Source organism: Helianthus annuus, chromosome 2 (assembly GCF_002127325.2).
Source record: "Helianthus annuus cultivar XRQ/B chromosome 2, HanXRQr2.0-SUNRISE, whole genome shotgun sequence".
Lineage (NCBI taxonomy): Eukaryota > Viridiplantae > Streptophyta > Magnoliopsida > Asterales > Asteraceae > Helianthus > Helianthus annuus.
Genome location: NC_035434.2, coordinates 166,523,464 through 166,595,552, shown reverse-complemented (window position 1 = coordinate 166,595,552; position 72,089 = coordinate 166,523,464). Strand labels below are relative to the sequence as shown.

Genomic DNA, 72,089 nt, shown 5'->3' with positions numbered 1-72,089 from the left:
TAAGTTCATTTATTTGATATCTATCTCTGATATCTTCCAGTTCCTTAGTTAAGATGCATACTTTCTCCTGAGCTTCTAAGAAATGGGCTGTTTTTACACTTACATCATCCTTGAGTTTGATGATGTCTTTTCGCTGAGCCTCAATTTTTTCTTTATAAAGTTTTTCGTTTTTTGATAGAGTAAAATTTTTATTTTTTATGTCTTGATAATCTTGAATGAGCTCAGCGTTGTGTATTCTATAGGCTTCAACCCTTTCCCTACACTCAGGAGTACAGAAAACAGAAAGTACCTCTTCTTTGGTGAGACCTTTAACTGGAGCTGAAAGAATTTGAGTCATAAAAGCAAAGTTTTCAGCTGAAGTCTCTTCTCCTGGTTCAGAATCTTGATTAGTTGAGGTCATGAAGGCAATGTTGTTTGACTCGTTCTTATTTTCTGGAGTTGAGATGTTCAATCGCTCAATTTCTGAATTCCAATCAAAGTTGATGTTGGGCCGAACCACCAGTGCTTGAGCTAATCCCTGTGGTTGAGGACTTCCAGTAGCAGCAGCATCTGCTATACTAGATGTGGTCACAAGAGCTCTTTCTCGATTAGGTGTTACGGGCTGAACAGGAGTTTGTTCTCTATTTATCGGTGGTTTTGTGCAATTTCGAGCATAGTGCCCTTCCTCATGACAGTTGTAACAGCGTAAGTTAAAAGGCACCTTAGAAGCTCCTGTAAAATAAGCGCCCCATTTGTTTTTACCTGTTCTATTCATGAACCTTGTTGCCCTGAAAGCAGCCATCGCCATTTGCCAGGTGATGTCCATTTCTTCAACATCATCAGGATGAATCTGGTGTAGGTCATCGCCACACCATTTAGGAGGATCCATTTTTTCTGCAACGAAAGCGTTAAACAATTTATAACGGAGGCTGCGATATCCAAATTTTCTTTCGACTGTTTTGCAAAGAAAGCAATCATCTCATTTTTCGCATTGGAAGCGGAAGCAGCAGTGGAGGCATTCACAGCAGAAGCAGAAGCAATTGTTGGATGTGGAGGAGTAACTTGATTAGAGGACCCAGAGCAATAGACATTTGCTGAAGTGGGGGCAGTCTTAGTAGATGCTGTATTGCTAAACATTTGAAAGCCTCCTTGAGACAAAAGAGCTGTGTTATTGTCATTTGATGAAGTGGGAGCAACAGAGAATCCTGCGGCTAGCATGCTGTTTTTATAGTTGGTTTCTCTTTGTTTATCATCTAATTCACAGGCTTTAATATGAGAGATCATCTCTGACAAGCTGCACCTAGCAAGATCTTTAGTTTTCTTGATCATAGCAACATGATGATCCCAGCTTTTTGGCAGTGCATTTAGAAGCTGTCTATTTGTAGATGCATTTGATGTATGAATTTCTTCCATTTGCATTTGTGTGACTATCTTGACAAACCTCTGAATTTGATGATCAACAGTTTCACCATAAATATGGTTGAAATTGTTGAAATTTTGTCTCAGCAGATTTCTTCGACTCTCCTTCATATCTTCATTCCCTTCGTAGACGTCGATCAAGGATTCCCACAGTTCTTTGGCGGATTTGCAGGTGTGAAAACCAATAGCAATGTCTGGACCCAATCCCATGGTTAAGTAGGACAGTGCTCTTTCATCTTCTTCAATTATAAGTAGATCATCTTCAGTATATTGACTTTTGGGTTTCTTTACTTTAACACCTGGTTCAGTGGAACTATCCATCATGATCTCCCTTGGACCCCTTAAAATGCTTCGCCAAAGTTTATAATCTTTGACCTTCAAGTGTTGTTCAAAACGCCATTTCCACTCGGGAAAATCATTTGCATCAGTCAACCTTGGAATGCGTGTTGTGGTTCCAAGCTTTGAATCCAGTTCTTGTTGTTTGTTAAGGGCAGCCAAATCAACGTTATTTGTAGACATAATTAATTAATCAATTAATTATTTTAAGTCCAAAAACTTGTTAACAATTCAAAGTCCAAGTCCAAATCACGTTGCACAGTGACGTTACGAGTCGAAACCATGGTGATGACAACTTGAGACAACAGATGATTGCGAGTCGAGACTAAGAAGCAGACAACTCGAGACGGTAGTTGGTTGCGAGTCGAGACTGAAACCGGACAGCTCGAGACCTTGGTTGATTGCGAGTCGAGACCAAAACCAGACAAGTCGAGACAGTTGATGGTTGCGAGTCGAGATCGAAACAAGACAAGTCGAGACAGCTGATGGTTGCGAGTCGAGACCGAAACAAGACAAGTCGAGACAGCTGATGGTTGCGAGTCGAGACCTGCAAAACAAATGTGAGATAAATCTGTTGACTCGTAATCCCTGATTTTCAGCACTTTTCAAACAAATTCAAAGATATCGTAATCTTTGAATTTTCTTTGATCACCAAAACTCCGAGAAATCAGCAAACAACTTTCTAAAATCACACAAACCAAAATCAGTAATTTCTTTCGATTAATTCTAAGAACAGTTTGAAGATTGAATGTTATCACTGCAAAACAAACAATGAAAAACTGGATCAGTAGCATATGATGTTCTTGAATCCGAATGATATCAAAACCGAACCAAGATTGGTTTCTTGGCTCTGATACCAATTGTAAAACCCGTTAGGATCCTTCAATGATATCAAACACTAGTTTGTGAGAGTGCGGAAAACAATCACAAACCGATTGAAGAACTAATAAATAAACAAAACAATAATGATTAATCATAAACCGGAATATCTTGCATTCAAAGATGAACTAAGACTGATACAAGACTCCTTGATGAATTCGGCTAGCCCTTGAAGTCGCAATCACTGATCAACCTCAACCAAGTGGTTGAGGTTTGTTTAAATACAAAACGAATGGACTCTAAACCGAGGCCCATGCGACAACTAGCAAAACAACCCAACCCATACATAATCGGCCCAAATGTAAACTAAGCTAATACAAAACAACCCTTTAATTATGTTAACCTACATGTATAAACCTTCAGGTTCTAACAAAGCGGCTATTCACACAAGAAACGAAAAATGAGCATTTAGCGTAAAGATGTATATTTGTATGCTCAATAAAGGCTCAAGACTCACTTTTTATGGGAATGGGTTTTTTTCTATGTGATCAAGTATATATAATCGAATTTTAACTAAGCTTGTCATGCCGTTTCATAATTTTCTTATGTTAGTTCTTTTTATCATGACGCTATCGGTTGTAAATTTGTAAAAATATAACCTTGTTAGTCTTAGAATTCCCAACTTAAACTTTAGACAAGTAAAAAAAATGAATTTTTTTTTTGAAAAAATTTGGGGTGATTAGCGGTTCCAATAGAGTTTTGTGTAAGGCTTGTTATTAGGACTTGCAAAATTTCAAGGTTTTAGCATCCCCCCCACACTTAAATTACACATTGTCCTCAATGTGTCCCAAAAATAAATTTTTAGGTTGATTGAATGTGTAACATGGTGTTAAAAGCAAAAATTTATGTTACTGGCAGTCTGGACACGGCCCCGTGGGGACCGGGCACGGCCCCGTGTTCAGGTGCCAGTAACGATAATTAAAGAAAAGAAACAGAAGCCTGGACACGGGGGCATGTCTGGTGAACACGGCCCGTGTCCAGTTACCTAAACTGGGCATTTTTCTGCAGGGTGTTCAGCACGGGGCCGTGTGGGCTGGGCACGGCCCGTGCTGAACCTACTGTAACGGAGAAATTGTTGACGTATGGCCTTGTTCTTGTGCATGGGGCCATGTTTCTCATTTCCTTTATCATCCTTTACCACCATGAGTGTGTTTTATTCCTGTAAATTAAAACTAAAAGATTAAACTAGACTAAGGATAGTTCCGCGGAATGCCTCCGTGGTGCGCCACGTTTATAAGGGTCCTTGGCTAGACCCAAGGTGAGGTTATATATTTTCTGAGTGGGATGTTTTGCATCCCATGTTGCACCGTCAGAGAGCAGCATCCAAACTCGAATCAATAACCTTCATGTATTTGACCGGGTCATCGTCCTCTATTCTCTTCCCAACCTCGAATTTTACTTCCTCATCCTCGTACCTTAAGGTGAGCGTTCTGTCATTCATGTCTACCACTGCCTGTGCGGTGGCGAGAAATGGTCTCCCTAGTATGAGGGGGACTTCGGTGTCTTCTTCCATATCAAGTATGACAAAGTCGGCCAGGTAGACAAATTTGTTTACCTTTACTAGGATATTTTCGATGACACCTTGCGGGAATTTGACGGATCGATCAGCAAGTTGTATGCTCATTTTTGTAGGACTCGTTGTTCCTAGGCCGAGTCTTTTGAACATTGATGAGGGCATAAGGTTAATGCTAGCCCCAAGGTCGGCTAGTGCATTACGAACGGGGGAGTCCACGATCGAGCAAGGAATCGTGAAGCTTCCGAGATCGATTTTCTTTTGGGGGAGTTTGTTGAGTACGAGGGCAGAACATTCTTCGCCTAAGTTAACTAATTGCAACGTTTCAATTTTCCTTTTATGAGTGAGGAAGTCCCTCATGAACTTAGAATATTTAGGCATTTAGGTTAGGACATCAATAAAAGGAATGTTGACATGCAATTGTTTTAGTAGACTTTCGAATTTTGCGAATTGCTCATTGGTCTTTTGACGAACTAACCTACCGGGGTACGGAACTCGAGGAGCCTTGGTAGGCTCTGGTGATGGAGGGGAATCCTTCTCTTGTAGAGGAGGTGGTATAGTCTCCTCTGTCGGCGGTGGCACTTCCGTAGGCCCCACGGTGCGGCTTCGTAATGTGATGAGATGAACTTGCGCTTTTGGGTTTGTTTCGGTATTGCTTGGTAATGCGCCTTGTGGTCTCTCGGAAAAATTTTGGGCTAGTTGACTTAATTGTTTTTCTATGTTTTGAATACTAGCTTGGTGATTTCTAAAATTTGATTGTAATTGTAGAAACCTTTCCGAGTTTTTCTTTTCAGTGTCGGAGATGAGGCGAGATATAGTATCTTCAAGCCTCTCTCGTCCACCTTGTTGTTGAGGGAAATTTTGTGACTCATTTCTTGGTTGTTGAAAGTTTGTTCGTTGGTTTTGTTGGTTACTACTATTGCCGGGTTCTCTCCAACCAAGGTTAGGGTGATTTCGCCATCCTTGGTTGTAGGTGCCCGTTGGAGGACCCGACGGCCTAGGTCTATTATCAATGTAGTTTACCGACTCTTGTTGATCGTCTGTTTCTTTCATACAACTCCAATTTTCATGTGGCCCACCACACCCTTCACAAGCCATAACCGAGACTGTTTTTGTCATTTCCAATTTTTTTATTTTCGAAGAAAGGGCCTCGATTTGGGCTTGTAAAGAAGTGCTTTCATCAACCTTATGGGCGCCCGGGGCAATAGATTTATTGCCTCGGGGAGTGTGTCACTGAAAATTGATTTGAGCAATTTCTTCAATTTGATTATATATTTCATGCGGGCGGCGATTACCTAAAAGTCCCCCGGAGCTAGAGTCAAGTGTCTGCCTTGTGTGTGGCAACAACCCATTATAGAAAGTGGATACTTGTTGCCATATCGCAAGGCCGTGATGTGGACACTTTCGCAATAGCTCCTTGAACCTTTCCCAAGTTTCATATAAGGATTCCCCGTCCTCTTGTGAATATGTATTAATTTCAGTCATTAATTTAGCCGTTTTAGCGGGAGGGAAATACTTATATAGAAATTTTTGGGCTAGTTCATCCCAGGTGTTTACCGATCCAGCTGGGAGGGCGTTAAGCCAAGCTTTTGCTCGGTCTTTTAGTGAGAAAGGAAACATTCGAAGGCGGATGGCGTCATTTGATGCTCCATTGATCCGAAAAGTATCACATATTTCTAAGAAATTAGTAATATGTAGATGGGGATCCTCGTCCGCAAGCCCATGAAAGGTTGCGGAGTTTTGAAGCATCTGTATCAAATGCGGCCGAAGTTCGAAGTTATTGGCTTCTACATTCGGTGCGTTGATAGCGCCGCCGAGATTACCTATGGTGGGTCGTAGATAATCCATGAGGGTACGTTGGTCTGCCATTGGAAGTGTATTCCCCGAAACTTTCTCTTGGTTTTTGGCTTTTAGTCTTTTTCTGAGAAAGCGTTCGGGTTCTTCTAGAGGTTCTTTTATGTCCTTATTAGAACTGGAGCTCATACACTACGTAGGGGTGGCGTCTGGTTCCGAGTCCTGCAATAAAAACAGAAAAAGAATGCTGGTCAGAAGGTTCACCACGGCCCCGTGTTCAATGAACACGGCCCGTGGTCGGAGTTACAGTGATTGTTTTCCAAATCCCAGTTACTGGAGAGTTGGACACGGCCCCGTGTTGCACCGACACGGCCCCGTGCTCAACCTTCTGTAACTTGGAAAACTAAAAACTGCCAGTAACAATGCTGGGCACGGCCCGTGTCCGACCAGGCACGGCCCGTGCTGAGCTCTGCAGAAGCTGAAAAACTAAGAAAATCCTAAAAAATTAAAAAGAAAAATAAAAATATGATTAGGCCGTTGATTCCTAACTTTCTTAAAATCCTTGTGTCTCCAGCAACGGCGCCAAAAAACTTGATGTGCGTTAGGTGTAATATAATTTAGATGTATATTTTAAGCCCTTTTTGCACTTTTAGCCAAGTTTTGAATTTATAAAACACGATATTCACTAACACTAAACACACATATGGGCAAGTGCACCCATCGTGGACGTAGTATAGTGTTGGTAAGATACCGAGGTCGTCCAAGGACACAAGAGCTTTTAATACCGGTTTATCCTCAACGTCTAACCAAATCAAAATGTTAGAAAAGATTTTTAAACTAAGAAAATAAAAACTAACTAAATGCTGAAAAATAAAAATAAAAATAAAAACAGATAGACAAGATGAATCACTTGGATCCGACTCGTGTATTAGTATAACCTTTGATTATTTTCACACTTTTGCACTTGTTTAAGAGATTATCTTAGTTATTGTAGTAGGCCCCTCTTTTGAAGGCGACGTTACCCTCAACCCAGTAGTTTGAGTCAGCAAGGATAAAATCCTAAAGGGTCGGATTATTGGAAGATATTGACTTAAGTTATTAATGCAAATTATGGTTGGCCCCTCTTTTGGAGGTGACGTTACCCTCGACTAAGTAGTCTGAGTCAGCAGGGATACAGTCCTAAATAGCCGGGTTATAGTATTAATAGTAGTTAACTTATGAGGGGGTCAAAGAGTTTGGATCCCCGCCATCCAATACCTATGGGCATTGAAGGAGATCCTACTAAATTTGACCCAGGTCCCTTGCAGGACCTCTAAACGCTGAACAAGGGCAAGACCCTTACCAAACCGTTCCCTTAACCCCCGACCAGGTAGCCAACATACCTCCATATAGACCGTGGAGATATGAATGGTGAAAATCTTTTATTTTATATAGACAGTAAAATAATGCCAAGACACCACGGACAAACGATAAGGAAGAATCACCTTCAACATAAGCAACTAGTTATTAAAGTCATTAATACAAAACCAAATAAAAAGTGCAAAAGATTAAAAATAAAAAATATTATACTAAACACTTGTCTTCACCAAGTGATGTAAGAGAATTAGGCAAACATGGCCTTGATTGTCAAGAACTCTTACGATCAGTCTTGGATCCCGAGACGACTCACACACTCTATGATGGACAATGGATGATGGTGGTGGATGATGGTGTTATGGTGGTGGTGGGTGGTGGATGAAGTGTGAGAGAGGTGGTGTGCCAAGGGATGAGTTGCAATGAAACCAAGCACTCCTATTTATAGGCTAAACAGAAGGCTGGGCACGGCCCCGTGCCTGTCTGACAGTCTCTCTCTTCATTAATTGTAATTCGCAATTACAATTAATGCGCCTGCAGTACTTTCGCCACGCCCCCGTGTTCACTGGGCACGACCCCGTGGTGGGCAATAGAAGCTTCTATAGGTTTGTCTTTTCTGCTGCTTCTTGGGCACGGCCCCGTGCTGGCTAAGCACGGGGCGTGTTCAGTCTTCTGCCTTCTCTATTTTGCTTGGGAGGATGCTGTCGAGGGGTCGGGCAATCCACTTATGTCCCTTTTCTTGTATTCATGTTAGATTTAGCTGCCTTTTTGCTTCTTTTGTTAATTTGAGCTCATTTAATCCTGAAAATACGAAAGGAAGACAAAAACACTTTTTTTCCAACATTAGTACTTAAAAAGGGTTAGTTTTATGCCTCATTTGATGTAATTTATATGTTGCATTTTACACACATCAGTTGTTTAGTTATAGTGTTCGTAAATCGTATGTTTATTTCGTAAACCATGTATTGTATTAATTCGTATCGCGGTCTCCCAGACATGTTTGCGAAGATTGGTGGGGGCTTCCCATGTGTTACTAGACCGTGTGTATCGACTGCTACGAAAATGTAAGAGGTGCCCTAAGTCAATGTCTATCAGCATTGACCCTTTGCCCATAGTCCATTAGTACACGCCCGTTCGAACGACACGATGTGAGGTTTGTTAAACCTAATAGCGCTATTAACTAATGACCCGCTCGCCATAGGCCTCGGCGATTATGTCGATATAAATGAGGGACTTAATGATAGAGGTTTGGTCAAGTGTGTATTCTTGGCATCCTACTCACGGAGGATGGTCGTAATTACCGTTTAGTTCATTTACCCATTCCCAACCCTTGGGAATCCCATGCCTTGGAAAGAGTGTGAACTCACCTTGGTTTGCTCGGTATGTTAAATTATATGCTTGCAAGTAATCAATCACGTCCTATAGTTATGCATGTACTCACAATCAGTTTACATTCACAAAGTACGACTGACAATCAAGATCATCACGTACATGCAAGTAACAACTAACACATAGCATTTAACAGTTATACAAGTTCATGCAAGCCATGCTTATCAATTACCAGTCACTTGTACCATCCTTATCAGTTAACATAGTCTTCACTAACCTAATTAATTACTAACAGAGTTAACTGAGTTCACTGTGCAGTTTACCCTCTTGACGAAACACATTTGTTTCGTCATGATTCCCATTCGACGAAACTCCCCTGTTTCGTGGTTGTTACCCTTGGCGAAACACACCCTTTTCACCGTGATTCTGTTTCGTCCAAAAGATCAGTTACGTCACATAACCGTTTCATAAAACACATAAACCCTAACTGCCGTCATCAACATCATCAATCATACAGTAATCATTCAACACAGTAATCATTGATACCTACAAAGTTATAACGTATATTCGTTTAATATTCAATCTAGTGATGACCGTGGTATGCAAATATCAACCAAAACATAAACTGTGGCATAACAGTTTCATTCAAGAGCATCGAGTTTAGTCTAAATGGTTCGAGACAAAATATCAATCCTATCTACTAGCCACAAATCATCAAGCAATCCACTCTCGACATACGAACCCGTAATCCGATAACCTAAATCCTATTATAATCAAAACATCATCTAATCATGAACATGAACCTTACCTAGTAATCAATTAAATCCGATTTCAATTACACAGTTAACAATGATTCAATCAAAATTGATTAACACTAACCGAGATAGGAGAAATAACGGGTTGATCGCTAAGAATAGCTTCGAGAATTTCAAACTTCCATCACACAGAAGAGAGAGCTCTAGGGTTTCGATTCTTTTGCCAAAGGTGTGTGAAACTGAAACCGTTTCACGTAGTTATCCACGAAACAACGTACTGGGCCCTAACTAGGCTTCGGCGTACATTGGGCCGGCGAAACGCCTGTTTCGTCAAGGTGAAGATGACGAAACGCCCTGTTTCATAAAGGTGTGTGTGACGAAATACACCTTTGGTTTCGTCGAGATGGTTAATGGCGAAACACTCCGTTTCGTCGGACTCATTTAAAGTTTAAGTAGTTTAAGTTTCCAAACAGGTTACATGATATACAATCAAACACCTTAATCACATTAAACAGATAAGATAACAAACAAACATCTCGACATATAATCCAACGCGTACCATTACAAGGCAAACAAGTTGTATGAACAAACAACTTAACAATTAACGTGTAATAAATGCGAAGATGGAATCTTGGAAACTCGAGTTGTCACATTATCCCCAACTTGAAAGAAATTTCGTCCCGAAATTTAGCATGCGGTTACTGAGGAAGCTAGTTAGTTGCATGATTCACTTGTTTTCCTAGGGCGTCACATCATCCCCCCGTTGATTTGGAATTTCGTCCCGAAATTCTATAGTAGCTTCAGCCTCAGTAGTGGTTGCATTGTTCTTGAACAACTGGGGATACTTGAGTTTCATTTGATCTTCTCGTTCCCAGGTGAACTCTGGGCCACGACGGGAGTTCCAACGAACTCGAACAAGGGGTATTCAGGTGTGCTTGAGGACGTTAACGTCCCAGACCGTGATTTCAACTAGTTCCTCAAAGAATCGCAACTGCTCGTCGATAGTGAGCTCCTTCAAAGGAACCATGAGGGTCTCATCTGACAGACACTTCTTCAGATTTGACACGTGGAAAACGTTGTGAACTCCACCAAGTTCTGCTGGTAGGTTCAGTTTGTAGGCCACTTTGCCTATTTTCTCTATGATTTCGAACGGTCCGACATACCGCAGATTGAGCTTGCCTCGTTTGCCAAAACGAACTACACCTTTCCAAGGTGAGACTTTGAGTAGCACTCGATCCCCAACCTAGAACTCGAGTGGTTTCCTATGCTTATCAGCGTAGCTTTTCTGACGGTCACGAGCTGCCGCCATTCGTTGTCGTATCTGAGCAATTCTTTCCCTTGCATCTACTACAAGTTCTGGACCCGTGATCTGACTATCCCCCACCTCTGCCCAACAGAGAGGTGATCGGCATTTACGCTCATACAATGCCTCAAATGGGGCGGCTTAAATGCTGGTGTGGTAACTGTTGTTATACGAAAACTCCACTAACGGGAGATGTTTTTCCCAGCCGTTGCCGAAATCGATTACACATGCCCGAAGCATGTCTTCTAGAGTCTGGATGGTGCGTTCAGACTGCCCATCCGTCTGCGGGTCATAAGTTGTGCTCATGTCTAGTCGAGAGCCAAAAGATTTGTGCATCGCTTGCCACAGTTCTGAAGTAAATCGTGCATCACGATCAGAAATAATAGAGGTGGGCACCCTGTGCCTCGAAACCACTTCCTTTAAGTAAATGTCTGCTAAAGTTGAGAACTTGTCTGTTTCCTTAATAGCCAAAAAGTGTGCAGACTTAGTGAGTCGATCCACGATCACCCAAATAGTATCGTTTCCACGCTGAGATCTAGGCAGGCCGGTAACGAAATCCATGGAAATTTCCTCCCATTTCCATTGTGGTATCTTTGGTTGCTAGAGTAGGCCCGATGGTTTCTGGTATTCGGTCTTGACTCTCGCGCAAGTCAAACATTTGCCAACGTAAGTCGCTATGTGAGCTTTCATGCTAGGCCACCAATACGTAGTTCTGAGATCGTGGTACATCTTATCCGAACTAGGATGTACTGAGTAGCGAGACTTATGTGCTTCATCCATTACAAGTTCTCGTAAGTTGCCATAGAGTGGGACCCAAATGCGTCCTGTTACGTAATAGGTGCCGTCTTTCTTTTGTTCTAACTGTTGTCTTGAGCCGCGTAAAGCTTCAGCCCTAACGTTTTCTGGTTTCAATGCTTCTACCTGAGCATCTCGTATCTGTGCAGGAAGACTAGACTGGATGGTAAGTTGTAATGCTCGTACGCGTCTAGGTGCAGTATCTTTTCGACTGAGGGCGTCGGCCACAACATTTGCCTTGCCCAGATGGTACTTGATCGCGCATTCGTAATCGTTCAATAGCTCGACCCATTGACGTTGTCGCATGATCAACTCCTTTTGCTTGAAGATATGCTCGAGACTCCTGTGATCGGTGTAGATGGTGCACTTGGTACCGTACAGGTAATGTCTCCATATCTTAAGTGCGAAAATAACAGCTCCCAGCTCCAAATCGTGTGTAGTGTAGTTTCTTTCATGAACTTTGAGTTGGCGCGAAGCATAAGAAATGACTTTATCCCGTTGCATCAATACACAACCGAGGCCTTGAATTGATGCATCGCAATAGACCACGAAATCGTCTGTGCCTTCACGCAATGAGAGAATATGTGCACTACAAAGTCTATTCTTCAAATGTTGGAATGCTGATTCTTGTGCATCACCCCAACGATAGGTGACCCCTTTTTGAGTTAGTAGAGTAAGCGGCTGCGCAATCTTTGAGAAGTCTTTAATGAACCTTCTGTAGTAGCCCGCCAAACCCAAGAATTGGCGGATTTCCGTTGGGGTACTAGGCGCAGGCCAGTTCTTGATCGAGTCTACCTTGGATGGATCAACATGAATCCCATCCTTGTTTACCACGTGGCCCAGAAATTGAACTTCACGAAGCCAAAAGTCGCATTTCGAAAACTTGGCGTACAACCGTTCTGTTCGAAGTAGTTCAAAAATAAGTCGTAGATGCTGCTCGTGTTCCTCCTGACTCTTAGAGTATATCAGGATGTCGTCGATGAATACAATAACAAACTTATCCAAGTAAGGCTTGCACACTCTGTTCATAAGATCCATGAAGACTGCAGGTGCGTTTGTTAGCCCGAATGGCATGACCAGAAACTCGTAGTGGCCGTAGCGAGTTCTGAATGCTGTTTTGGAGACGTCCTCGTTCCGGACTCTCAGTTGATGGTAGCCTGACCTCAGATTAATCTTCGAATAGTAGCTCGACCCTTGCAACTGATCGAACAAGTCATCAATACGCGGAAGAGGATAGCGGTTCTTCATGGTCACCTTGTTTAATTCGCGGTAATCTATGCACATACGGAAGGTACCGTCTTTCTTCTTTACAAACAACACTGGAGCTCCCCAGGGCGAAGAGCTAGGACGAATGAAACCCTTATCCAAGAGTTCTTGCAATTGCGCGGACAGTTCATCTAGTTCTGATGGAGCTAAACGATACGGTGCTCGAGCTATGGGCGCTGCTCCAGGAGCTAGCTCGATTTGGAATTCGACCTGGCGATGAGGCGGTAGCCCAGGTAAATCTTCAGGAAACACTTGAGGAAAGTCACGTACTACTGGAATATCCTCTAATCTCTTCTCTTTCATTGATGTGTCAGTAACAAGCGCTAAAATAGCGGTGTGGCCCTTTCGCAAACACTTCTAAGCCTTAAGAAAGAAGATGATACCCACCACGGCACCACTCTTGTCGCCTTGAACTTCGAGAGATTCTTTACCAGCACGGGGAATACGAACAATCTTCTCTTTGCATAGGATCTCTTCTTACTGTTGGGATAACCAATCCATCCCAATGACGATGTCGAAACTACCCAGAACTATGGGAATGAGATCGATAGAGAAGGTCTGACCAGCTAAGACGAGATTACAACCCTTAACTACGTGTGTGACCTCTAAACTTTTACCATTAGCTAACTCTACGACATGCTTGGTGTTCAAAAGTGTTGGTGTGCGCTTGAGCATTTGACTAACTTTTAGAGACACATAACTGGTATCGGCACCCGAATCAAATAAAACAGTAACATAAAAGTCGTCGAGAAGAAACTTACCCATCACTACATTAGGATCATTCCTTGCATCACCCTGACCCAGCACAAACACTCGACCCCTGGCGCCATTATTTCCATCATTGTTTCCCCCATTGTTGTTCCCATTGCCCTGATTATTGTTGTTGTTGTTCTGATTTTGATTTAACTGAGGGCAGTCCCGCTTGAAGTGGCCTTAAGCACCACACTAAAAGCATCCCCTGTTGCCTCGCTGCTGCTGGTTCTGTGGAGCTGGTGGTTGTTGTTGACGGTTCTGATTCGCACGTCGTGAGCTCCTGCAATCCTTAGCTTCATCACCCATCTTGAGACACCTCTGACAACGACCCTTGCTGCACTGACCATTGTGGTGTCTGTTGCATGTGTTGCACTTCGGAAGATTTCCTCGATATCCACCCTGCCTTTGACTACCAGAAGACCGCTGACCCGGACTCTGGTAGTCATCGATCTTTCGCTGCTGTGCCTGGGACTGAACTGTAGTTGAACCCTTGCTGGAGGTTCCATCCCATTTTCGTTTGTTGTCACTGGGAGTAGCAGAAGTAGTAGTGGTAGTATCACCGATACGCTTAGGCAGCCGGTTCTGTTCCACTGCCTGGTCTGTGAGACGATGAGCAAGACGAGTAACATCCTGGATGGTAGCAAGGTTGGCAGAGGTCACATGACTTTGAATCTCTGGTACTAAGACTTTGAGGTACAACTCTATGCGCTTGATCAAGATGGCCAGCTCGTTGGATCGCGTCGTATACGCTTCTATCTCTGACCCCGTCATTTTTAGATTAAAGAACTCCACTTCTAGCTTGTGGATGTCATCACGACTACAGTATTCTTGCTTAATCAGTTCCTTAAAGTCGTTCCATGGGGTGGCATTAGCAGCCGCCAGCCCCAGCATCTGAACTTGCGTGTTCCACCAAGTCAGCGCAATGCCTTCAAGAGTACCGGTGGCATACTTCACCCTGCGAGCCTCATGGCATTCACACATCTCAAAGACGGACTCGAGCTTCTCAAACCAATGGAGGAGTCCAACGGCTCCTTCAATGCCACTGAAAGTACTCGGACGACAGTCCATAAAAGTCTTGAATGTGCACACAGGGGGCTGAGCGTTTTGACCTGTTGTGTATATAAGAACAGGATAAAGTTAAACACAAGAGTTGGTTCATGAGGGTAGGATCTAAAGATTCTATTCTGAATTACGACTGCAGGGTATACCTCCTGCTTGTGCGGTTGCAAGTGCCGCAGCAACTTGTTGGTTGATCAAAGCCGTCAGCTGGGCTTGTGTCATGTTAACGCGTCCACTCATGATCTTCACAAGTAAGAGAACACAAGTGAGAAGTGCGTCGTATCAATACATAAGTGTGGAATGACAGAAGAGTGTGAGCAAACAAGGTTTTCAAATAGTAGTTGCTACGTTATCTAAGCACACCATGAGCGATGTAGTATGTATCTAACAAGTGGGTAATGTAAACATGAATAGTATCACCTATAGTGTTGAGTCTTGCACGTGGAGCGAAGCGTCGTTGTGGATCGTTGAGCACTGTACAGGTTATAGTCTGGTTTTAACAAAAACTTTTTCCCCTTATTAAAACCAAGTTCACTATAACCAATGGCTCTGATACCAATCTGTCACACCCCCAAAATCCACACGCGGAGTATCACCGCTTGGAGGCGTGACATGACCAGGATCAAGCCACCAATCATATTGAACAATGTAAGTAGTAAATGTAATTCAACCAAACAATATAAAAGGTGTTCAAAACAAAAGCATAGTTAAGTGTTTAGCGGAAGCATAATTGTGAAAACCTAAACATAAGTAATAAGTTCAAAGCGTTATAATGTTTTAACATGGCATCCACTGTCCATGTCCCACAATGACTGCGCCTCCCAGTGCAAGCTCCATGAGTACCTAACGTCCTGCAAGGCATGTAACAGAGAGTCAACAACAAAGTTGAGCGAGTTCACAGTTGGTTGTTTAGTCAGAGTGTTCGTAAATCGTATGTTTATTTCGTAAACCATGTATTGTATTAATTCGTATCACGGTCTCCCAGACATGTTTGCGAAGATTAGTGGTGGCTTCCCATGTGTTACTAGACCGTGTGTATCGACTGCTACGAAAATGTAAGAGGTGCCCTAAGTCAATGTCTATCAACATTGACCCTTTGCCCATAGTCCATTAGTACACGCTCGTTTGAACGACACGGTGTGAGGTTTGTTAAACCTAATAGCGCTATTAACTAATGACCCGCTCGCCATAGGCCTCGGCAATTAAGTCGATATAATGAGGGACTTAATGATAGAGGTTTGGTCCAGTGTGTATTCTTGGCATCCTACTCACGGAGGATGGTCGTAATTACCGTTTAGTTCATTTACCCATTCCCAACCCTTGGGAATCCCATGCCGTGGAAAGTGTGTGAACTCACCTTGGTTTGCTCGGTATGTTAAATTATATGCTCGCAAGTAATCAATCACGTCCTATAGTTATGCATGCATTCACAATCAGTTTACATTCACAAAGTACGACTGACAGTCAAGATCATCACGTACATGCAAGTAACAACTAACACATAGCATTTAACAGTTATACAAGTTCATGCAAGCCATGCTTATCAATTACCAGTCACTTGTACCATCCTTATCAGTTAGCATAGTCTTCACTAACCTAATTAATTACTAACAGAGTTAACTGAGTTCACTGAGCAGTTTACCCTCTTGCCGAAACATATTTGTTTCGTCATGATTCCCATTCGACGAAACTCCCCTGTTTCGTCGTTGTTACCCTTGGCGAAACACACCTGTTTCGCCGTGATTACCCTTGGCGAAACATACCCGTTTCACCGTGATTCCGTTTCGTCCAAAAGATCAGTTACGTCACATAACCGTTTCGTAAAACACATAAACCCTAACTGCCGTCATCAACATCATCAATCATACAGTAATCATTCAACACAGTAATCATTGATACCCACAAAGTTATAACGTATATTCGTTTAATATTCAATCTAGTGATGATCGTGGTATGCAAATATCAACCAAAACATAAACTATGGCATAACAGTTTCATTCAAGAGCATCGAGTTTAGTCTAAATGGTTCGAGACAGAATATCAACCCTATCTACTAGCCACAAATCATCAAGCAATCCACTCTCGACATACGAACCCGTAATCCGATAACCTAGATCCTACTATAATCAAAACATCAAATAATCATGAACATGAACCTTACCTAGTAATCAATTAAATCCGATTTCAATTACACAGTTAACAATGATTCAATCAACAATGATTAACACTAACCGAGATAGGAGAAATAACGGGTTGATCGCTAAGAATAGCTTCGAGAACTTCAAACTCCCGTCACACAGAAGAGAGAGCTCTAGGGTTTCGATTCTTTTGCCAAAGGTGTGTAAAACTGAAACCGTTTCACGTAGTTATACACGAAACAACGTACTGGGCCCTAACTGGGCTTCGGCGTACATTGCGCCGGCGAAACGCCTGTTTCGTCGAGGTGAAGATGACGAAACGCCCTGTTTTGTAGAGGTGTGTGTGACGAAACACACCTTTGGTTTCGTCGAGATGGTTAATGGCGAAACACTCCGTTTCGTCGGACTCATTTAAAGTTTAAGTAGTTTAAGTTTCCAAACAGGTTACATGATATACAATCAAACACCTTAATCATATTAAACAGATAACATAACAAACAAACATCTCGACATATAATCCAACGCGTACCATTACAAGGCAAACAAGTCGTATGAACAAACAACTTAACAATTAACGTGTAATAAATGCGAAGATGGAATCTTGGAAACTCGAGTTGTCACAATTAATGACTAAAATACCCTTGCATTTTTTTAAGTTTATCAATGTAACACATTTGGGTACTAAGAGCTAATTTTATTTAAGTTTAAATCAATTTTATAAAATCTATTTATTTTTTTTATTTTCATCTTTTTATTATATCTCTTAATTAACATAAAATCTATTTATTTTTTTATTTTCATATTTTTATTAAATATCTTATTTAACATAAAATCTACTTGTTACACCAGTATTTTTTTTAAATAGATTTTTTTAAATAAAATCTACTAGCTATATAGTTTTATGTAAATTAAATTTCTTACTTGTTTTAAATAATGTAAACCTTACTCGTTTTTAATTTTGGATAGATATGATTGATAATAATAAATATATTTCATGTAAAAATAAATTTAAGCCATTTTTTAACTCGTTTTTTTGTTCATTTACATTTTACTATTTTAGAAAAATATTTAATTTTTCTAAAATACCTAGCTATATAGTTTTATGTAAATTAAATATTTTTCTAAAATCAGAAAATGTAAATGAACAAAAAAACGAGTTAAAAAATGGCTTGTAAATTAAATAAATGAACAAATGTGTTTTATCTAAAATCGTAAAACGTAAAATCGTAAAATGTGTTTTATCTAAAATACCTAGCTATATAGTTTTATGTAAATTAAATATTTTTCTAAAATCGTAAAATGTAAATGAACAAAAAAAAATGAGTTAAAAAATGGCTTATTGTTTTTACATGAAAGATATTTATTATTATCAATCATATCTATCCAATATTGAAAACGAGTAAGGTTTACATTATTTAAAATGAGTAAGAAATTTAATTTACATAAAACTATATAGCTAGTAGATCTTATTTAAAAAAATCTGTTTAAAAAAATACTAGTGTAACAAGTAGATTTTATGTTAAATAAGAAATTTAATAAAAATATGAAAATGAAAAAAAAATAGATTTTATGTTAATTAAGAGATATAATAAAAAGATGAAAATAAAAAAAATTAACATATTTTGTAAAATTGAGTTAAACTCAAATAAAATTAGTTGTTAGTATCCAAATGTGTTACATTGATAAACTTAAAAAAATGCAAGGGTATTTTAGTCATTAATTAACTAATTTTGGTGTTAGTACCCAAAGGTGTTACAAAATTGAAACCATAAAACCTAAACCTGTTAAAAAAAAGTTAGTACCCAAAGGCGTAATTAGGTATAAACCACAGGACCAATTTGTGTAATTAACTCTATATGGTTTATAGAAAATAACGAAAACAACTTTTTATATAAATTCGACCGTTGGACACAAGAAAACAAAAAAAAAAAACTCCCCCATTTTGCAGCGGTAACAACAAGCCGTTCCACTTACCCGTCTAATCGGCGGCGGTGTACCCAAGCGGGTACCACCTACCCGCGTCCAAAACGGGTTGCGGACCGGGTGCACTAAATGGAAGGTTTGTTGGTTATCGAGAAGAGTAAAGTCAAATACAACATAAAGTCCAAACACGTTCAAATATGAGTCGTTTGAAGTAGGTGATTTGTTTTGTATCGTTCGGTAATAAATTAGATTAATGTAATAACCGGTACAAATTATTTGATAGTTATATTTGTAAAAGGTGTTTCACTTAGAAACCCAGGGTGGTGCTAAGTTTGTGCATGATGGAATTTGAACACGCGTGGAACTTGGCCAAATACCACCGCCACCCCCTTGCCATCACGCATGGAAACTAAATCCCGTTATATTTTTGACGCGTTATTATTTGATTGATGTGAGAGAAATTGTTGGTTGGGGGGAAATTGTTGGGTGTGGTGGTGAGTGATGACCATTTCCACTAAAAAAGGTTATGAGTGATGAAATAATGGTTAATGACATGACAGAACTTGATTGGATGTTGTGAGTGACGAAATTTGTACAAGTGATGACCACCCCTACCCCTTATCTAGGCTTACAGCCGAGAACATTTTATACTTGTAAAACCGATGTTGTGACAACCATGTGGTTTAGTTTTGTTGACATGATCTTACATAGTTACATGTTGGCAACATGTATATGAAAGTTACAATACAAGGAATATAATTATTAAATCTTTGTTGTAAATAGAATTACAGATTTGAATGAATGTTCTTTAATTCTGGTATTGCAATTTCATGCTAACAAATTGTCATATTTTTAGATTAGTCACCACAACACAACTACATAGATATCAGATCATTAAATTTAGGGTTATTGGATTTTATCACTCCTAATTATTGGCTATTAGCCGCTGCCACTCCCAACTATCACTTTGACGCCCGTCACCTCCAACTTAACACTTAGTGTGTTCTGTCACCACGTCGTTAACTGATCACTAACTTTTGATCTTGGTACTATACTTTTGGGGGTGTCATAGGAATCTTAGGAAGATATTAGGGATCTTAGGACACCCCAAACATATAGTAACAAGATCACAAGTGTCACACCCCGATTTCCACGTGTCTCACCGGTGGGCCCGGTGGGGGATTACCGTGACGTGGTTGGCAACATAATAGTCAAACCACACAATTATATGAATGCACAGCGGAAGCAAAAGGTAAAATATATTACAATCCGAATATAAGTAATATCCAGTATTACAACGGAGAGTAAAAAGATCCACAGGTGGATCGATAATAAAACAGAAACAATAGTTCAACAGACTTTGACATCTAGAGCTTGCAAGACTTGAGTAATGATGTCTGCAGTAGCCAGCCTATTACGTCTAGCACCTGCACTTAACCTTTTTGGAAAATACGTCAGTTTACACTGGTAAATACAACTCAACTGACTCGTTTTGAAAAGAGTTTGTAAATTGATTTGAATGCACTTCGGCAAAAATATCTTTATAACTTGGGACAATTATTTGTATATAATCTTGTATACAGATTTACTTATTTGCCGTCCATTAGTACCGGTTAGAAGAGCCGGTTTAAGTCATCTGACACGCCACTGGTATAATGCCCACAAGGTAGATTCCTTTAGTGGATTACCAGTTTTTACATAATGCATCTGTCAGATGTACGCCTACACCCCGTGCTTAGGTCGTGGCCATTTCATAAAATGATGCCAAGGATATCCAGGACATGGTCATTTAACCCCAAGGGCCATACATCAAATAATACAGAACAAAGCCGGTTATGTAACTACATTAATCACAATCCGATTTAAATGACTATATACCCGACCAAGCGGTACTTTTATAGTACCGTATCCCAAGCCCGTATAGGGAAATAAGTTAAGAGTATTTACCTGAGTAAAGTATCAATCAAATACAGCAAATGCAAGTACTTTTACTAGGCTCCTAATCTGGAACGAAGGTTTATAATAACCTATTAAAATCCTAACGGGTCTTTAATTTAGCCTTAGCTTAGACCAGTCAGTTTCAAAGGATAACTATGGTTTAATCGCGTGAAAGGCGAAAACCGGGAATGGAATGTGATTTGGACCCAACAAGTTTGAAGACTTGTTTTATGTGGGTAATATAACCACACTATGGATTTTGAGGTCAAAACAATAAGGTTTGACCCGTGTCGGCTAGTTTATGTAAACTAGTTACATAAGCCGAACCGTGCGCGCAAAAGGCGTAACGGTAAATCCGAAGGAGTCCTACACAAGTTTCCTAAGTCAATATGCCTTAAAGGGGTTGTGGTATCAGTAGGATACCTTCCATAATGCCCGTAACGAGTTTAAATCCATATTATGCCCCGTAGGGGTATTTTGGTCATTTTAAAGATTATAAAAGAGGTTTCTGAGTTCTACAGGAATTCTGAGTTTGCCGAACAGTTTATAAAGTTCAAAATACTCTATTTATTTTTTAAAATCAGTAGCAACTGGAATCGGGTCAAAATACTATGTAGAACTCAAGTTACGCCCGAAAAGGGTATGTTCGGTAATTACCGAACCGATGCCATAACCGTAGGTTATGAGCAGGTTAAAAATAATTAAAAATCTTTAAAAATCCCAAAATATTATTTTACATCAGTGTGTAAAAGGTTTGGTGTCGAAATCTGGGTTTAGATAGGCGTTATGCTAATTGCGCTATTTAATTACTAAAGTTTTCGTAATTGCGCTATTTAGCATAACTCCTATTCTGGACCTCGGATTGACGTGAAATTTTAGGGACATGCTTAGAAATCAGTAACCACGGTTATGGTCCTTTCACATGTCCGAAATTCTCGTTTTAGATTAAAAAGGGCGTTACGGTCAACTTTTAAGCATTTAACGGAAATGTGTAAAAGACTCGGTCAAACAACAAACCGGTCACAGAGGGTTATACCATCATGTAACCTGGTCCTAAGAGAGTCCTAAGTCATATCTAGATCATACCATAACGGGTCAAAACTGAAGTCAAGGCAAAAGTCAAAGTTTTGCGACTTTCGGTTCCGAACCGGGTCGAAACAGTAAATGATCGGATCAAACAAGCTTAGACTAGTTAATATACTTATTATCATGTTTTATGAGTGTTAAAACAGGTTACACATCATCTACATTACTGATTATGCATAAAATCGCAAAATAGCCTTTCTGTTGACTTTTTCTAAGCACGTTTGACTCGACATTCGGACTAGTTAGAGTGGGAATCAGAGGGTGCCCTTTTAGGGGTTTAAAGCCCACATGATTACCAACTTATAACTACCATCGATTCGATAAACCACTGGACCATTTGTGATTTATCGTGAAGTCAATTGTTAGTTACGACGGTATGACTTCTAAGCTAAAACTAAGTGATAACTCAAATAAGAAAGGAGTAGAACACTTACTAAAGTCCTATGCACGAAATGTGACCACTTGAGAGAAGGTTTGAGCTCCAGAAGTGATCCAAGAATGCAGATGAAGGTGTGAACAATGGGTTGCACATCATGGCCTTTATATAGTCCATTTCTCACCATAAGAAGTTGACACACAACTCTACCACTGACCACAACTCATCAACATGTGTCCCTAATGCTTAGGGATTGTTTAGGGGTCACTTGGAAGGTTTTAAATGCATTTCATGACGTTTAGAAGGATGAACAGGCAAGTTAAACATTTTTCTGCATCTGTGACTTTCACGCGGCCCGCATTAAGGATCAGGCAACATGGACGCGGGCCGCCTGAATCCTAATGTCAGGAACCATATCTACAGATGGCTCGCGGCCCGCATTAAGTTACCCAGATCTTTAACGCGGCCCGCCTCAGGCCTGTAAATCAAGATTTCCAATTCTTTTGTCATCATTAGCCTGACCTTTCGGTTTCGAAGAGGTAACTTTGCGATTTGGCCCTCGATTATTTACAAATAAGGGCCTCGTGACTTTTACCCGCATTGTTAAGTCCCCGGTTAGTTTAATTACTAACTGAAAAGCCTTAACTTTTATTGTTAACGCTTTTAACCCCTCGCATACGAATTTGATCATAACTTTCTCGTTTTAAAACGAAACTTCGCGGAATTTATATCGTATATTCTAGTGAGCGTATTTTACTGTTACAAAGTCTCAGGTTCGTCAAAGGGTCACTCAGAGGTATAAATTAAACATGTTGACACAATTAACCCCTGTAGTTTGTAATCTCTCACTTTCTTCCGCTTTTCGCTCCGTACGATCCATGATTTATTCGTTTGAAGGTACGAGCATCATTTAGCTCTAATATACAGTATATTTACCCCTTGTTGACATTTTTAACCCTCGAATTTACATACTTTCAAGGTTTGTCAACTTTAGTCCTTTATTTAGTATTAAATACCACGTGTAAACTCATGACACGTGTCAACACATTATTGGACACAAAATTTCGAGGTGTTACATCCTCACCCCCCTAAAATAAATCTCGACCCGAGATTTACTGAAACAAATAAGGGTATTTTTCTTTCATCGTGGATTCAACCTCCCACGTGAATTCGGGACCTCTACGGGCATCCCACTTGACCTTTACTATAGGTACATGTTTCCTTCGAAGCTTCTTTACCTGTCGATCTTCAATTGACACAGGTTTTTCCACAAATCTTAAGCTCTCATCTATGTGCACATCTGTATGTGGTATCACCAATGATTCATCAGCGAAGCACTTCTTCAGATTGCAGATGTGGAACACATTGTGAATTCCACTGAGCTCCTCCGGTAAGTTTAACTTGTAGGCAACCGATCCGACACGTTCGATTACCTCGAAAGGTCCTATGTATCTCGGGCTTAGTTTGCCTTTCTTACCGAAACGCATCACCCCCTTCCAGGGTGATACTTTAAGCAACACTTTATCACCTACTTCGAAGTGAAAATCTTTACGCTTTGGATCTGCGTAACTCTTCTGCCTATCTCGGGCAGCCTTGAGACGGTCTCGAATCTGGACAATCTTGTCCGTCGTTTCGAAGACAATCTCCGGTCCTGATAATTGGACATCTCCAACTTCCGCCCAACAAACGGGCGACCTACACTTTCTACCGTATAATGCCTCGAAGGGCGCAGCCTTAATGCTGGTATGGTAGCTATTGTTGTAGGAGAATTCGATTAATGGTAGGTTCTTATCCCAACTACCACCCAAATCGATAGCACATGCACGTAGCATGTCTTCCAACGTTTGAATAGTAAGCTCACTCTGACCGTCTGTCTGAGGATGGTAAGCTGTACTAAAATTCAAACGTGTGCCCAAAGATTGCTGGAAACTCTTCCAAAAATGCGACGTGTATCTAGTATCTCTGTCGGAGATAATAGACACAGGTATGCCATGTAAGGCTACAATCTTATCAACGTATAACTGGGCTAACATGTCGGAGCTGTAAGTCTCCTTGATGGGTAAGATATGTGCTGACTTAGTCAGTCTATCAACTATAACCAATATTGTATCATTTCCTTTCCTCGTCTTGGGTAACTTGGTAATAAAATCCATAGTTACACATTCCCACTTCCATTCGGGAAGTTCAGGCTGTTGTAGCAAGCCTGACGGCTTTTGATGCTCAGCTTTGACTTGCGCACAAGTCAAGCATTTGGCTACATAAGCGGCTACAGACTTTTTCAAGCCTATCCACCAATAATTTGCCTTTAGATCCTGATACATCTTATCAGCTCCAGGGTGAACAGAATATTTGGAACTATGGGCTTCCTGGAGGATAACATCTCGTAGTCCTCCATAAATTGGAACCCATATTCGTCCATTTAATCGTAAAATTCCGTCCTTGCTAAGAGTTAACTGCTCCTCAGTTACTCCTAGCTTTTCTTTAGGATAGTTAGCTTCCAACACAGCTTCCCTCTGTGCAGCTAACAACCTTTCAATCAAATTATTCTTCACTTCAATGCTCTTGGCATTGATTCGGATGGGTTTCACCCTTTCCTTCCGACTCAAGGCATCATTCGCCTTGCCGAGATGATATCTGATTTCACAATCATAATCATTTAAAGTTTCCATCCAACGGCGCTGCCTCATGTTTAAATCCTTCTGATCAAACAGATGTTGAAGGCTCTTATGATCAGAATAGATCATAAACTTGATACCATACAGATAATGCCTCCACAGTTTTAGTGCGAACACAACGGCACCCAACTCCAAGTCATGGGTGGTGTAATTCTTTTCATGCACCTTTAACTGTCTTGAAGCATAGGCAATAACCTTACCTCTCTGCATAAGCACACAATCATGCCAGTGTGTGATGCATCGCAGTAAACTACGAACTCTTCGGTACCTTCAGGCAATGTCAGTACAGGAGCGTTGCTCAACTTTTGTTTCAAAATATCAAAGGACTCTTGCTGCTTGGGGCCCCAAACGAAATTTACTTTCTTCTTGGTCAAGGAAGTTAAGGGCGCAGCAATCCTTGAAAAAATTTCAATGAAACGCCTGTAATATCCTGCTAACCCCAGGAAACTACGAATCTCTGTAGGCGTCTTTGGCTCTTGCCAATTCATGACAGCTTCCACTTTAGCGGGATCCACCTGGATACCACGCTCGCTGACAACATGTCCAAGGAATTGGACTTCTCGAAGCCAGAATTCGCACTTAGAGAATTTGGCATAGAGTTTCTCATGATGTAGGAGTTTGAGAATACAGCGAAGGTGTTTCTCATGGTCAGCTTGGTTCTTCGAGTAGATAAGAATATCGTCGATGAAAACGATGACAAATTTGTCTAAGTATGGCTTGCAAACGCGGTTAATGAGATCCATGAACGCAGCCAGCGCATTAGTGAGCCCAAAAGGCATCACTAGGAACTCATAATGACCATAACGAGTCATAAATGCGGTTTTATGTACGTTTTCATTTCTGACTTTCAGTTGATGGTAGCCTGACCTCAAGTCAATCTTCGAGAAATAACTTGCCCCTTGTAACTGATCGAACAAATCGTCGATCCTCGGCAAAGGATACCTATTCTTTATCGTGACTTTATTAAGCTCGCGACAATCGATGCACAGACGCATCGATCCGTCCTTCTTCTTGACAAACAGGACTGGCGCTCCCCAAGGAGACGAACTAGGTTTAATGAAACCTTTAGCTAGCAGTTCATCCAGTTGTGTCCTTAACTCCTTCATTTCAGTTGGTGCTAACCTGTAAGGTGCTCTAGCAACAGGTGCTGCTCCAGGGATGATATCAATCCTGAATTCCACTTGCCTATCTGGTGGCAAACAAGGTAGATCTTCCGGGAAAACTTCTGGATATTCCGAAATGACGGGAATGTCTTCTATCTTCGGTTTTGGCTCTTCAATAATCACTTGTGCCATATAGATGACACAACCCTTCTTTAAACATTTAGAAGCCTTGAGCATAGTCACTTGCTCAGGCAATCCATACTGGGTATCTCCCCGAATGGTAAGCGATTCACCAGACGAAGTCTTTATCACCACTTGCTTTCTGTTGCAGACGATTTGGGCCTGGTTGTGAGATAACCAGTCCATACCCAATACTATGTCAAAACCGGCCAATTTAAAGGGAAGTAGAGATAGAGGAAAAGAGTGGTTCTTAATGGATATCACACATCCATCTAACACAGTGGAGACGGTTTCTATGGTGCCATCTGCAAGCTCTACCTCATAATTCACATTTAAGGTTTTGACAGGCATATTCAGCAATTTGCAAAATTTATGATCTACGAAAGACTTATCAGCGCCTGAATTAAAAAGTACTCTTGCAAACACATCATTTACAAGGAAGGTACCTGTGATCACGTTATCGTCTAGAATCGCTTCTTTGGCATCCAATCGAAAGACTCTAGCATTTGTCTTCTTGACCTCTTCAGGTTTCTTGGCATACTTAGGGCAGTTGGTTTTGATATGCCCTTTCTCATTGCAGTTGTAGCATGTGGCATCTTTTATCTTCTTGCACTCTATCGACTTGTGCTCTTTAGACTTGCATATCCCACATGCAGGTGCTCCTGAATTAGAATTGGATTCAAGTCTGCATTTTCCAAAGTGGCGTCTCTGGCAATTCGTGCACTTTGGTTTTTCCTCTATTTGCTGACTGTTCCTTCTAGACCCAAACTTCTTAGAATCAGTGTTTCCCTTGCGCTTCTTCTCTGACCCTCATGAGTTATCATCCTCACGCTTCCTCTTACTTTCTTCAGATTTCTTTAGCGATCTCAACCTGACCGCATCTAAATTAAGGGATAAGGAGAGATCAGCTGTTGACCTAAACGTAGCAGGTCTTGAAGCCTTAACACTGGCCTTGATTTCTGGGGCTAAACCCCCAATGAAGCGAGCAATTCGCTTGGGCTCTGGTGTTACTAGGTAAGGAACCGGCCTGGACAGAGTATTGAAACTGGTGAGGTAAGCTTGACAATCTAAGTTTGTCATCACCAATGACAAGAAGTCAGATTCAATTCTTTCGACCTCATGTTGAGGGCAGTAGTTCTCCATAATGAGAGTAACAAACTGCTCCCATGTCATGTTGTAGAGCGGGATCTTCCCAGCAGCTTGAATGAGATACCTCCACCATGCCAGTGCCTCTCCTTTGAACGATTGGGATACATACTTTACTACATCCCTTTCAGCACAACCGCTGATGTCCACCACCGTGTCCATTTCATCCAACCAGGTCATACAATCTACTGCTCCCTTTTCCCCAGTGAAATCTCGGGGTTTACAGGAAATAAAGTACTTATAGGTACAAGACTTGGTACGTGGTTCATTATCGAACACTTGTTTCTTGGATGGAACACTGTGTTCATTTGATGAATGACGATCATCATCCTTCTTTGGTCCTTCATTCTTAGAGGGTGGCTTGTTATGAGGCTCTGAATGAGTTTTAGGGACAGATTTAGAGCGGGGTACAGATGAGGCTCGACTATGCGTCTCACTATACTCCTTAAGTTGTTCTTCTACAGCTTTAGATACAGCTGTGTTAATCAGTGAATGAAGCTCTCCTTTGGTTATATTAACCCTATCATTATCATCGTGGTTTTCCAAAGGATGATTGTTTATCTCGTCAGAGTCAGCCATGTAGTCTTAGTTGTGACAAAAAAATAATAATAAGGACACAGTTTATTTATAAGCCCTTTCAGTACTATCATTCTTAAACGATTTATTAACCATGCTTTTAATACATATTTTGGTTAATTTGTTAAGGATAAAATTGTTCAGGATCTTTATCATAATCCTGAATTATAAGTTAATACTGGCACAAAAGGCCTAGTCACGTAGACAAGTTTAATTTATAAGCCATGATTTCGGAGAATCGAGGCATTTAGGTTCGAATCAAAGTTCAATACCTTTTCTTGACAGGGAGTCATAAGCTACTACTGTCTTTAGTCTCGGAGGACGTTAGTCATAGCCCGTGGGCACTTCATCCATAAGGGATGATTATATAGATAAGGGGATTTAGAACAACCCTTTTAAAAATGACTTATGTGATTTTTATCGTATCACACTTTGTCAAGCATGTTAATATGCTTTCGGATATTTAACACAATTTTGAATCTCTTAGATAGGTTCTACCATCTTGGCCATGTCTATAATGACATTCAGGCTAGGTTTTACTCTTTAGATTCTTTTTAATAATTAACGAAGAACAATCCTTAATTGGAATGTTAACGAGGATCTGAATCTAATTATGGAACTACCATCTTGGCCTTGTTTTAAAATAACACATGAGCTAGGTCTTGTCCTTTTTAGATTTTGCCATCTTATTATAATGGTAGATCTTATATAATATAGGAATGATATCTTAACATAATCGTTCCTTTTTAAAAATTTTAAAACAAGTATATGGTTGCCCTAAACGGGACTTCTTAAGAACATGACTTGCCCATGCAAGGGCTAATCAGAAAAATAACAAGGAAGTAATGAAACGAAATGGAATTCGTCCTATGTTCTTGTCTAGACTCAAGAATGTGCAATTGCGTAACTGAGATTAAACACAAAGGCTAGTGTTTAATTCACTCAGTGTTGGCTCTGATACCAACCTGTCACACCCCGATTTCCACGTGTCTCACCGGTGGGCCCGGTGGGGGATTACCGTGACGTGGTTGGCAACATAATAGTCAAACAACACAATTATATGAATGCACAGCGGAAGCAAAAGGTAAAATATATTACAATCCGAATATAAGTAATATCCAGTATTACAACGGAGAGTAAAAAGATCCACAGGCGGATCGATAATAAAACAGAAACAATAGTTCAACAGACTTTGACATCTAGAGCTTGCGAGACTTGAGTAATGATGTCTGAAGTAGCCAGCCTATTACGTCTAGCACCTGCACTTAACCTTTTTGGAAAATACGTCAGTTTACACTGGTAAATACAACTCAATTGACTCGTTTTGAAAAGAGTTTGTAAATTGATTTGAATGCACTTCGGCAAAAATATCTTTATAACTTGGGACAATTATTTGTATACAATCTTGTATACAGATTTACTTATTTGCCGTCCATTAGTACCGGTTAGAAGAGCCGGTTTAAGTCATCTGACACGCCACCGGTATAATGCCCACAAGGTAGATTCCTTTAGTGGATTACCAGTTTTTACATAATGCATCTGTCAGGTGTACGCCTACACCCCGTGCTTAGGTCGTGGCCATTTCGTAAAATGATGCCAAGGATATCCGGGACATGGTCATTTAACCCCAAGGGCCATACATCAAATAATACAGAACAAAGCGGGTTATGTAAATACATTAATCACAATCCGATCTAAATGACTACATACCCGACCAAGCGGTACTTTTATAGTACCGTATCCCAAGCCCGTATAGGGAAATAAGTTAAGAGTATTTACCTGAACAAAGTATCAATCAAATACAGCAAATGCAAGTACTTTTACTAGGCTCCTAATCTGGAACGAAGGTTTATAATAACCTATTAAAATCCTAACGGGTCTTTAATTTAGCCTTAGCTTAGACCGGTCAGTTTCAAAGGATAACTATGGTTTAATCGCGTGAAAGGCGAAAACCAGGAATGGAATGTGATTTGGACCCAACAAGTTTGAAGACTTGTTTTATGCGGGTAATATAACCACACTTTGGATTTTGAGGTCAAAACAATAAGGTTTGACCCGTGTCGGCTAGTTTATGTAAACTAGTTACATAAGCCGAACCGTGCGCGCAAAAGGCGTAACGGTAAATCCGAAGGAGTCCTACACAAGTTTCCTAAGTCAATATGCCTTAAAGGGGTTGTGGTATCAGTAGGATACCTTCCATAATGCCCGTAACGAGTTTAAATCCATATTATGCCCCGTGGGGGTATTTTGGTCATTTTAAAGATTATAAAAGAGGTTTCTGAGTTCTACAGGAATTCTGAGTTTGCCGAACAGTTAATAAAGTTCAAAATACTCTATTTATTTTTTAAAATCAGTAGCAACTGGAATCGGGTCAAAATACTATGTAGAACTCAAGTTACGCCCGAAAAGGGTATGTTCGGTAATTACCGAACCGATGCCATAACCGTAGGTTATGAGCAGGTTAAAAATAATTAAAGATCTTTAAAAATCCCAAAATATTATTTTACATCAGTGTATAAAAGGTTGGGTTTCGAAATTTGGGTTTAGATAGGCGTTATGCTAATTGCGCTATTTAATTACTAAAGTTTTCGTAATTGCGCTATTTAGCATAACTCCTATTCTGGACCTCGGATTGACGTGAAATTTTAGGGACATGCTTAGAAATCAGTAACCACGGTTATGGTCCTTTCACATGTCCGAAATTCTCGTTTTAGATTAAAAAGGGCGTTACGGTCAACTTTTAAGCATTTAACGGAAATGTGTAAAAGACTCGGTCAAACAACAAACCGGTCACAGAGGGTTATACAATCATGTAACCTGGTCCTAAGAGAGTCCTAAGTCATATCTAGATCATACCATAACGGGTCAGAACTGAAGTTAAGGCAAAAGTCAAAGTTTTGCGATTTTCGGTTCCCAACCGGGTCGAAACAGTAAATGGTCGGATCAAACAAGCTTAGACTAGTTAATATACTTATTATCATGTTTTATGAGTGCTAAAACAGGTTACACATCATCTACATTACTGATTATGCATAAAATCGTAAAATAGCCTTTCTGTTGACTTTTTCTAAGCACTTTTGACTCGACATTCGGACTAGTTAGAGTGGGAATCAGAGGGTGCCCTTTTAGGGGTTTAAAGCCCACATGATTACCAACTTATAACTACCATCGATTCGTTAAACCACTGGACCATTTGTGATTTATCGTGAAGTCAATCGTTAGTTACGACGGTATGACTTCTAAGCTAAAACTAAGTGATAACTCAAATAAGAAAGGAGTAGAACACTTACTGAAGTCCTATGCACGAAATGTGACCACTTGAGAGAAGGTTTGAGCTCCAGAAGTGATCCAAGAATGCAGATGAAGGTGTGAACAATGGGTTGCACATCATGGCCTTTATATAGTCCATTTCTCACCATAAGAAGTTGACAAATGTCTTAACCGTTCAAAGACAAATGTCTGACCAATTAAGATAAAAGATCTTAACCATTGAGACTCAATGTAATGGTTAACCATTTTAGAGCCAAATGTCTGAACCATTCAGACATCTGTTCGCGAAACAAACAGCTAGAATCATTAAGTGTTGAACTAGTAAGAGGTCTGAACCATTATTAGTTCATTAAGAGCTGAAACAAACAATCCCTAAATCTTTTCGTTACTAGCTGATGGTAATGAACATGAACCATGATGTAGTGGTTTGACATGAAAGTAAAAAAAACGTAAAAACTCATTTCTTAAACTTCACAAAAAAATGACTAATTTTGGTTTATACTAAATATTTTCTTATTATACCCATTTAAAAGTGAGTTTTATAAGGCTGGAGGGTGTGGTATAAAGCTCCTAGGGGATTTATCACGCCACCTTATCGCCACGTCATGTCCACGTCACACAGGGGGGGCTTTAAAGCCCCTTCATTTCACTTGGAGGGTGTGGTTTAACTACCCACTTTACACTATAACGCCCCCATTTTGACCTTTCCTTCATCGTTCAACACAAACTTACCTCGTTAACGTGCTGGCGAGCTGAAGATGGCGCCCCCCTTTCGCTGCCGCGGTATGGAGGTTGCACCCCCGGGGCAATATGCAAGATGATGTGGCCGGGTGGCGCCATGCGACACCCTCCGACCTAAACATTGTTTATTTTTATGAACGTTATAACTACTTTTTCATCGGCCAATGAGATGTTGGTGGAGTGTGGTAAGGGAGAGACTTGGTGTTTTAAGAGACCCAAGTTCGATTCCTGCCCTCCGCATTATTTTCTGCGGCACCTGGTTGATGGGAGACTAGGCGAATAGGTGGAGATCGCTAGTTCGATCCGTGAACTGAGCGAGTTTTACCTCACCGCACTGTCGTACCTTCGGACGAATGTTCACAGGCTTCCGCCCTAGGTGAAGATTTTCCCCGGTTCGAAGGCGAGTGTATCCCGATGTGGTGAATTTCGTCAGTAGCCCATTTAGAAGATTTGTTGGCCTTTAAAAAAAATAATTACTTTTCATCGAATTAATTTAGGTGAGAAATCCAAAGTGCATAGAGAATGCCTAGTAATAACTAATACGTAGCAAGAAATTTAAGCATGAATTTGATGCTATAATTGAGTAAATGCTTCTATTAAATAAAAATGTAACTATAAAACATTTGTTGCTTGTTAGAAACCATCAAACAGGAACCCTAATTTGGGGAAGATATGACTTCATATCCACAAAGAATTTTGCACCCTCCATTTAATTTTTGTTGACTAATTATAATTCTTGACAATATATTGGCCACCTATATTTGTCAAAATATGAACAACTCCCGTTGTGTCCCCTTGACGCAATGGATATATGGAAATTATATTTTAATTAATTTTAAAGGAAAGAAATTACAAGTGTAAAATTTTATCATAATACTATATTTAACAGAAATTTACGAATCTGAGTTTAGTTAGACGGGTTCAGGTTAGTTTCAGGACATATAGTTTTAGGACGTACATACATAGCTAAACAGGTTTGGCCGCAGGTCGATTTAGCAAGTTTGTGGTTTGACCCGTTTAATTGATTTCTTTTAAGTGTGTTTTATGGATTTCTTTTAAGTGTGTTTTATTTCATAACTTAAACTTATTAGAGTCAAGTTTTAAGATATACAAATAAATAAATAAGCATCCGATTTTTGAGTTTAAACATAACAATTTTATATACCTTTGCATGTTATGTTCGTAGTTAAATAGGCAAAAAAAATATAACATAAAATAAAATAAAAACTTTTGGTTAAACATGTCAAATACATATCAACTTTGGAAAACTCTTGTTGTATTCGGATTCATGTGTGTTAGATGATCTTTGGGTTCATGTCTTATTAAAAATGTCTATTAAAAGTTTGCACTTATAGTTAGATGTGATCTTGTCATCACTAATGTAGTGGCGTTTCGTTCTGATACATGGTTGTAAAAATCTTGTCTAGCCTCCGACTAGTTGCCGGTTAATCGCTAGTCAGAGGTTCACCGAGTAAATTTTCATCAAATTGTCCAATTAATCGCTAGGCGGCCAACGATGGTCGAATCTGGTCCTAATAGGCCAAAAATTGGTGGCAGTCTAGCGATTCCAGCCAAAACCTATAAATTCTGGCTAGATTCTGGCCAAAACCTGTAAATTCCGACAATTAATCTTATCTACTTCAAACTATGGGTTAGATAATGTGTTAAAACATGTATACTTAAAAAATAACATATAAAATGTGTGTATACATATAAAATCCTAATTCAGTTAATCCTTATTAATCACGATTAATCGTTAGTTATTACCCTCATCGGCCGACTAGCAGCTAGCGGTTCTTACAACGCTATTCTAGTATAACATAAACAAAGTTTTGAGAAATGAAAAACTGGATTTTTAAATTTAAAAAAAAAAATACGTGATTACGAATATCACTCACTCAACGCTTTAGTACATACATACATATACGTGTATAGTGAGGTTCAAATAAGAACTCATATATTTCGTCCTAACTTGGTCAAAGATCATTCAAATTAAAAAAGAAATACATGTTTAAATTTACATTTATTCAAAAAAAAAACAAAAATAATAGTTATTCATGTGTAAATTAACCATTAAGACATATAAAAATTTGTTAAGAGTAACTTATACATATAAAAATTTGGATTATTGGATTTTATCACCCCAATTATTAGCTATTGGCCGTTGCCACCCTCAAATATCACTTTGACGTCTGTCATCCCCAATTTAACATTTAGTGTGTTTTGTTACCACGTCGTTAACTGATCACTAACTTTTGATTATGTTACTATACTTTTGGGGGTGTCATGGGATCTTAGAAAGGTTTTAGAGATCTTACGACATCCCCAAAAGTATAGTAACAAGATCAAAAGTTAGTGATCAATTAACGACGTGGTGACAGAACACAGTAAGTGTTAAGTTGGGGGTGGCAGGCGTCAGAGTGATAGTTGGGGGTGGCAGCTGCCAATAGCCAATAGTTAGGGGTGATAAAATCCAGTAACCCTAAAAAATTTAGATAAGGAAGTTGAATTAACTGAAAAGGGGAATTTACCTTTTTAACGTTATATTTTAATAATAACTAGAATTTTTACCGTCGGACATTATGGTGGCATAGTAACGTGACGTGGAAACTTAAGTAACTCGATTGGGATTTGTTATATATACAACGACAACCACATGCAAGCATCAGGATGAAGTTAGAATGGAAAGCAAGCTCATACATTCATACAAAAGTGATGTTGTACCGTATATGCATTCCAAACATCCGAAACCCACGAAAGTGTTACCCAAGCTCCCCAAAAGTGATCTCGTAGCAAGTTCAAATGTCATGTTTTTGTAGAATGTAGAATTACATGAGTGAATTTACAAGTGATATTACTTTCAAATTTGAATAAACAATTAATCGGCAAAAGTTGTTTATATTAACACAAAATAAGCTCATCGAGTTTAATTTCATAAATTGAAAATGGGTTTCTTTGGGTCACCTCAAATTAGTCAATGGATCACAATGGGTTTGCTCAGAGTAGTCAACCGGTCGAAACTGCCAACTACTACGAAACTTCTTTAACTTAAAAAGGGTGCAAATGCATTAACATCACCAATGTTTATTGTTTGTTAACAATCCCACTCATTGTCATCGGCACCACTCCCGGTACCACCATCGGCACCGACATCGCTACTTCACCGACTGCGCCACCAACGCACCCAACGTTGTTGCCTCTTCACCACCATCGCCACTTGATGCAGACTAGGAAATGGGATACGAAATCGGACCTGTTGATTCACACAGAATACCAGGAACGATTCTTTCAAAATTCGTTGATTCTCATAGAATACCGAAAATTGGGGTTTCACACTCAAAACACTCACAAGTTAATTGGAAGAGAAAAATGACTTTTCATAAACTTCAAAACTGATTATCTTCCTCCCTTTACATCCATAAAAATAATAACGTAAATTGAAAACCGGCCTCAAAACACACTTGGACCAAAAGCTAGAACGAAATAAAAGTCCACGAAAAGCACTAAAAAACATAAAAATATAAATAACTCATAGAAGTAAGCGTTTTTGGGCCCGAACGATGACCCAAACCACCTACGGTGTTTGTAGAAAGATGGGCTTCGTTCTCACGATCGTTTCGCCTGGTCGCACGCCCAAAAGGGACACCTGTAGCCCAAGTTAGAGCCATTTTAGTGAAGTCTCTTTTGTCACGCGATCTTGGGCCTCCAAATACAAGATGGTCCGCTCCTCCACACTTGGGCCCGCATCATTGTCATCGGCACCACTCCCGATACCACCATCGGCACCAACATCGCTACTTCACCGACTGCGCCACCAACGCACCCAACGTTGTTGCCTCTTCACCACCATCGCCACTTCACATCGGTATATAACACCAACCGTGTTCACCCAAAGGCCCAAAACCACCTTGTAAGTCGTTTCCATCTACAACGACCATAAAAAGAAACATAACGGACGAACCTAATTTTTCTATAATGGATCATTTCAACTCGACTTCATTTTGTTCAAAGCTCATTTTGATCTGATTCAAACTGATATTTTTTGTTTTTTTTTTGAACGGCCAACAAAATTTTATTAAAACAACTAGCAAGGCGCTAGACACCAAATTTACAATACATAAACACCAAAAACAGCCAAGCAAAACTGCTTACACCAACTACATTTTGACCTGAACTTATTTTTCTCAAAATTCATATTCATATTAATCCGTGAGCCTAACCCGTCCAATTATGTACTTTGTACCGTTGATTAGGCAATAATAGAATTCACATTAATTGTTTGTACTTGATAATACAAATTCATCATATCTTCAAGTCAAGAAAATCTTTTATAAACATCATTAAAGATATGATACATCTAACATTATTCTTTGGCAAAAAATGTCACACTATTGTTACTGTTCGGACGTCATATTTTCGTTAAACTTTTATGAAAGTAAAGCACAATTTGAATTTCTTGAAAACAAACAAACATTGTTACTTTTATAAAATTAAAGATGGAAAGAGTCAATATAATTGGACCAAATATTTAATTTGAATTTCGGCACACACTAAATGTGGACGTGAATCTATATGAAAGTAAAGTACAATAGAAAACTAATTAAGAAACTGCTCCGTTTGCTTTTCTATCACTTCTTATCATTACTATCAATATATTCATCTTATATCAATAACATAAGAAAAGCATTTAGTTTTTATAACTATTTGTTTAAGTAATTGACGTTTCCTAGAAAACAAACAAAGATTGTTACTTAGAGACGATGTTTATTTCATAATCAATAACATGTGATAGCTGTATAATATATTTTTGCATAACGCATTATGCGGTTCTCAAAGTTCTCAACATATTATTGATTTCCAAATGAATCGTGTTATTATAAAATAATAAGTAAATTACGATTTTATCTCCTGTAGTTATATCACTTTTACTCTTTTAGCTCAAAAATAGAATTTTTTAACATTTGAGTCCCCAACGTCTTTTTTTCTAACCCTTTTGGCCCCTAACACTAACCTCATCTATTAAATTTTAGGAGTCAAAAGGGTTAGAAAAAAAAAAGACGTTAGGGCCAAAATTGTTAGAAAAAAAGATGTCAGGGGCTTAGATGTAAAAAATTATTTTTTGGGCTAAAAGGGTAAAATTGATATAACCACCGGGAGCAAAATCATAATATACTCTAAAATAAAAAAGAAGTTAATATTAGAAAAACAAATATATCATTACATGATCAAGACAATTTATAATAGTTCAGATGAATGTTTATTTAATTAAACTTACATTTTGTTCTTGATTTTGAAACTCTTTTATCTTATGTTTTATTCTTGATTATGAACTAAGACTATGTCTAAGAGTTTGTATTCACTAAAAATCCGTATCTATAAGTTGGTAAAGATCACTGCTAGAACGGTTTCCTAATAAGATGATAATCATATTTTCTCATTTTGCTAAGAATGATAGTGATTACTAATAGTTTCTCTCTAATTGAACTTTGATAGAGATCACAAACTTCTTCTCACAAGTTAAGATAAATATCACAATTATAAATAATTAATTATTTTGTTAGTATTACTAATTACACAAAGGGAAGGTTCTATGCAGAACACTAAATATTGCGAGAACACGCAAAACAAAATGAATCACTCAATTTTTCAATCCTAAAAACCTAAAAAGTAAATGAAAATGTTATAAATGTAAGATTTATTATTTCTCACACTAGAATTTAAAAGAAAATATGAAAAATCTTCAGTGTTTAAATAACCTACACACATGTAGGTTATTTGTAGGCTAAACTACCTACATGTATGTAGACTATGTGTAGGGAAAAATATATGATTTTTTGTGTATATATAATACACATATGAATGTAAGAAACATAAAATTTAAGAAATATGAACCTTAAATCCAAAAATTTAGTGATTTAGAGTTGTTCTTTATGTTCTCGCAATAATTAGTGTTCTGCAATGATACTCATCCTATATATATATAGGGGTTGGTTAACGTACGCTACGTACGAGATTGAGTTACAACATGCGAACTTCATTTTTCACATAACACGTTATTTTTTCATTTATACAACATGCTATTTTTTCAGTTTCAGAATGCGCTCTTTTTATTTTTTAAACATGCGAATTTTTAGTTATAAAGTTTATAATGTGCGAACTTCAAATCTTGTACGCTTGTATGATAAGGCATATTGTACATTACACTTTCACTATATATATATATATATATATATACATATATATATATATATATAGTGGAGAGTTCAAATAAGAAGAATTTTTTTGTAAGAATAAAAAAGAAGAAATTTCAACCAATAAGAATACTTCATTTTACTTCATTTAATTTTTGCATTTAATATTAGTGTAAGGGTATATTGGTAAACTTATATGGATCATTAATTGGTAGTCTTCCTTTTTAATAGATAACTATATTAAATTTGTAACTTATTTAAAAAACATATTTTTCAAAAAGAAAAAATATATAATTTAAAGTGTTGCATAAATTATGAGGCGTGTAGGATGAATTACGAGCTGTGTAGAATAAATTTCAAGTAGGATAAATTTCAAAACATGTAGGATAAATTTTGATGTGTGTAAGCAAAAAATTTAAGTGTGGAGGATTATAGTGTTTATAACTAATTAATTAGTCAAAGATAATAATAAATGAGTTAAGAGAAAAACTAGTTAATGTTTTACATTTATACCCTTTGTTCTTTTTCTTCTTAATTTAATTTTTTTCTCAAATGAACCTTCCCCTATATATATATATATATATATATATATATATATATATATATATATATATATATATATATATATATATATAAACCTTAAATATATTAAATTAATGAGTAAACTGCAATTTTACCCCCTGAGGTTAGGGGTCATTGGCATGTCTACCCCCCCCTAAGGAAATAATTGCAATTTTACCCCCCCCCCCACTGTTCACTGTTGTGTCACAACCTTACCCCCCGGCCTCAAATTTGTTAACAGATCTGTTAACTTTAATGTGAAATGACTATATTGCCCTTTAATATTACCCCCAACGTTCTTGTTATGTCGCACAATTACCCCCCACCATCAGCCGCCACCACCCACCCCCCACCACCATCAGCCGCCACCACCATCAGCCTCGACCACCCACCATCGAGCTCCAGCAAACATTCAGCAATAAACTTCATAATCACCATCTAAGAGACAAAAATCAGTAAAATTCATCATAAATACCCCAAATCTGACCATGGCTGCAATTGCTGATTTAGGACATTTGTTTCTTGAAGTGCCATGACAGTGACTGCAAGCATTAGATAAACCAATTGCAGTGTTGACTTACAGATTTGATGAATTTTCCAGTGTTGACTTAGGACATTTGTTTCTTGAAGTGCCACACGAACACAAACCATCTTTAAAGTGTTGACTTAGTACCCCAAATCTGACCATGGCTGCAATTGCTGATTTAGGACATTTGTTTCTTGAAGTGCCATGACAGCCATGACAGTGACTGTAATTGCTGTTCGATCTCATACGTCCCCTTTTCAAGTCCCAAAACCAAACAACAAATCACCATAAAAAAATAAACCCACAATGCATCCTCAATCATCTTCATCTTCAACAACAAACGATTCATCTGATCACAACAATAATAAGATCATCATAATAGGTCTACCACTTTCCACTCTCCACATCTCCTCCGCTCCCTCCTTCTTCAAACCCACCACCAATCATCTCCAAAAACTCGTCACTGAATCTTCCACCACTTTGATTTGCAACTTTCAAACCTCCATTCACAAATGCATCAGTTCTCTGCATCTTTTTGCTTCCCAAAACCCCCTTTTCACCAAGTTGCAGTTTCTTTGTTCTGAATACCACAACTTCTGTCAGGTAATATTATCTTTGTGACCCTTTTCACCAGTGGAGCTTGAAGACGAAAACCCCTTTGTTGAAAAGATTTAGAAGAGCCTTGAGGTTCAGACAATTGAGCCATCTAACTCACAATTGCCCAATTTCATACACACAATTGAGCCATCTGATCCAGGGTTACAATAACCGATGAAGAAATGACAAATCCAAAGAAAACCCTATTCATTAAACCACTGATTCTGTCCTTCAATCACGACCATCGATTCTGTCGATTGATTCAACCTCAGTCCTATGGATTGATGTTTGAAGATTCAAAGTAAGTAACCTTATTTTCCAACAGGATTTGATATTTTGTTAATAAACCATGATTTCATCGATTATATGAACAGAAATTGAGATTTCATCAACAACAACAACAACAGGTATTTGAAGATGATGATGATATTTGAAGAAGGGGGTGGGTGGTTGCGGTGGGGGAGGAGCGGCGGCTAGTGGTGGAGGAGCGGCGGGAGGGGATTATTTGAAAAAGATGATGATAATTTGAAGATGAGGATGATGTATCTGTGAGTTAGTTGAAGAAGAAGATGATAATTTGATTTTATAAATAATAAAAAATATAGGGTAAGATTACCAAAATGCCCCCGCCTATGACAGTCAAATAACTGTTGACTGACGGCAGGGGGTAAGGTTGCGACATAACAGTGAACAATGCGGGGTAAAATTGCAATTATTTCCTTAGGGGGGTAGACATGCCAATGACCCCTAACCTCAGGGGGGTAAAATTGCAGTTTACTCTAAATTAATTAAGATATATGTATATTATTTTATAGAGCATATCTATCACATAACCGGACGTATAGCCGCCATCTCTACTCCAAAACGAACCAAGCTAGAAGCTCATGAGCGGTTCTCTCCGCTTCCCCTTCCCCCTCAGGGCGTGAAGCGATAAAAAAAACGAAAGGCGTGTTTATCAAAACGCTTTGTGAGATTCGAATGGTCCAATAGAAATAAAAAAAAATAATTGGGTAATCATTGCAAGGGGCATTATTGTCACATCCCAACCGATGACGGAAACATCAGGGCGGGACGAAATAGATTGTTCGAGACATCATAACTTGCCAAATATGATAATATTTAAATAAAATTCAATTTTCATTGATGAACTAAGTGGTACATTGTTTGGAATGGAAATACAACAAGGAAGTTCAAATACGACAAAATAAAAAATACATAAACATAAAATGTGATTCTAAAATCCATCCTAGTAGATTCTTTAAACGTCATATCATCAGTTTCCTGCAATATATATTAAAGTAATGGTCAACACATAAAGCATTGGTGAGCATACAAGTTTTGGCTACTAACATAGATATAAAAAGTTGTCATCAATCCTACATGGCATAAAAGTATACTAAGGCATGAAACATATCATAGCTAGCATGCATCAATTATATGTCAAACCAATTGTGTCCACAAAGTTGTGTATCTTGTCACGGAAGTGAACAAGAACGTAATTGAATAACTTAACATAGAACCTTCCAAATGACGGTGTGCTATTCCTATAGCGCTGTACATGTTAAGGTTGGCTCATGAAGTTAATGACAAATATTGTGCAAGAAAGGCTTTTTCTACATGTATGTATACTAAGCATATCGATAAAGCATGTAATAATGGATTGAGTGATTTAAATAATGTGATTGATCTTGTGATTGTGATTTTGATAAGGTTGTATATATTGCACCCAAAAGTGTATAAAATGTAAAATGGGATCATGTAAACTCACGGTTGGAGAACTAGTGAAATAAACAAGTGAAGTAGGTGGAATCATAGTTGGAGAACCAAGATTTCCATTGTTCACTACTTATCAAAACACAAGTCTTTCAACATTGAGGATTGAAGACTTAGTTGGTTTCAACACTTTGTAGGTTACTTGGGACCTTTAGGGCAACAAGAAATTGAGTTTATGAACTTTTAAGTTTCTGATTTCATACCTCAACTCAAGTCTCCCAACAATGGTGTCACGGCCCCCGCCCCGGTTTTACCCGGTCCAGGAACCGCGGGACAGAAACCCGTGGTATTTATGTCTATAGCAGAAGTCTAGTAGGATCGTTTAAACTTGAAAATGCCCGATTATTATTTTATTTCATAATTCGGGATAAACCCCGTAATTTACAATAGAGGAATTTCACAAGGAATTCCCTGATTTTACAAAACATGTTTATTTATTTATTTGAGCCACTACTTCAAGCTTGTTAGTGCTCCGTAGCACTTTTCCTTGATTCACAGTAGATCACCTGAAACATGTTTTAAAATATTTTGTCAGTGGGAAAATACTGGTGAGTCACTCCATTTGATGAAATGACACATAGCTATAAATTACAGCATAAGAGCGATTACAATGGCTTCTATCTTATTTTTATCTGGCGTCGTGCCACCTCCTGGTGACGATGGTCATACCACTATTGGGTCCTGTCGCCCAAGTAGTGATGATTATCACTGTTAGGATTTATTAGCGTAACCGTGAGAAATTAGTAATGTGCACAATACTCCACTAGCCAGTGATTCAAGATAACCACGACTTAATCCCTGTAATTATAACTTTGAAAAATAGTTTGGAGTATTGTAAAACAATGTTGATAAAAAGAGAATGACTCACTTTGCAAGTTTAAACGGGCAGAGTTTAGCCTACTGATAAGCCTGATAACCTAATTTAAACAACAATGCAAACGAACTAGGTCAGTAACTAATACAGCATTTACGATAACACACGAGATTAAACCCTCACTACGAATGACAAAGTGCAACACTTAACATACATCGAATTCACGACGAATGACAAGGTATAGCCTTAATGTTGGCAGCACTTAAACATCCATCGGATTAGTTTACATCGATCGGACATTGAATCGTAGCAGCGATCGAGTTAATACCCGGTATCGTAGCAGCGTCTCCCTAATTAAAATTATAGTTTTGAGCAGTGTATCTTCGTTTTGATTGAAAATTTTCGACACAGAATGAAAGCCCCATGCACAGGCTATTTATAGCCTGAATTTGGGTTTTATGCGGCCCGCGTAAACCCATACATAACTCTTACGCGGCCCGCGTGGCCACCTAGTCTACTTGTAGGGCATATGTGTCACGAGTAGGTTCGCCAGTTGGTCAACACGTGATCCGGCAATGCTTATCTGGTCAACCTTAAGTTGATGCGGCCCGCGTAAGGCCATGCTCAACCCTTACGCGGCCCGCCTGAAGGTCAAGTTTCTTGTTTTCTTGGTTTTTCATGTACGTTAGGGTTTCAGGGGTCCAGGTTTTCACTTACGGGTCGTTTAGGGACCTTTTTGGCAGTCCTTACATCCTCCCCACCTTATTTAAAATCTCATCCTCGAGATTTACTGAAATAAGTGAGGATGTTTTCGCTTCATCTCCGATTCCAGCTCCCAGGTGTATTCGGGTCCTCTTTTTGAATCCCACTTGACTTTGACCAGCACGAGTCGTTTGTGCTTGAGAAACTTGACCTTTCTGTCTTCTATTTGAAGTGGTTTTTCAACAAACGTCAACTTTTCATTTACTTGTACATCTTGAAGAGGGACTACCAGAGATTCGTCAGATAAACATTTCTTAAGGTTGGATACATGAAATACATCATGTACTCCAGCTAACTCTTCTGGTAGTTATAACCGATAGGCAACTGGTCCTATGCGCTGAATTACTGGGAATGGTCCTACATACCTTGGACTTTGTTTCCCTTTCTTACCAAACCGAACTACTCCTTTCGAAGGAGAAACTTTCAAAAGTACCTTGTCACTGACTTGGAATTCTAGTGGCTTACGTCGATTGTCTGCATAACTCTTCTGGCGATCTCGAGCCGTCTTTAGTCTTTCCTTGATTTGCGTAATCTTGTCGGTAGTTTCTTGTACTATTTCAGGACCTGATAATTGACTTTCTCCTATTTCTGCCCAACAAACTGGAGTTCTACACTTTCGTCCATATAATGCTTCAAACGGGGCAGCTTCAATACTTGCATGGTAACTATTGTTATAGGAGAATTCAATTAAGGGTAGGTGATCATCTCAATTTCCACCAAAATCTATTACACATGCCCTGAGCATATCTTCCAGAGTTTGGATTGTCCTTTCACTTTGTCCGTCTGTTTGGGGATGATATGCGGTACTTAAATTTAATCGCGTCCCCATGGCTTCTTGGAAACTTGTCCAGAAATGTAAGGTGAAACGACTATCTCTGTCCGATACAATGGAGAGTGGAACTCCATGTAGGGATACTACTTCGTCTACGTATAGTTTGGCTAACCTTTCCATGCTGAAAGTTTCTTTCATGGGTAGAAAATGAGCTGATTTGGTTAATCGATCCACAATGACCCAAATCGCGTCATTGCCTTTTCTGGTTTTGGGCAACTTAGTAACAAAATCCATGGTTATTAGTTCCCATTTCCAAACAGGCATTTCTAATTGTTAGAGTAACCCTGAAGGTTTCTGGTGTTCAGCCTTAACTTGTGAACAAGTAAGACACTTAGATACATATCTAGCTATGTCCTTTTTCATTCCTATCCACCAGAAATTATTTCTTAAATCTTGGTACATCTTATTATTTCCAGGGTGGATAGTATACCTAGATTTATGGGCTTCCTTAGAATCTTGTTTCTTAAATCTCCCTGCTTAGGTACCCAAATCCTTTTCTTGTGGAATCTCCAAATTCCATCAGCTCCTTGCTCCAATTCCTTTATTCTTCCTTTCATTCCTTCAGCATCATCCTTGATTGCTGTTGCTTGAACATTCTTCAGTTGTTCCATTAAATCTAACTGTAGATTTAATCTAAGAGCACGAACTCGCTTTTGCTTTTCATGATACTTACGACTTAAGGCATCTGCGACTACATTCGCTTTTCCTTCGTGATATTGAATATCAGAATCGTAATCACTTAAAATTTCCATCCATCTTCTTTGCCTCATGTTCAACTCTTTTTGCCCAAATATGTACCTTAAACTTTTATGATCCGTATTGACAGTAAACTTACTTCCATACAGATAATACCTCCAAATTTTAAGGGCAAAAATTATCGCTCCTAATTCTAAGTCGTGAGTCGTATAGTTATCTTCGTGCCTTTTCAATTGCCTTGAGGCATACGCAATTACTTTTTTGCGTTGCATTAACACACATCCTAACCCTAGCTTAGAAGCATCGCAGTAGACTTCAAAATCTTCTGTTCCTTTTGGCAGTGCTAGAATTGGGGCGTTTGTTAACTTTTGCTTCAAAGTCCTAAAGGCCTCATCCTGCCTGGGTCCCCATTCAAATTTTACGGCTTTACAGGTTAGCTTAGTTAATGGCACCGCTATTTTGGAAAAATCTTTAATAAAGCGCCTATAGTATCCAGCTAATCCTAGAAAACTTCTAACTTCCGTAGCCGATTGCGGGGCCTTCCATTTGGTGATTGCTTCTATCTTAGAGGGATCTACATGAATACCTTTGTGATTCACCATATGACCTAAAAATTACACCTCCTATAGCCAAAATTCACACTTCGAGAATTTGGCGTAAAGGCTTTCCCTTCTTAACAAAGTTAAGAGTGCATGCAGGTGCACACAATGCTCATCCTGACTTTTGGAATAAATAAGTATATCGTCGATGAAAACAATTACAAATTTATCCAAATACGGTTTACAGATCCTATTCATCATGTCCATGAATGCTGCAGGAGCATTTGTTAGTCCGAAGGGCATAACTGTAAACTCGTAGTGTCCATACCTAGTTCTGAAAGCAGTTTTAGGTATGTCTTCTTCTTGTACCTTCAACTGATGATATCCGGAGCGTAAATCTATCTTAGAAAAATATCTAGCTCCCTAAAGTTGATCGAAAAGATCATCAATCCTAGGCAATGGGTATCGATTCTTAATTGTAACCTTATTCAATTCCCGATAATTGATACACATTCTCATCGAACCATCTTTCTTTTTCACAAACAACACTGGAGCTCCCCACGGAGAGGAACTAGGTTGTATAAATCCTTTGCTTAGTAATTCATCTAATTGCTTCTTTAATTCTAGCATTTCAGTGGGTGCTAACCGATAAGGTGCCTTGGCTATCGGTGTAGTTTCAGGAATTAGATGAATTCTAAATTCTACTTCTCTATCGGGTAGTACTCCTGGTAGGTCTTCCGGAAAGACACCCGGGTATTCTGATACTACTGGAATGTCCTTAAGTTCCTTACTTTTGGTATTAACTGTAACACCCCGTGTTTTCGAATGTCAAAGTCAAAGTCAAAGTCCAAGTCAACTTTGACTTCTTTGACTATAATTAGTCTATTTTATGTTTTATTTGTATTATGTGGAGTAAGTGTTGTTAATCAGAATAAATCGAAGTAATCGAATGTTTAATCGACGCGAACCGATTTACGACTGTGAATAGTAGGAAGTAACAATGCGATAGAGTTAATCAATCAATAATCAAGCTAATCGAATCATCAATCGAACTCGAGACTCGAACTATGCGAATTTGGTGTTATATTACTTGTGCGTGTGCCTTAGGTGTTACCTGTGCGTGCTTACTATATGTTTTGTGTGGTATTCAATCGAATCAATCGAAACTCGAAACTCAAGTCGAATGCAATCGAAAATCGAATTATGACGAATGGTAACGTAAGAATAGTGTGAAATATAGATGATTGTATGTTAGATATAGTGATTGGGACTAAAAGTAATTTGAATAGGAAACTCCATCGTATTCGTATCATCTTCAATCGAAATCGAAATATCGAAAATCGTCGCACCGAACACTCGAAACAGGCTGTTGATCGATCAGGCCGTCAGCCGATCGAACAGTGCAGCCGATCGGACGGACTGTCCGATCGAGCAGGCTGTTCGATCGGGATGCCTGGCCGATCGGCCAACCCTTTCCTCTTTTGGAGCCTATAAATAGGGCTGTCATTGTCATTCTTTCCACTTTTGGAAACTCTCTGACCGACCAGCTCGTGCTCCTCACCTTTTCTCAGATTTCTTCGGATTTCGGTAAGTTTTCATCCCAAATCTTGTACTTTCTTGATCAAAACATGCTCCTACACCTTTCTATCTTTCAAATCTTGATTTCTAACCGTGAAATCATCAAGATCTAAGCATTCTAGGATGATGTCATCATGGTGTTCTTCAAGAACATCATGTTTTGGCCTTAATCTACCATGAATAGCTCGGATCTAACCGATTTCCACATAAACAAGTTAAGATCTGTCACGGATCTAAACATTTACATGATGTAAAGGATTGAAAGGAGGATTTCCAACTTTCTTTCAACTCTTTTACACTCAATGCCTTCAAACCAGTAGAAACGGAGCTTGAGTCAACTCACTAAACATTATAGTGGATGAGTGGTTCAAGATTCGGATTCTATCAACGAGGTTCACCGATTTCGGGTAAACGTTGAGCTAACCGTTCCGAACAGTTCATCGACCGGACTTGGGTGATTCCTGTCCGAGCAGGGGAACAAGTAAGGACGAAAGCTCCATGGTTCAGCTCGTTGTCAAACTACCTCAATATAGCGTCAAATAATCAGAACAACCAAGTGTTAGACGAACAGGCCGACCAGGTCAGGTTGCTGGCCGAACGGTTAGGCTGTCCGAACGGACAGCCCAACCGATCGGACATGCAAGCCGATCGACCAGGCCAGCCGATCGGCTAGCATATGGCCCCACACTTTGACAATTTTATGAAATATAGTATTGAACGAGGTGATGTTCGATCGAACGAGCTGTTTGATAACATTACTCATCGGATCATGAGATACTATGCTTCAACCCTTAATCGATTCTACAACTCGTTCGTAGTATGGAGTGCCACCCGATCGAGCATGCTGTTCGATCGAGTGACATCCTGCTGAGGACTACTTCTGAAGTTCCTAACCGATCGGTTAAGCCGGCCGATCGAATAGACCGTTCGATCGATCGACCTGAAAGGTAAGAACACTTCAATGTTCTCAAATACTACAACGAAAACTTCAAAAGGTCAAACCATCATACACAAACACATCCTACTCAAAGGAAGAAACAATCCACTCGAACAGTCCAGCCGATCGAGCCTACCGGCCGATCGAACAGACTGTCCGAACGGACTGTCCAGCCGAACGAACAACCGGTTCGATCGAACCAACTGTCTGATCTACCAGGCTGTTCGACCCATCTTCACTTGTTTCCATTTTACGTGTTGCTCATCGTTATGCTATCAAACTATTCAGGCTAACCCTACTCTCAAGCGCTCCCTTCAATCCATCAATCAATCGTTGTGAGTATACTCGATCCCTTTTAGCTTTTAGCACTTTTGGGTGTTACATACGTCACTTATCAAATTCACAATCGAACACACTAGTCAATTATTTGAACGCTAACCGATTATGCATGTATTACGTGACTAAATGAATGCTTATTGATTGTGTTTACACGTGGAATGCTGTCTACCTGCCTTAATGACGTAGTACTATAGTTTGACTCAGCACCCGGTCACACGGGGGTTGTTAAGGACAATTACTTGCGTGGATTACGGTGGTAATCATGTATTGCGAACTGTCTCGGACAGTCAACCCGCAGTCATTGGTATCGATAGATCCATGTCGATAATTAACATGCTTCGTTTTCCTCTGTGTACGTGCTGGTTATGCGTAAACTATTTCGAACTCTATATGCTATTATCAAACTTGTATGCTCACCTTTACATTTATGTATTGACTGTATTTTAACGTATGTGACAGGTGTTTAAGATGTTTGCTTGCTAGGAAAGCGAGGCTAGAATAAAGCTCTAGAGGCCCCCAACAAATAGTTGTCTGTCAAGGAAGAGCGACTAGAGCATAGTTGTCTGTAGATCTTGTCAGGCTCGGTCTTTAGGAGCACTTGAACAATATTTATGTTATTAAATTAAATCTGAGTTGTCGGAACAGAATATTTGCCTAGTTGTTATCTGTAATAATATATTGTATTATTTGGGATACGGTATGGGACGTATCATTTAACTGAATAGTATTAACAGTTGTTGTGGAAACTCCTAGACAATCTGTTTCGCTCAGTGCCATGCCCCGATGATTCGACCATCGGTTGGGGTGTGACATTAACAACTACCGAAACCATATATGCTATTCCTTGTTTTCTTGAATAACTAGCTAACTTCATTACTGAAATGAATTTTAGTGGCTTTTGTGGCTTATCTCCTATAATCACCACTAATTCTCCTGTGGGTGTATGGATTTCTATGGAATTTTTATCACAGAGAATTCGAGCATGGTTGGCTACTAACCAATCCATTCCTAATACTACATCGAATCCAGCTAAATCCACAGGTAACAGATTTGCAAGAAATTTATAGCCTAAGAGCTCTATTTTTCCTTCTCGCAAAACCTTATCTATTTTATGAGTATTACCATCTACTGTTTCGACTGTAAAAATCTGCCTAAGGTTGGTTAAGGGTAAATTAAGAGCTTGGCAGAATGAAGTATTTATAAAACTTTGGTTTGCACCAGAGTCAAATAATACTTTCGCATAAACGTTGTGAACTAAGAACGTACCAGCTATGACGTCAGGAATCAGTTCGGCTTCCTGCGTAGTCAATTCAAAGACTCTTGCGTTCTTTTTAGTAGTTCCTTCTGCAGGTCTAGCTTTGTTATCTGCTGGTTTAACTAATTTCGGGCAGTCTGGCCTAAAATGTCCAGCTTCTCCGCAGTTGTAGCAGAGTGTTGCTTTCTTCTTCCTACAATCTTCTTCTTGATGTCCTGGAATTTTGTAGAAGTTGCAATACCCTTTGCATTTTCCAAAATGCTTTCTTTTGCAGGTCCGTAGAATGGAACAGTGGAAGATCGCCCGGTTCCTCTTTTCTTGAAATTACTGCTATTACCCACACGAAATCCTTGGGTAATCTTCTGGGCCACTTCCTTCTTCCTATTTTCCTCCCGCGTACGCACCAGCTTGTCAGTCAGAGTATTAGCTAACTCTACTGCATCATCGATCGTGCGGGGTCTCGCAGCTTTGACAATATCACGGATCTCGCTAATTAAACCCCAAATATAGCAAGAAATAAGTACCGGCTCTGGCGATGCCAGAGTTGGTACAATTATGGCATACTCGAATAATTTCGAAGTATACCCTCGACAGTCAACATCCACCATTCGGTGGCTCAGGAACTTGTTTGCCATTTGTTCTTTTTCATATTCGGGACAGAATTTTCTTTCCACCAATTTCCTAAATTCTTCCCAATTCATGGCGTAAGCTATGTCGCTGCCCTTGGCTTGTAATACCGTATTCCACCATTCTAATGCCTCTTCCTTGAAAAGGTGAGAAGCATACATGACTTTGTCTTCCTCCGCGCACTTACTTATTTTAATTACTGCTTCAGTTTTCTCTAACCAACGCAGTGCAGCAGTCGCACCTTCATTGCCTGCAAATTCGGCTGGTTTACAAGCAAGAAATTCCTTGTAAGTGCAACCAGGTGTTGCAGCTTTCATTCTTTTGTATACTGGGGCTTGAATCCCATTATCATTAATACTATTACTGGAATTATCGTCGCGCGCGCGTTTACTGGGGTGAGCTTGCGAAGGCTCAACAGGACTTTTTACCGCAGCGACGATTGCTGGAATAGCATTAACTATTCCCTGAGCGACGATGTTTACTATATCTTGCCGATTTAGAAAGTGATCCTCGTTATTATGTTCCGATTGATTAACTTCATTAACTGGTTCATTAACAGCGTGTTCCTTCTTTAGTATTTACTGAGTATCTTGAGGAATCTGATTGAGATGAGGTTCCCTTATCTTTTTGTGCACTATCTAGTTGACGATAGATGTCCGAAATTCTTTGCTTACCCATACTGTAAATTAACAAATAGTCAAATAACAAAAACACACATAATCACACTAACACCTATAGCCAAAATTGTCGACCTTGCGACTATTCGATTTTTATGTATTATATTATGCGTCTGTACACACCCGTTATCTTTCAAAGTTTTATTTTTAAGTTATTTCATAGGATTATATTTTTACTACTATTATTGTTATACAACCACAACCACACAACCCCATACTATCCCTGTTAGCTGGCATTTCAAAAACGATGTTCCCTCTCGTCGTATTTCTAGGAGATCTATTCTCCTACTTCCCGAATCCTATTTCCGGCATCCACCAGCTCCTCGCCATAATGGCGGAGTTCAGCCAAATTCTCATTGCTCATTGGTGGGTTCGGTGCAGGTTCCGGGTCGAACTGAGGGAAAAAGGTATTAGGGTTATTCATAAGGTTCTGAAATTGCCAGTCGATAGTCCACCATTCTTCTAGTGCTCCTGGTAGAGGTCTAGGGTGAACAATGGGATCTAGAATGGCAGGTTCTAGGTTAACGGGAAGTAGGGCTTCAGCTGGGTAATTAAAGAGGTTTTCATCGGCAGGTCCGATGAGGTCGCCAAGTGCCAATTTACGGTCCAACTCCTCCTCCCAGGATAGCATTCCATGGGTTTGCCTGGAACTCTCCCGAGTCTCTATTCCTTTTCCCTTGTCTTTTGGATCTTCCTTCTTGGAAACTTTCTGTGTTGCTGGTTTCTTCCTACGTACACGCCTCCAACCTACAAACCTCCGTCTCTTTTTCACTACTTTTTATTTCTCCTGTGGTTGGGCATGGAACACCATCGGCTCTTCAATATCTGCCTGGTATCCAGTGACAGTACCAGTGGTATCCATATCTGTGCTATGGATAGTGAAGTTTTGAAGGGCTTCTGATAGTTCATTCATACTGTTAGCACACACGAAGACACACACCAATTCTAAGTTAGAACTTTATAACTTAATTTTCACAGAATCACAAAATGGTAATCAGAAAAATTAAGTATTTCTAAATACTTATTTGGCTTAAACCAGTGGCTTTGATACCACCTTTTTTTGTCACGGCCCCCGCCCCGGTTTTACCCGGTCCAGGAACCGCGGGACAGAAACCCGTGGTATTTATGTCTATAGCGGAAGTCTAGCAGGATCGTTTAAACTTGAAAATGCCCGATTATTATTTTATTTCATAATTCGGGATAAACCCCGTAATTTACAATAGAGGAATTTCACAAGGAATTCCCTGATTTTACAAAACATGTTTATTTATTTATTTGAGCCACTACTTCAAGCTTGTTAGTGCTCCGTAGCACTTTTCCTTGATTCACAGTAGATCACCTGAAACATGTTTCAAAATATTTTGTCAGTGGGGAAAATACTGGTGAGTCACTCCATTTGATGAAATGACACATAGCTATAAATTACAGCATAAGAGCGATTACAATGGCTTCTATCTTATTTTTATCTGGCGCCGTGTCACCTCCTGGTGACGATGGTCATACCACTATTGGGTCATGTCGCCCAAGTAGTGATGATTATCACTGTTAGGATTTATTAGCCTAACCGTGAGAAATTAGTAATGTGCACAATACCCACTAGCCAGTGATTCAAGATAACCACGACTTAATCCCTGTAATTATAACTTTGAAAAATAGTTTGGAGTATTGTAAAACAATGTTGATAAAAAGAGAATGACTCACTTTGCAAGTTTAAACGGGCAGAGTTTAGCCTACTGATAAGCCTGATAACCTAATTTAAACAACAATGCACACGAACTAGGTCAGTAACTAATACAACATTTACGATAACTAACGAGATTAAACCCTCACTACGAATGACAAAGTGCAACACTTAACATCCATCGAATTCATGACGAATGACAAGGTATAACCCTAATGTGGGCAGCACTTAGACATCCATCGGATTAGTTTAAATCGATCGGACATTGAATCGTAGCAGCGATCGAGTTAATACCCGATATCGTAGCAGCGTCTCCCTAATGAAAATTATAGTTTTGAGCAGTGTATCTTCGTTTTGATTGTAAATTTTTGACACAGAATGAAAGCCCCATGCACAGGCTATTTATAGCCTGAATTTGGGTTTTACGCGGCCCGCGTAAACCCATACACAACTCTTACGCGGCCCGCGTGGCCACCTAGTCTACGTGTAGGGCATATGTGTCACGAGTAGGTTCGCTAGTTGGTCAACACGTGGTCCGGCAATGCTTATCTGGTCAACCTTAAGTTGACGCGTCCCGCGTAAGGCCATGCTCAACCCCTACGCGGCCCGCCTGAAGGTCAAATTTCTTGTTTTCTTGGTTTTTCATGTACGTTAGGGTTTCAGGGGTCTAGGTTTTCACTTACGGGTTGTTTAGGGACATTTTTGGCGGTCCTTACAAATGGATTTGTTGGCAACTTGGTTTGGTGCATAGAAATCTAAGAAACAAGTAAGTTTGAACTTTATTTTGAAAGTTGTTTTTAAAAACAGAAAAGATATACTATTTTAGACCTCAAATATGGTGATGTTTCATCTTATTTTACCATGGTAAATTTATGGTAACATTCCTAGAGGTTTTCCAAAGAAGAAGGAGGAGAAAAATATGAAGAAAAGTGAAGAAACAAGTTCAAAACTCATTGTTTTGAACTTGGATGAATCTGCCCAAAGTTGAGAAAGTGTATACATTTAAGAGTGTTAAGGAGAGTGTTTGGAGTGTGGAAAGTGTTTAGCAGGTGATAAGGGGTTGTATTTATAGTTGGGATTAGGGTTTGGGTGTTAAATGAGGTGGTTGGGGGTTGAAAGGAAGGAAAATGAGTCAAAATTCACAAGTTTGAAAACATTCTGCCAGACCTGGTGCTTTTTCACGGCCGTGCCGATCAGGTGCACGGTCGTGTGGATCACGGAACACAGGGTGGTGCACGTCAGATATGCGGTCATGCAGTTCGTAGCATGCATGGTCATGCGCATCAGTTGTATGGTCGTGCGCCACCTGTAGAATTTAACAAACTTTCTAGAATTTGCAGCTTGACCCCTAGAGTTTGATAATTCCATTATTGTATGCTAGAAACTCGTAATTAAGCATGTTTTTGGTTATTTAAGTGTATGCAAGAATATGAATGATGATAACACGTGTGATTAACATTCCGAAATAATATAAACTTAAGTACGGCTCTGTTTTTATATAAAACGCATATTTCGTGATTGTTTACGTATCGTGCATGTATGAATAAACAAGTATGAATAAAATGCAATTTCATTATAATCAAAGTCTCGAGATTACAAAGATTGAACGAAGTACGAATACAAGCTTGCTAAAAATAGAATGTATTAAATACGGATAGTTACAATTATACCACTACATCACTTTTAAACTTTAAACCCCATAATACTCCTTACTGATTACGACGTCATGTGCTGGATAATGCCTAAATGTAGGGCTTATAGTTCATTCCCCACCCACTACACATGTTGTTAATGATATATAAAAGAAAAGGACAAACACTTATAAGATCAATCATTTCAACAAAGGGTATCAAATTGTTTGTTTCTTGATAAAAAATCAACCAAGAAGGCAAAAAGCTAAAAAAGAAAGCGGATCAATATATTTCCCCCACGTATCAAAAAGATTACAAACCACTCTTTTGTTTGTTTCCTTATAAATTAAATACTATTTTAATATAAAATTTATTTATATATTTCCAATTTTATATCAACCCTAACTAATTGCAATATTGCATGCATGGGTCCCTAAGTAATCTCCTTATTTATACCTTATCTCACCAAAGGTGTTCTTACATGCCTATAATTCTCCTTCTATAAGTTGTACTTTCACTTAAGCATAACGTACAACTCTTCATTGCATGGCTCTCTTTCTCCCAATTCTCCTCTTCATGTTCACAACTACAACCAATGCACAAGGCAACCCACCCTCACCTGGCTACAACCCTAGCTCAAAGATTGAAACCGTCGCCTTTAATCAAGCCTATGAAAGCCTATGGGGCCCACAGAATCAACGGTTCGATGAGGGCTTAGTCACCATTTGGCTCGATAAGTCCTCCGGTTAGTAGGCACTATTATATGTTATTCTACAATCTCTTGTTGATATTATATCATGCGACACACGATGTAACACGTGTAACAGGGGCGGATCTAAGTGGTTGGTAGGGGGCGTACGGGAAACCCCTCAACTTTCTTGGCGAAGTGTAATTTTTTTTCCATTTTTTGATTTTATTTATTCGGATACTCCTAAGCAAATATAATGATATCCGTGAATTTAATGTTAAAGAAAGATCGAGAAGAACCATGAAATATTTTGAAGAAAAATGAAAAATTTAGTCCGGAACAAAGTTGCATAGACGAAGAAGAAGATTGACAATAGATGAATGTTGTTTTTAAAATTTTGTTTCTCTTTCTTGAAATCAGGAGGGTTTCATCCTACGTGCCTACTATTATAAATTTTCAATTTTATTTATTATTATAATTATAATATAATTACAATTAGAATTTAACTTTAATTAATTCACCTATTATTATTCTTTTCTTATTCTATTTCATAATCAACTTATTTTCTGTTAATTTATTATCCATAATCAACTTATTTTCTGTTAATTTATTAATTTCTTAAAATTACTACTTATAACAATCTTTTATCATAATATTTTTTGTTAATTTATTATCCATAATCAACTTATTTTCTGTTAATTTATTAATTTCTTAATGTTACTACTTATAACAATCTATTATCATAAACTATTTATTTTACGTAAATATCAGATAACATTTCCTCCTATAAAAAATCCTTTATTGTCCATATTATTTAGTAATAAAAACCTCAAACACTTTAGCAAATATATTAAATTAGAGTTTGTGATGAATTGTTAGTATATACAAAAACTTAGGTTAGGACCCGACCCCCACCTGAACCGAGTCGGAAAATTTTTATATTCGCTTGTATGAAATTGAAGCATCTAAAAACAGTGCCTTAATACATATAAAATCTTGGATCCGCCACTGAATTTACAGTGAAAAAATTGTTACGATTTATGGATGTACGATAAAAAAGTTTGGGATACTCCTGAATTTTTCTTCTAATTCCGTCACTGACGTGTAATATTGTAAATTTTATATGACAGGAAGTGGTTTTAAGTCAAAAGGGTCGTACGAATCGGGCTTTTTTGGGACTGCGGTCAAACTTCACCCTGGTTACACTGCTGGAGTCATTACATCATTTTACGTACGTATGAATTTAATGACTACTTTCAAACCAAACCAAGCAATTCGAACTTTTCATGCATAATATATGTTTACTTTTTTTATATATACTATGTTTCGTTGGTTGATTGATTTTTTTCCCGTACTTTGATGATTGTACAGCTTTCTAACAACCAGGATCATCCCGGGAACCACGATGAAGTTGATATTGAGTTCCTCGGGACGACTCCTGATAAACCGTACACGTTACAAACGAACGTGTACATTAGAGGAAGTGGAGATGGGAACATCATAGGACGAGAACAAAAATTTCATCTTTGGTTCGATCCTACCGAGGATTTTCACGATTATGCAATGTTATGGACACCAGACGAGATAATGTTGGTTTTCTTCTAAATCTTTTTTCCTTCATTATTATTATTATTATTATTATTATTATTATTATTATAATTATTATTATTATTATTATTATTATTATTATTATTATTTTCATACATTTCCGTTCTGTAATAATTAATTTTGTGGGTCATATATTATTATTTTCGTACATTTCCGTTCTATAATAATGAACTTTGTGGGTCATATGACGCGTGTTTCATAGAAATAAATATTTTGGATAACAAAATGCGACAAAAAAGTACATATCGAAATTTATAAAATCATTCAAGGAAAAACATATTGCAAGTTATGAAAAAAATATTTTTTTCCAAACTATTCTCATATTTTGCTCTAGTTTTTCTTATATAACCGGTTTAAATTTATATTTATGTAAAATACTATTTGAATAAAAATGCTATTGCGGACAGTTTTACGTGCCAATTTAAGATGACCGCAGATCATGCAATAGTTTATGCGTTGCAAGTCACTGCGGTCACAGTCCCTCAATCACAAAAGACCATATGCGATAAATTTGTGGCCGAAAAGAAGTCGCAAATCTCCCATTTTCTTGTAGTGTTAGATGCCAAAAAAAATAAATTAAATTTAAATCCCTAATTTTTTATAAAATAGGTTAGACATATATATCCTTGACATTAATATCTTTTAGTAAATAGACACTCCATAATTGCTGTCGGTGTAAAAGAGGAAATTTTTTCTTTATGAAAATCTAGCAAAAGATCATTTTGATGGCTAGATTTTTATATTTTTCTTTTACAATAAATTATGGGGTTAGGTATTACAGATGTTTGCTTGAGCATTTTTTTAATATGATATTTGTCACACTCCATTATTATACGGTTACCCTCATAGGATACTAGATTGATCATTGATTAGGACTTTTTGGACTCTATTATGATCAAACTTCGACGTGAGAAATAAAAATACATAAATGTTGCAATCGTTTGATATAACATGCAGATTTTTCGTGGACGATGTCCCAATAAGAAGGTACCCAAGGAAAAGCGACGACACATTTCCTACAAGGCCAATGTACGTGTATGGATCGATATGGGATGCATCTTCGTGGGCCACTGAAAACGGTAGATACAAAGCAAACTATGGGTACCAACCGTTTGTTGGTAGGTATAGCAACTTCAAGCTCGAAGGTTGTGCCGCGGGTTCAGGACAATCTTGCAGCCCTCCGTCTGGTTCTCCGTCCAACGACGGAGGGTTGAGCCGCCAGCAAGTTGCGGCAATGCATTGGGTTCAAAGGAACTACAAAGTGTATGATTATTGTAGTGACCCAAAAAGAGACCACTCTTTAACACCAGAGTGTTAAATATAGGGTTTTGGTTAAAAGGAATATAGGTTTGATATATATGTGTGCAAAATCATTTTATTTGTATGCGTTTGTGTTTTCCTTTTTTTATGGTGTGTAGTTTTTGTCACTATATGGAAAAATTATATAAAAAAAGTAAGTACATGAATGAAAATATTAAGTGTTGTGTCTTTATTGTATGATTGTTGTCACATTCGATCAATAAATCATACATATAATTTATTAAAGTGTTGATCACTACACTATTGAAGTGAAAAAAAAAGGTTTTCTTTTCGTACATGAACCGTATTCAATACATAACTGTTTCTTAATTTAACCAAAGAGCGAAAGAAAATGGGCAGACGTTCAGTGGCGAAGCTTGACCCGAATGACGGGGGTCGAAAACGTATATATCCAAAAATTTCTATAGAACCGAAGGTCGAAAACGTATATACCCAAAAATTTCTATACGAAAACTACATATATAACACATATAACACGGTAGTGCGAAAAGTTCGGGGGTCGGGCGCCCCTCCCCGCCCCTTCTATACTTCGCCCGTTGCAGACGTTTATGTAATTGTTATAAATATTACGCTATAAACAATTAAAATATACAAAAATTTATGGGAATATTGGATTTTAATAATCACAACTATTCGTCATTAGCTGCCAACAGTCCCAACTTCAAAAATAACCACTCGTAGTCCCAACTATTAACATATTGACCTCCAATGGACCCTGACTAACAGAACCCTAACATCACGAGTCTCCAGTAGCCAGAAAAACGTTTTTGGCCGGAAAACTCAACATTTTCGTCCCAAACCTCTTTGTAACCTTATTACGGACCTTTAGGAACCCTTTTCTACCCCCAATTATTGAAGTCGTCGGAAAACTCTTTTTTTCGCCGGAAAACATTTTTTAGCTAGAAAGCTCAACATTTTCATCCCAAATCTCTTTGTAACCTTAAATTGAACCTTTAGAAACCTTTTCTTGCCAAAAACGGTTTTTCGGCAACCGGAGACTAACGGCGTTAGGTTTCTGTTAGTCAGGGTCCATTGGTGGCCAATATGTCGATAGTCGGGACTGCAGGTGTTTATTTTTTAAGTTGGGACTGTTGCCTGCCAACGACAAATAGTTGGGATTATAAAAATCTAATATTCCAAATTTATGCGGTTTTCTTTATTCTCTACTCGAAATTTGTTTGATCAGAAAATACCTTTGATTATGTAAAACCCCATCAACAATCATATCAATTTATATTATATAAGCATCCATAATTAATTTTAGAAAAACATAAAATAAAATGTGTTGCCTCATTTTATATGGTTATACTACACAACATAATATGTAATGTGTACTTTTTATGTTATGCAATACAAGTTTACAATACATATTAGTTTGATTCATTGTTTTTTTTTTAGTTAATTGATCACTCTGCTCACGCTTTATCTTGTGATGTGGTACTTTCTTAGAATTAGAAATGTCTTCGTTTATCAGTTTTGTTAAATAAAGTATCATGTTTCCCTAATTATATTATTAGTTTGATTTATTGACTTTGACAATTAGGTCACAACCATAATAGTAGTTGATGTTAACTAATCTAGTTTTTGTTTGATATCGGTCTAATAATAATTAGTAGAAATATTTATAGCTTTGTTAGCGGCCGTACTCAATTACAAGCCCAAGCACAAATTTATATATGGCTTTTTTTACATTTGATTATGTATTTGATTTTTCGTAACCTAACCAGTGGCGAAGCTTGAAAATTTCCACCGGGGTGTCGGAAGTCACCGAGCCTAAAAATTCTATATAAGTAATTTTCTTTTTAAAAGCCGGGGGGTCGAAAACGTATATACCTAAAAAATTCTACACAAAACGTACATACATAACACTACTGAACGAAAAGTTCAGGGGGTCGGGCGCCCCTCCCGGCCCCTTAAAAGCTACACCCTTGAACCTAACCCGCTTACATTACTATAGTTGCTTATACATTTTTAACAAATATTCCTGTATCCATCACTGATAAATCGTGTCCATCTAAGTATTTCTATTGACCAATATGCACACTAACAAAACCAATAGCTAGTAGACCAGTTCAGTTTACACTTCAGGAAAAGCATGGAACAAAAGCGTGATAGATAATAATTATAAGTTCATCAATTATCTATATCTAACTACCTTAGAAACTCGTGTATTAAAGAGTTTGAATAAATAAAATATTAAATAGCAAATACTAACGATTTAAGAATTATAAAATGATATTTTGAGATATGATATGATTGTTTTTTAATTAACCTTTTTTAAATAAGAAATAGAATACGAATTGATAAAATAAGAGAAGCGAGGAAAAAGAATGGACTCACAAATTTGTGACAATGTGAGCCCAAGATTATTTTTCCATCTCTTATTTCAACCAATCGGGTTTTTTTTATATACGAAAACTTTAATTCTTAAATCATATCTTATCTCAAAATATCGTCTTATAATTCTTAAATCTTAATTGTTGACTATTTAATATGTATTTATTCATTCCATGTGATTTCTAACCTAGTTTCAAGAATAAAATTAGGAGTTAACTGGCATTTTCGTCCATGTGGTTTGTTCACTTTTGCCATTTCAGACCAATTTTCAAAAATGCACAGTTTCTTCCCTGACATACTGGAAACATATCACTTCAGTCAAAAAAATTAAAACTCATTTAAGTCAGACAGGTTAAATGATGGGTGTTATTGTCAATTCATAAAATAAGGTGAAAATAAAATATATATGAATTAACAATAATACCCTTCATTTAACCTGTCTGACTTAACTTGGTTTTAATTTTTGGACTGAAGTGACATGTTTACGGTATGTTAGGGAGGAAACTGATGCATTCTTGAAAATTGGCCTGAAATGACAAAAGTGAACAAACCACATAGACGAAAATGACAGCTAACTCTAAAATTCGGGTAATCGAAGCATCAAACAATAGTAATATTCCTACAAAGTTGGGCTTTCTTCAACTGGATATGTGGGCCTTCTGTTGAAAGTTGAAACTGGATCATTAGACCGAATTCTCCCACATATAGGCTATGAGTCATGACGTCCTAAAATTCAAACCACTTGAAAGTTGAAACTGGACCATTTGTTTGAGGCCCAGATTTTAAAAGCCTAACTAGTGGAATAAAATAATAAAAATCATTTACAAGGCTCACTGGCCAATGCTTAATGGGTCTATAGTCCATCTCTAGATTATAGCTCCAAGTAGGGGTGTCAATTTTGTCGGGTTGACAGGTTGTGGGTTGGTGGGTTGAAATGTACAACCCGACCCACGTCAAAGATTTCAACACTAACCGCACACATATAAATTCGGGTCAACCCGAACCCAACCCGTTTAACTCATTTTAAACGAGTCATACAAGTTGACGATTTATAATCGAGTTATTGGGTTTTAAGCGGATTATCAATAACATGTAAATAGAAACAGAAAAAAAAACAAAAATATAAAGTTTTTTTTTTCTAAATAGTTAAACGGATTAACGGGTCAACCCAAACCTGACCTGTTTTAATACAGGTCAAACCGAACCCGACCCATTTTTTAAAAGAGTCGTGTTAGTCGACCCAAACCTGTTTTTTTCGTGTCGGGTTCGGGTGGGGTTGACGGGTCTTGTCAAGAATTGCCGTATCTAGATGCAAGACGATGTAAAATTTAGTGCTAAATGAGAACGGGCAATTTGGAACACAACTTTATCAATCATTCGTAAGATGTAACATATGGATATCCTGATAATGTGATATATTTTTTTTTATTAATACTTAATTAATAATGACTATTATCCATTGTAAACCGAAAGCAAATGGTCGAAACCGAATCAAACCAAGCCACTACTAACATTTTTGTTTTGATTATTTTGGTTTGTTGGACAAAAAAGGTGGTTAATAAAGTGTAACATTGTGTAAGAACAAATCAAGCCAAACCACTACTATCTACTTGATGTCAACATGTAACTTTTCTCACAAGTTGAGTTGATCCAAAGTTTTTAGCACTATGTAACATTATAACATATTAGTTGACATACTTTGAATCTAAGATATACAACAACTTTAGGTATATATTAAATAGTTATACACAACTAAGGAAAATAAATGATGAAGTGGACTGTTAGGTTTGGTTTAATGTCAAAACAATTTTTAAACAAATCGTTCAATTAACCAAACCGCCAGTTTGAAAATTTATAAAAACCAAACGTGAAACTGAACTTTGTTCAACCGGTTTTAACCATGATGTAAACATCCATATAATTTGTTTTTATTTTTATTATTTTTTACAATAAATTTCATTAAAACAACAGACGACCACCCTAGCCCACACCGAGACTAAGGCGCCACCAAAACCGGAACAACTTACATCAGATTAAAAGAACAACACCAATCGGCCCATGAGACTGTCTTACACTTCGACCTCTGCTTAAACCATAAGAAGCTAAAAGATCTAATATTTACAATAATTTCTTCGGGTTTAACCTCTTTTTGTTTGAACTTCCTCTCGTTTCTAACCTTCCATATAATCCAGCTTGCCAAGCGCAGATTTTTTTTATCGGGATGAGATTTACATGATTATGGAACTCCATTAAATCACGAACAGAAAACCCAAAAATGGGTGGCACTTTGCACCAAGAAGCCACAAGACCAATCACCCCTTTAAACATTTTTGCAAAAGGAATCCATGCCAATTTAATTATAGACATGCACCAAGGAACCAATATTTTTCCAAACCCCCGTGTTATATTTATTGAAAGGAATTAATTTCCAAGCACATTTTTTCCAATGAAAAGCATCAATAACTCGCTTCCATAAACTATTTGTTTCCGTTTTATATCTTCACACCCATCTAGACAAAAGAGCTTGGTACCCATGGCATTATAGCCTAGTGGTATCTTGGTGGTGGGATAAGGTTTATGGCTATTAGGTCATGGGTTCGATTCCCACAAAGGGGGGGTTTTCCCAGATTTATTGGGTTTCCTCCTGAATTGGTGTATAGACATTATTGTCTAGTGGAGATGGATATGATCGGGTGGTTCTGCTGGTGGCACGATGATACTCCAGTGGTCTGTCAGTGATTCAAATTTGCCGTTCCAAAAAAAAAAAAAAAAAGACAAAAGAGCTTGGTTCATATATTTAAGCCGGTTAATACCAAGCCGATTTATTGTTCTTAATTTAAAGAGTTATATATAATGTTTCCTTAATTGACTTTGTCATGGCACCCAATCCTCACCATGTGTTCACTTCTCGATTTTGCTCCAATACATCTAGGGAAGAAAACTACATGGTATGTTAAATACAAAGATTGCATTTTTAAACACTTAAAAAATTATTACTAGTTGAAAAGTCCAACTAAGTACATAACTTCACATATAAATTGATATAACCCGGAATTCAACAACATGGTTAGATCCGATGATAACTCAAATAATTTAGGATGGATGGTTCAAGTATGAACATACCGGAACAACCAGATTAATACTTGAACCAAACAAAAACCGAAACCGGGACCGATTATACCCGGCTATACCCTATACATATTCTATTTTTTTTTACATTATACAATACATATTTAATAATATTAAACAAAAAGACGAGAAAATAGGGTATAAAATACGCAATAAAGTATTAAAAAGCCTGAAAAATTGGTACTAAAAAACTCGGAAATATGGTATATAAAACACGAAAATAAAGCATTTTAATACCTGGTTTTTAAGAACCAAAACCGAACCCTACCCGGAACCGGGTACATAGGATATAGTTTTTTGGTCAAATAACCGGAACCGAACCGATTATAACAGTAACCAGTTCCTAACCTTAAAATGAGAGCCGAAATTGCTTCCATAACAAGAACCGATTATTAAAAATACCCGGTTTATACCTTAGCAGGGAACCATCTTCGATAGTAACTTATATAAAATTGTTGTTATGTTGGAATTGATTTGTTTTTTTTTTTTCTGATTTTGTGTTATATAATCTTTTATTTTTGTACTAGAAAAACAATGGTGATCAGTAGGTTGGCATTTAACCCGAAAATCAAGAAGCCGTGACCGTTGAAAACCAGCACCTCTGTCTCCACCACTTGCTATAAACTTCTGACATCTGACACAAACTCTCTCTCTCTCCTCTATTATATTACCTTTTTAGCCCTACACTCACGTGCTCTTCCCGTTTACCAACATTATCACCCCTCCAAGTTTCTTTTTCTTCTCTTTGACCCCCTTTGGTTTACAACTCTTGCCAACTTTTCCCCTTCTTTTTCCCGCCACTCTTAAATATTATTATTTAACATGATTTATCTGTCTTACACGCCCCTTGTCTTTTTCATGTGTAACATTTCACCCCTTTGCTTATCACCATTTGCAAACAGATTCAATAGCAAGGTTGTAAGAATCGCTAGACGTTAGTCGGCCAGTGAAGTACTAACAAACAATTAATCGAAATTAATAGAGATTAATCGAGATTAACCGGATTGTGATTTTATATGTAATTTTCAGTTTTATATGTACACACACATTTTTTATGTATTTTTTTTAAGTAGACATGTTTTAACATCCTAGTCGACTCATATTTTCAAGTATATATGATTAATTGTCGGAACTTATAGGTTTTGGTTAAGAATCTGGCCTAAATTTGGCCGGAATCGCTAGACTGCTACCATTTTTTGGCCAACTAGGATTGGATTTAACCACTGTTGACCGCCTACTGATTAATTGATCTATTAGATAAAAATTACTCGGTAAACCTGGGACTAGCGATTAATCGATGACTAATCAGAGGCTAGCCGGGATTATTACAACCATGTTCAATAGTATGTGAAACACTGTATAAAAACGCACAACATAGTAAGGAAATTAACGGTTCGGTCAGATAAACTTTTTACAGAAGTACAAATTACGATTTCAGGAAACGAACATAAGGAGTTGGGTTTGGTAGGTTGACTGGACTTATTGATCTAACTAACAGTTTAACAGTTCACCGTTTTGAAACGATTAATTTTTTTCAAAATCATTATATATAAATGTTCATGGTTATAACAATATGTTTGACTATATATTCTAAAAATGAAACAATATATAAAAACAACAAATGTTAGACGGTTATGTTATGTTGTTGATTAATTGTTAGCTGAGTAGTCGGTTTTTGGTTTTTGATTTGTAGTGTTGCTTTATGCTTGTTATACATTGGTAGTGACATGTCACTCCAATGAATTAGAACGATACTCTGCCCTCTACTTGTGTTTTTTGGTTTTTGATAGTAATACAAATCAGAAAAACAAATGTTAGACGATCATTTTCAAGTTTTAAACCAAATCTTGATCTCAAACCAGCCAAACCTTCCGAGTTAATTCGGTTTAAACAATTCGATGAATTTCAAGTTTCAAACGGTTTATAAACACCAATACTTAAAGAATGGTGTAATAGATTATGTGTAGTTCAATTAAATTTCAAAATAGAGCATTTTACAATTTACAAGGGCCTAAAGTGTATATATAAACCCAATAAGGGCAAAAGTGTAAAAATAGTACTCCTATCTCTAATGACAGATAGGTCTACACTATGAACCATGAGGACCACCCCACCTTTTCCCACCCCAACTTCAATTTGTTTCAATAATTGCCACCTCAGCAACAAAGTCCAAAATGGGTCCCAGGAACCAATGCCACGTTGGAACACAACAACCTAGCTGGCATACCACTTTCCAATCAAAACTCGCCACGTGTATATCAACCATTCGCCGAAAACCTCGACCTTCTATGAGACCTACCGAGTTTCGTAGATAACGCTACAAGCACTTCCCATGTCGCATCACCCGTTTCCACGTCATCGTGGAATAGTAGGGCCCGTCGGATTTGCGGGTCCCACAAGTTACGTTGTATCGCGGAGAGATTTGTCGCTGCCACATGATCAAGTACGTGGCCGATTTTTGCCACGTCATTTTCCCTCACCGTTAGAGATATATTCGACCATGGTACGGTGGATTCAAACGGCAGACGGATGCCGTCCGCTATGATCACCGGAACACAACCCAGTGCTACCGATTCGACTAGTCTCGGACTCCATGGGGCCCATCCTAATGGGCATAGACAGAACACCGATCGAACGATTTCTGATTGGTAACCAGGGAATCGGTGTCGTTTTAAGTAAAATCTTCGGTCGTTTCCGTATTTTCGGAGTATCTCCGTCCTCACACGCCTGAACAAATTAACAATTGTCAATAAATGCAAAACAAAATTATGGCGAAACCAAAACTTTTTAGTTCAGGTCTTAGAAAGGTTCTTTAGAAATCGGGGTCACTTTCATTTTTCTTAAAAGAAACTCAAACTTTATTATATAAAAATTTTAACAAATTCTAATGAAATAAAAAACAGTGTCCTAACCATATTGTTCTTTAAAAACAAGGGTCTGACTCATCTTTTTTTTAAGAAAAAGAAAGAAAACTCAAATTTTATATAAAAAAATTCCAACAAATTCTGAAGATCGAAGGGTCAACGGACTTCTTGACCCATTACGTTTAGCGAAAAATCATAATGTAAAAGGTGGAGGTGTTAATTACTTGCTATAGAAACGTCCGCTGACGTTCTTCGGGTGAACCTCCATTTTCCCTCGAAAAAACGCGAAAATATCCCTTCTACCATCAATAGGCATCTTCGAAAGAGTCGATTGAACGGATTTTGGCGAAATGTAAGGCGGAATAACGACACTCTCAGCGTTTTGACACGGGTGTTGGTATTTAACGCCGAATGTTTGTAATATAATCGAGTTTTTCATGAATTCGGGTATCCCATCAGCCATAGCTCGATCCTCCTAATTTGTTGAAAAAAAAACATAAAAACATACATTTAGTAATCCATGTATAATTTCACATTAAGCAGCTTATTGTCTGTTTACCTGCCATTGTTATGTAATTTTCCTAAAATAGTCATATGAAATATTAAGCCATTGCAAGTGAATGAATAAATACCATGGCATGAAAACAAGCTCCGTAATCATGTGAGGCTACAAACACATGATCGGATCCATTACTCCGTTTCCAAAACGGTAACTCGGACGAGATGAGCTCAACGGCGGACGATAATAGAGCGCGCGCGTGTCCGATGGCGGGAAACCCGTTAACGGTGCTGAAATTGCACGAAACATAAACGGGTACGAAGTAAAAATCGGCTTCCGTCGGGTCAAATGTTCGAAAATCGCTTTTCGTCAATGCTTTGTGAATCGCCACCTCCGAAGCGAATAAGTGGTTGCTACACCGCTCGTTTGATAGCCAATCGCTGTTGTATTTCGATGGCAATTCGTATACATACACCTTCAAATCGTTTAGTAAACCTGCAAAATTGCACCAAATATTCCAAATCAAATCGATCGATACATAAACAAATATACGTACTTAATAAAATCTCACTCATAGTAGAGCTAAAATATCAGTTATTGATATGGTTTATGGGAGATGGAACAAGAACAAACATTTTCTCTGTCCAATGGGACAGTGAGGCGCTTGCTTACATCGCCCTCTGTCCCAGAGGATCCAGAGAATGTCCCAGAGGATAGAGATATTGCTGCTTCTTTTACCCCTAGGACAAAAAGGTCTAATCTTCCTAGTAAGAACTTTTTTGTCCCAGGTTAGGTTAAAGATGCACTCCTTTCTTTATCCTTGGGACATTGAAGGTTGTTTCCGCTAAGACTCTCCTCTGTCCCAGGGGATAGAGTGTTATTTCCTGGGACAGAGAATAGCTGCTCTCATGAGTCACTCGGCTCTGGATCTTTTTACTATGGTATGGTAATAAAATTGTCAATTGCAAACTCAAACTCAAATTCAAGATTCAAACCATGATCATCTTTATCTTCTCGAACAACAACCGATTCCGAAAGCGCGCGATGCGAATGATTAACCATCGTCGTCTTCAACCCACTCGTACTCGGTTCATGACCATTCAAGAACTTACCAAAGAAGTAAAACGATAACGAAAACCACAATACCCATTTGAAGTACCTAACCAAGAATGGTTTTCCATTTTTCTCATTCTTGGTTTTGAAGAACCTCATCTTCACATAGAACCCTCTTCGGTTCTTAACCAATCTATTCATATCCCCCATTGTGGATTGCTATTCAAAATCTTTATATAATCATCAACAAAATGTGTATCCAACCAATTCTGCTGAAACCAAGCTTTCAATTGTGGTTGAAGTAGTAAAGATGAAGAAAAACAAATTGATAATGATGGTGGGTTTGTTGAAGAATAAAAAACCTTGCAAAATTAGTATATATGTGTATATATGTGTGCATATATATTTTATAAGCAATTTGGTGATGGAAGAATAAACAAAGGGGTGTCGAGGAATGCTGTTTTCAAGATGATGAAATGTGGTGGTTCGTCTTGGTTTTGTGAAAAGACCGTTTAGTGTGAAATGACTGTTTTGCCCTCCAAGCTGGAATTCTTAAATGTGCAGTGATGGGTTGTACTCTGTGTGTTAAATGTGCTGTTACATTGGTGGTCTGAATGATGAGCTGGTTGTGGGTCTACCACCATTTCCTGTTTGGTGAATAATGTAAAATTGTTACATGTATTTTGGTTGATTGTTTAATTTTGTTATTACTTAAAACTTTTTAAAATTTAATTTTAATTTTTGGATAAATAGGTTTCTTTAATAAGTTATTTAAAAATATAAGTATCAAATTTTACTTGAACATATTACTATTGATCATGGTAAAACTAGTTGTATTCCTGATTCATATCTTTGCACCTAAATTACAGCAAATAATACGTCACTACCAGGATAGAACCTGGGTTTCTTCCCCCCAAACACCAAAGGTGTTACCACTGGGCTATAGCCCAAGTGGCGATTCATTCATGTTAATTAGGTTGTACGTAGTGGGTTCATGCCCCACGCTACATCACCTTCTTGGAGCGTCGAACACCACACCATGTGCACCAAAGAGGGGCGTCCAAGGGCTCGCCAGGGAGCGGGGTAAAGGGCACAAGAGTAGACTGTAGAGGTGAGTGTGAGGACTCATATGTCAGCGAGGTGTACAAAAAAACCGGTTTTAGAACCGAAACTGGGGAAAAAACCGAAACCGGTTTTTTTAACCGAACCGCCGGTTTGTGACCGGTTACTAATCTTGATCTGAAAAACCGGTTAATAACCGAAACCGGTTTTTAAAAAACCGGTTAAACCGGAAAAAAACCGGTCCTAACCGGTTACACCGGTTATTGTTTTGGACTTGAAAAACCGGTTAGTAACCGAAACCGGTTATAAAAAAAACCGGTTTTCATTTTTGAGTGAAAAAACCGTTTCGGTTAATAACCAAAACCGGTTTTTGAAAAAAACCGATTTGTACACCTCTATGTCAGCCCATAGGCCAATTAAAACTCTTCAGATAAAAGAGGTCGCTACACCACAACGTTTAGTCTTAAAATTTGTGTATGTATTTGTTTATGATTGTATAAACAGTGTAGGAACTTCGTCTATTTTATATATTCTGTATTGACTTTTAAAATTGATTATAACATTGCCTAGTAAGGACTTCATCATGTATAAAAATGTTTTATGTCACAACTATTTTTTAAAGTTCTTATATTTTTGTATTTTTTATATTTTAATATTTTAAGTTGATTAGAATGTTATTGGGTCACCAATAGGTAAAACTATAGGATGTCCGGTTGGATGTTTATGTTTATAATGATTAAAGTGTGAATCTGTGTTAGTTTTTATGATTAGTTTTTGAAGTTCATCTATCTTTGCATTTTCTATATTATTTTTTGTTTGATTATGATGTTATTCTGAGATTTGACTGCTAAAATTTTAAGATACTTTGTTAGATGTTTTATGTTTTAACGATCAATATTTGTGTTTGTTTATATTTACATGATTGATTATATATATAAGTTCTTCTACGATTTGATTTATTTTATATATAGATTATATCATTAACCTGGTAACATCAAAAGCCTTTACGAACGAGCTCTCTCTTTCTTCTCTTTTCTCCCCCTCTCCTATTCTCGTCTTTCTTTCATGTATGGTATTTATGGCCTTGGGCATTTGATATGAGAACTCGTGACGCCCTTTAGCTTTTTCCATCACGATAAAGCTATGTCGTCAACGTTCATGGCTAAAGGACGCTAGATTACTAAAGCTCCTAAAATATAAAATGATAATCTAGGATGTTTGCCAATGATCTCTTGGCAGATACATGTTTGACCCTTAGTTGGTGCAGAGTGAGATAGTTGTGGGCAATGATAGGAGACCCAGGGAAACCTGGGTTCGATCCTTGAGTCAAACAGATTTTACCGATAATCTCATTGTCGTGCCTATAGACGGGTTGTTTATTGGGGTTTTTTTCGAAATTGGTGGACTCGGTTACTCTCGGAGTATTCCGTTTGATCCAGTAACTGTTCCGAGAATACTTGAGATTGATTATGTTGCGCGTTTAAAAAAAAAAAGAAAAAGGATGTTTTACGGTATATCACAATCTAAAAGTTACCATAATAATAGACTTTAATATAATAATAACAAAAAAAGGAAGGGAATGAACCTGTGGAAGAGGAGACCTATAAATATCAAAAGAATCAATAATTGAGAAATGAGTTGGTCTATCACCATAGTGGAACATGAGGGATGTGAAATATTATATGCAGAAATATGGGGACCAATAATAGTTTAACTAAATTATTTTATTAAGAATCGCATGTTCCTATGATCTAAAGAAATAACTTTTTATATATTTTATTGACACATTAAAAGTTTTCGAACGTTTAATTGTGTGATGTAATTTAATATAGTGTTAATTATCAGATGAGATATCCATTTTGTTGTTAGAATGTCAAATTGTGCTAATATTATATTTTAGTCATAAAAGTTATTTTCATGGAGGGAAAAATAGGTGGATCCGAATATGAATAGTTAGAACTAAATAATATTTTTAGCTTTTATGTCATCGAACCGAGAAAATGATTTAATGGTCTTAAAGTAGAAGATATATAAAAAGGTAAAATGTCAACTATCTATAAAGACGTTCTGGGTAGGGGTGTAAACAAGCCGAGCCGAGCCCGAGCTCGACTAGGCTCGAGCTCGGCTCGCGAGTAAAACCCAAAGCTCGAGCTCGGTTCGACTCGGCTCAAACTGTTTTGAGAACAACCTTAAACGAGCTAAAAACTCGGCTCGAGCTCACTTCAACATCGCTTAAACGAGCCAAAGCTTAGCTCTAGCTCGGCTCATCAATGTTATCTTCATTACTAATATATTATATATAAAAAAATTAAAATTTTGTATGGGCTCGTTTAGGCTCGCGAGCCTAAACATGCTTTGTATTTCAGGCTCGAGCTCGGGCTCGATAACAAAACGAGCTCTATTTCAGGCTCGAGCTCGGGCTCGGGCTCGTTAAAGCTCGGCTCGTTCGAGCTTTTAACCGAGCCGATCACGAGTAGCTCTCGAGCCTCTGGGCTTGTTTACACCCCTAGTTCTGGGCAGTTTATAGTTTCTTATTAGTTCTGTATTTTAAATGAAATCTCTTTGGCCATTAAATTAAACTATCAAACAAAAAAATCTAAGTCCTGAGATGATGATCATTTTCGATTCCTGTTTGGATCATTTTTAAGAGAAATTTGGGTGTAGGGATGAATCAGGGCTTTAATCTCAGGTTTGAACCTGAGGGTTATCAGATTACATTTGGTTCCCGTGCATCAGGGGCAATGTTGCAGAAATCGGCCTAGGCGGCCAATTAATCGGCGCCTAGACGCTAGGCGGTGAGTTACTGACTAATTTTTAGCTAGTCGGTCCAATTAGGTGGATATGGTCAAAATCGGTCTTAGGCGGTCAAAATCGGTCTCAGGCGGTCAAAATCGGACTAATCGGTCAATGTTTTACAGCCCATTAAACACAAAATTTGACCCATTTTTGAATCTGGCCCATTGTTTTACAGCCCAAATATTACTTATAAACCTATTTTAACATTTAATTTTAGGTATTTTAACATTTAACCCCCTTTATCTTTCACTAGTTTACATATGGTTCCTAAACTTTTAAATTTATTAATAAAAAGTATAAAGTTATCTCCTAAACTTGTAAATTTATTAATAAAAAGTATAAAGTTATCTATATATGTAAAAAAATTTGTAAAATTATACTTAAAAAGTCCAATCCGATTAATCCCGATTAATCCCTATTAATCCCGATTAATCCCTATGCGGTACCTCACCGCCCGACTAGCGCCTAGCGCCTTCTACAACATTGATCAGGGGGCACGATCTCATGGCAGTTGAGGAGTCGACTTTTGACATAGCCCCTAACATTATGGGTTTACACGTAAAAACCAAAAACAAAAAAAAAAACTATTTGAATGTTTTTAATTAGTTTTAACGTTTCTTAACTACATACTTTTATAATAATGGTAAAAAAAAATAACATAGATGAACTTATTTTGCTAAGGTCATCTATGTTACTTCATCAATCACAATTTTTATTATTAAACGACTTAAGTACAATCGAAATAATAATAAAAAAACTAACAATTTATCACTCTATTTATTTTTACCTTTGTATCATTCTATATGAGTAAATTGGAACAACTTTCATCAAACTGACTTTGTAATTTGTATGCAATGAACCATGATTTTATACTTTGATGTAAAAACCTAAAAATTTGCTATCATTTGATGTAAAATTTAACCTTTAACTTTTATTAACATGTCTTTATTCAAACGTTATACGAAGTTATGACAATGTTGATGTGGCATTCCACGTAAGCAATTATATTTAAACCTTTTTTTTATTTATCAA

The 72,089-nt window shown here is 38.1% G+C and overlaps 2 protein-coding genes and 1 non-coding gene across 3 annotated transcripts; 2 read left to right on the top strand and 1 right to left on the bottom strand.

Moving 5' to 3' along the window:
• Positions 1 to 5,510: 5,510 nt before the first annotated feature.
• Positions 5,511 to 5,617, top strand: LOC118489965. The gene has a single exon (XR_004887976.1). It is a non-coding gene; the product is annotated as a small nucleolar RNA R71 (small nucleolar RNA).
• A 48,547-nt stretch (positions 5,618 to 54,164) lies between these two features.
• On the top strand, positions 54,165 to 57,489 carry LOC110927034 (xyloglucan endotransglucosylase/hydrolase protein 31). Its single transcript, XM_022170629.2, has 4 exons — positions 54,165 to 54,446; positions 55,520 to 55,620; positions 55,761 to 55,978; positions 56,955 to 57,489. The coding sequence occupies exons 1-4, from the start codon at positions 54,248 to 54,250 to the stop codon at positions 57,313 to 57,315; spliced, it is 879 nt and encodes a 292-aa protein (XP_022026321.1). The 5' UTR covers positions 54,165 to 54,247; the 3' UTR covers positions 57,316 to 57,489.
• A 7,231-nt stretch (positions 57,490 to 64,720) lies between these two features.
• On the bottom strand, positions 64,721 to 67,679 carry LOC110927035 (probable glucuronoxylan glucuronosyltransferase IRX7). Its single transcript, XM_022170630.2, has 4 exons — positions 67,142 to 67,679; positions 66,280 to 66,641; positions 65,872 to 66,122; positions 64,721 to 65,510 (listed from the first exon to the last, which is right to left on the bottom strand). The coding sequence occupies exons 1-4, from the start codon at positions 67,407 to 67,409 to the stop codon at positions 65,042 to 65,044; spliced, it is 1,350 nt and encodes a 449-aa protein (XP_022026322.1). The 5' UTR covers positions 67,410 to 67,679; the 3' UTR covers positions 64,721 to 65,041.
• Positions 67,680 to 72,089: the final 4,410 nt, after the last annotated feature.

Bases quoted from the DNA above. Each gene is read 5' to 3' on its own strand.
- LOC110927034 (XM_022170629.2), top strand. From the start codon at position 54,248: ATGGCTCTCTTTCTCCCAATTCTCCTCTTCATGTTCACAACTACAACC. The intron at 55,621-55,760 runs GTACGTATGAAT...ATGATTGTACAG, and splicing joins GAGTCATTACATCATTTTAC to CTTTCTAACAACCAGGATCA. The intron at 55,979-56,954 runs GTTGGTTTTCTT...TATAACATGCAG, and splicing joins TGGACACCAGACGAGATAAT to ATTTTTCGTGGACGATGTCC.
- LOC110927035 (XM_022170630.2), bottom strand. From the start codon at position 67,409: ATGGGGGATATGAATAGATTGGTTAAGAACCGAAGAGGGTTCTATGTG. The intron at 66,642-67,141 runs GTTTGAATCTTG...GCAATTTTGCAG, and splicing joins AGAAGATAAAGATGATCATG to GTTTACTAAACGATTTGAAG. The intron at 66,123-66,279 runs GTATTTATTCAT...TCAACAAATTAG, and splicing joins GAGCTTGTTTTCATGCCATG to GAGGATCGAGCTATGGCTGA.